At 47.8% G+C, this 60,836-nt stretch overlaps 8 protein-coding genes and 1 pseudogene across 10 annotated transcripts; 4 read left to right on the top strand and 5 right to left on the bottom strand.

The window, feature by feature from the left end:
- The first annotated feature begins 772 nt into the window (after positions 1-772).
- Positions 773-18,870, top strand: LOC141083250 (uncharacterized). 3 transcript variants are annotated; one of them, XR_012230672.1, is made up of 3 exons: positions 773-963; positions 10,510-11,089; positions 17,725-18,870. XR_012230672.1 is itself a non-coding variant. In XM_073567419.1 (2 exons), the coding sequence occupies exon 2, from the start codon at positions 11,395-11,397 to the stop codon at positions 14,662-14,664; it is 3,270 nt and encodes a 1,089-aa protein (XP_073423520.1). In that variant the 5' UTR covers positions 773-963; positions 10,510-11,394; the 3' UTR covers positions 14,665-15,015. The 3 variants fall into 3 exon arrangements, 2 of the variants coding, with proteins under 2 accessions (XP_073423520.1, XP_073423521.1); XM_073567419.1 differs by lacking the exon at positions 17,725-18,870 and having other exon boundaries at positions 10,510-15,015; XM_073567420.1 differs by lacking the exons at positions 773-963; positions 17,725-18,870 and adding an exon at positions 9,128-10,143 and having other exon boundaries at positions 10,510-15,015.
- A 6,096-nt stretch (positions 18,871-24,966) lies between these two features.
- LOC141083135 (histone H4) lies at positions 24,967-25,337 on the bottom strand. Its single transcript, XM_073567318.1, has one exon. It carries the CDS (start codon positions 25,327-25,329, stop codon positions 25,018-25,020), a length of 312 nt encoding a protein of 103 aa, XP_073423419.1. The 5' UTR covers positions 25,330-25,337; the 3' UTR covers positions 24,967-25,017.
- Positions 25,338-32,092: 6,755 nt separating this feature from the next.
- On the bottom strand, positions 32,093-32,583 carry LOC141083249 (histone H4). Its single transcript, XM_073567418.1, has one exon. It carries the CDS (start codon positions 32,453-32,455, stop codon positions 32,144-32,146), a length of 312 nt encoding a protein of 103 aa, XP_073423519.1. The 5' UTR covers positions 32,456-32,583; the 3' UTR covers positions 32,093-32,143.
- An 899-nt stretch (positions 32,584-33,482) lies between these two features.
- On the bottom strand, positions 33,483-33,968 carry LOC141083248 (histone H2B 1.1-like). The gene has a single exon (XM_073567417.1). It carries the CDS (start codon positions 33,910-33,912, stop codon positions 33,532-33,534), a length of 381 nt encoding a protein of 126 aa, XP_073423518.1. The 5' UTR covers positions 33,913-33,968; the 3' UTR covers positions 33,483-33,531.
- A 228-nt stretch (positions 33,969-34,196) lies between these two features.
- LOC141083134 (histone H2A type 1) lies at positions 34,197-34,692 on the top strand. Its single transcript, XM_073567317.1, has one exon. It carries the CDS (start codon positions 34,243-34,245, stop codon positions 34,633-34,635), a length of 393 nt encoding a protein of 130 aa, XP_073423418.1. The 5' UTR covers positions 34,197-34,242; the 3' UTR covers positions 34,636-34,692.
- Positions 34,693-36,932: 2,240 nt separating this feature from the next.
- Positions 36,933-37,459, bottom strand: LOC141083133 (histone H3-like; annotated as a pseudogene).
- Positions 37,460-55,959: 18,500 nt separating this feature from the next.
- Positions 55,960-56,470, bottom strand: LOC141083246 (histone H2A type 1). Its single transcript, XM_073567414.1, has one exon. It carries the CDS (start codon positions 56,407-56,409, stop codon positions 56,017-56,019), a length of 393 nt encoding a protein of 130 aa, XP_073423515.1. The 5' UTR covers positions 56,410-56,470; the 3' UTR covers positions 55,960-56,016.
- Positions 56,471-56,694: 224 nt separating this feature from the next.
- Positions 56,695-57,170, top strand: LOC141083247 (histone H2B 1.1-like). Its single transcript, XM_073567415.1, has one exon. The coding sequence runs from the start codon at positions 56,740-56,742 to the stop codon at positions 57,118-57,120; it is 381 nt and encodes a 126-aa protein (XP_073423516.1). The 5' UTR covers positions 56,695-56,739; the 3' UTR covers positions 57,121-57,170.
- A 1,005-nt stretch (positions 57,171-58,175) lies between these two features.
- LOC141083131 (histone H4) lies at positions 58,176-58,548 on the top strand. Its single transcript, XM_073567316.1, has one exon. It carries the CDS (start codon positions 58,186-58,188, stop codon positions 58,495-58,497), a length of 312 nt encoding a protein of 103 aa, XP_073423417.1. The 5' UTR covers positions 58,176-58,185; the 3' UTR covers positions 58,498-58,548.
- The last annotated feature ends 2,288 nt before the right edge of the window (positions 58,549-60,836 follow it).

Raw genomic sequence — 60,836 nt, 5'->3', positions numbered from 1 at the left:
ACGACGCAGTGCGACGTCCGTCACACGACGCTAGTGTGAAAGTAGCCTAAGATGCAATAAATGGACACTTGGCTCCTTATCCGTAGGTAATAATCCTTTTACATGTACCAACCTGTGATCTTCTATAATACATAACGTTTGCTGAGCATCAGGTAACATATACAAGTCTCGGAAAGGTGTGTTTGCAGCGTGTTCCCAAAATCTTTAGTTCAGGAAAAATATTTTTTTTATGGCTGGAGATTAAACTGATCCCAAAGGAGGGTAATTACTGCCGATGTCAAATTAAGACTATCATGTCTTTCAGAGATTTACATGGAAACCCGAGCCGATCATTGCTATCTCTGAGAGGCAGAATGAACAAATCAACAGCAGGTGAATAATTGGTTTTATTTATTTGTTTACACTATTTCCCGTGCGGTATAAATTATTAGACAGTGCGATTACAGCTATACCAGATTTATATAGTGTTTTTTATGTTTGGCTGCTGTCACAAACTAAAAGACGCTTCTTTTTTTTTTTCCAAAAATAAGATTTTGCATCACCATATTTTGAGTGCTATAATTTTTCCATATTTGGGACAAGTTGATGTTTTTATTGGTACCATTTTTCGGTTATAACATTTTTTAGTCGTTTTCTATTAAAATGTGATGCAAACCTCTTTGCTCTATGCTCTGCTCATGGTCTAAGGGGCTTGCCGTAGCCTGGTGCTCTGATTATCGTCAACCTCGGGTCACCATGGTAACAATCTGGCACTTGCGATGACGTCAATTGGAAGAGAGAGGGAGCGCCTTCTCCCTTTCTTTGAAATGCTGTCATCAATAGCAGCATTTAGAAGGCTAAACTGCCCAGAACGGTGCGTATACACCCCCCTGGCAGTGCGAGACGGGTGTCAGGTCCTGTGTGCTGGTGATCGACACAACATATATGCTTCATCGGTCAGGAAGTCCTACCCTTCCATGACGTGTATGTGTATATATATATATATATATATTGCAAATGTCAGGTAGGGGTTAAAGCTTAATATGATTTGGTTGATCTTGTTTTTCAAATGTACAGGAAAGTCTTCTGCAGAAGTGATGGAGGTTGGAGGAGCAATGGTGTAAGGAGGAGAGAATTAAGTGTTGAACAACTGTTCGGGGCTATGTGGTAGAGAAGATATGAAGGTTCTGACATCTTATTTAGCAGAGGTGAAGGCTGACGTGAATGTGGTGAACTCTTCCTGTGTGTGTTTTCATACAGCACTCTGCACCGCTGGACACATGCCGGAGATTTTTGGTCAGGTTGATGTTTAAGGGTTGTCTATTGATTTGTCGAACTCTTCCGTGCACAGGATGGGAGATCGATAGCTGATGGAAGTGTGGCACTGTAGAAAACTATTTCTGTGCCTGTCATGGAGTGAAGATATGGAGGACAGCAGTAGTATAGAGTCAGAGTGTGTGAATGCTGATGTGTGTGAGGTTTCTGTGTGGGAGCCTGAAACAGGGCCGGGGTACACGTGTTAGGGTTTCCTGTGGTCCGGAACTGAGTTCCGGTTGCCCCACAACCCCTGTTCTGAACGGATGCCTGGGTGGAGTTTGTGGTGTGGTGGAGTACATTCTTTACTCACTTTTACTTCTGGAGCCCTTGTTACCGCTCCGTCCAAGGGACTGATTTTGGCTACAAACAAGACAGAAGACCTTGGGTCCAGGATAACAGGTCCGACTTTACTGTGCAATCATTTACACATGGCTGCAGCGTACAGATTTAGGCCAGGGTCAGACTTGCGAGAAACTCGGACGAGTCTCGCATGTCAATACCCGAGACTGCCGCCGGCACTCGAATCGGAGTGTTCAGCTGTATAGAAATAAATGTGTTAGGGTCGGCGGAACGCACCAGATATAAATAATGGAAGGCGCGTTCGCCGCCCGGGGTCCACCATGCGGTAGATGACAAGACCGCTGCTGGACAATGGCAGATACGCTAGAAGTGCGATACAGCGCTGGGGTTAACGTCACCCGAGAGCCTGAGGGCGGACTCTGTTTAGTCACAGAGACGCCAAAGTATGAACTAGACGTAAAGGCTGAACCTGTTAGCTGCACAGGTCAGCCGACGTGTGGCGTCGCAGCCGCGAACACCAAAAGCTGCTACTACTGCAGCGCGGCCGTAACTGAAGCCGCTAAGCGACGATGCCGGAGGAGCCGGGCACCGACGGACGCTAGTGTAGGTGAGGAAGGCTCAGTGGCGTGTAGCCTGCCACAATCTGGAGCTGACTAACCCAACATACTGTCACCATTCGTAATATCCGAGGGAAGGGGTTTCATAATAAGTCATGCATCCAGTCCATGCATCCATCACCATACACACACACAGCATAATATGCTACACTAGCGCATGGCCGAGCCACCATGCAGGCTTTTTATAGCCATGCGCTTCCGGGACCTTCCAGTACTATAGGAAGGACCAATCAGATCCGACATAGGACCTTCACATGTGACCCCTGCTCTCCACTGAGAGGACAAGTTGCGGGCATGCCCAGTCGCACGGCGCGAGGACTTAGCCTCTAGAGCAGGGGTCCCCAACCGCCGGTCCGCGGCCCAGCACCGGGCCGCTGCAGTGCCCTTGCCGGTCCGCGGACACAAGGTGAGCCAGGGGCGGTCAGTGGCATAGCGGGGGCTGGGGCGGCGCGCAGCAGCTCTTAGCGGCGGGCAGGGAGCGATCAAGCAGCTCCGCTGCCTGCAAGAGGGAATAGCAGGAGCGGAGCTGCAAGGACCTGTCCAGCTTCCTGCCCGCCGCCCGCGCTTCCTGTCTGACTGACACAGAGAGGAGAGCGGCCGCTGCTGTGTAAGAGCGAGGAAGCGCGGGCGATGCTGCGGACAGGTGAGAGGAGGTGTCTGTGTGTATATGTATGTCTGTCTGTGTGTGTCTCTGTGTGTGTATGTATGTATGTATAATGTGTGTGTGTGTACATGTATGTCTGTGTGTGTGTTGGTCTGTGTTTGTGTAGCCTGGCCCTGGAGGAGATGGGGACATGAGGAGAAGGCCATGAGGGGAGTGATGGAGAGACGGCAGTGATGGGGTGAAGGCAATGATGGGGAGAAGGGAGTGATGGGGTGAAGGCAATGATGGGGAGAAGGGAGTGATGGGGTGAAGGCAATGATGGGGAGAGGGGAGTGATGGGGTGAAGGCAATGATGGAGAGACGGCAGTGATGGGGTGAAGGCAATGATGGGGAGAAGGGAGTGATGGGGTGAAGGCAATGATGGGGAGAGGGGAGTGATGGGCTGAAGGCAATGATGGGGAGAAGGGAGTGATGGGGTGAAGGCAATGATGGGGAGACAGCAGTGATGGGGTGAATGCAATGATGGGGAGATGGCAGTGATGGGGTGAAGGCAATGATGGGGAGAGGGGAATGATGGGGTGAAGGCAATGATGGGGAGACAGCAGTGATGGGGAGAAGGCAATGATGGGGAGAAGGGAGTGATGGGGTGAAGGCAATGATGGGGAGAAGGCAATGATGGGGAGATGGCAGTGATGGGGAGAAGGGAGTGATGGGGTGAAGGCAATGATGGGGAGAAGGCAATGATGGGGAGATGGCAGTGATGGGGTGAAGGCAATGATGGAGAGACAGCAGTGATGGGGTGAAGGCAATGATGGGGAGACAGCAGTGATGGGGTGAAGGCAATGATGGGGAGACAGCAGTGATGGGGTGAAGGCAATGATGGAGAGATGGCAGTGATGGGGTGAAGGCAATGATGGGGAGAGGGGAATGATGGGGTGAAGGCAATGATGGGGAGACAGCAGTGATGGGGAGAAGGCAATGATGGGGAGAAGGGAGTGATGGGGTGAAGGCAATGATGGGGAGAAGGGGGTGATGGAGCACTTATTCAAAACCTATGGTGAGTTGAGTCACATTATAAATGTTATTTAATTATAAGTATGCACTGCTACACTACAACCGTGTCCATAGCCCCGCCCCCTTATGACCAAAGCCCCGCCCCTGCCACACCTCCATCCCCGCCCTGCCGGGCCATGGAAGAATGGTCTTGCTTGAAACCGGTCCCCGATGCAAAAAAGGTTGGGGACCACTGCTCTAGAGCAGTTCCCTGCAAAGCAGGTTGCGTTATCATTGCTGCACCAGAGGTGGCAGCAACATCCAGGCTCACAGAACGAGTCTGCGGGGAATGCCTGGCTCGCCGAGATTGCTGAGCAGGAGTCCGAGCGGTCGGAGGAGAATGGGAGACCGCAGGATGTCTGGCTCTGGATTCCCGCTGTGCAGTGCCAGGAATCCGACGCCTAACATTACCCCCCCCCCCTCTGAGCCTCACTGCGCCCAAAGGCCGGGATCAGGAGCGGTGCGTGAATATTTTCCACCGGCTCCCAGGTCCGAGCCTCGGGCCCATGACCCTTCCAGTCCACCAAATAAAATTTTTTGCCACGGACAAACCTGCGCCCCACGATGGCGTTAACCTCAAACTCATCAGACGATAAGTCTGATGACCCGGCAGATGACTCAGAAAACCGGACCATGTGAACTGGTTTGAGGAGGGACACATGGAACACGTCCGAAATGGCCAAATGTGGAGGTAGAGCCAGGCGGTAGACCACCGAGCTAAGTCGCTCGAGGACCTTGAATGGTCCAATGTATCGCGGTGCGAACTTGGGAGACTCAACCCGCAGTTTAATGTTTCGGGTGGAGAGCCATACCATGTCGCCAGGGGAGAAGCTTGGTGCGGGCCGCCGATGCATGTCGGCGGACGCCCTCATCCTTTCTTTAGATGCCCGGATAGCATCCTGAGTGCGATCCCAAATGTCCCGGGCCTCCACTGCCCAGTCTGCCACCCTGGAGTCAGTGGAGGACACTGGCATCGGGACAGGGACACGTGGATGTTGGCCATAGTTTAGGAGAAAGGGCGTCTGACCAGTGGAATCAGCCACCGCATTGTTTAGGGCAAATTCTGCCCAAGGTAGCAAGGATGCCCAGTCATCCTGCCTGGCAGAGACAAAATGTCGTAAATAGGTGACCAAGGTCTGATTGGCTCTCTCGACCAAGCCATTCGTCTCGGGATGGTAAGCGGAGGATAGATTTAGCTCGATGCTGAGTAAACTGCAGAGCTCCCTCCAAAACCGAGACGCAAACTGGGGACCACGGTCACTCACGATTTTGTCCGGCATGCCATGTAGACGGAATATGTGTTTAATGAACAAGGTGGCCAGACCTCGAGCGGAAGGCAGGCGTGCGAGTGGCACCAGATGCACCATTTTGGAAAAATGGTCGGTGACCACCCAGATGACCGTACTGCCACCAGACTTGGGCAGGCCAACTATGAAGTCCATGCCAACCATCTCCCATGGTCTATCCGCCACTGGCAGGGGAAACAACAGCCCCGCCGGCCTCTGTCTAGAGGGTCTGTTCCGAGCACACGAAACACATGCCTGCACGTACTCCTTGACATCTCGAGCCATATGTGGCCACCAATATGACCTTGCCAGGAGTTCGGCGGTCCGTTTTTTACCAAAATGGCCACCCACTCTGGAGGCATGTGCCCAGGCGAGGACCTCCGGCCGTAGCTGAGGAGGCACCAAGGTCTTGCCCGGTGGTACCGATTCGAGCGCAACTGGAGCCACGGTCGTAAAACTCTCCGGCGGGAGAATTAACCGAGGCTCAGCTTCTCCTTCGTCCGCTGAGACCACTGAACGTGAGAGAGCATCCGCACGGACGTTCTTCTCTCCAGAGAGGTAGTGGAGGGTGAAGCGGAATCGTGAGAAGAAGAGCGACCACCTGGCCTGACGGGAATTCAGGCGTTGGGCCGTCTGTAGATAGACCAGGTTTTTATGGTCCGTATATACCAGAAAGGGAAACCGGGCTCCCTCCAGGAGATGTCTCCATTCAGAAAAAGCCAACTTCATGGCTAGCAGCTCCCTGTCGCCGATGGAGTAATTTTTCTCCGCCGGTGAGAAGGTCTTGGAATAGAAGAAGCAGGGGTGCTTCCGACCTTGAGCATCCTTTTGATAAAGGACTGCTCCTGCACCGACGGAAGAAGCGTCTACCTCAAGGATAAACGGCTTATCCACATCGGGACGATGTAATATGGGAGCGCCAGCAAAATGTGATTTTATAGCCGAGAAGGCCTTGGAGACATGTTCTGACCAAGCATTGGGGTTAGCTCCTTTCTTGGTGAGAGCAACCAAAGGGGCCACCAGTGTGGAAAAGTGTGGTATGAACTGGCGGTAGTAATTCACAAACCCCAAAAAGCGCTGCACCGCTTTGAGGGAATGGGGTTCCTGCCAGTCCATTACCGCTTGAAGTTTGGCCGGATCCATGGCCAGCCCCTGGGCCGAGATGATATAGCCCAGGAACGGCAAGGACTCCTGCTCAAACTGGCACTTCTTCAGCTTGGCAAATAACGAGTTCGCCCGCAGACGGTCAAAGACCCTGCAGACGTCTCTCCGGTGGGTGGTCAAATCTGGCGAAAAGATGAGTATGTCATCCAGATAGACCACCACCGAGGTAGAGAGCATGTCGCGGAAGACGTCGTTGACAAAATCTTGGAAGACAGCTGGGGCATTACAAAGGCCAAAGGGCATAACCAGGTATTCGTAATGGCCATCCCTGGTATTAAAAGCTGTCTTCCATTCGTCTCCTTCGCGAATGCGGATCAGGTTGTATGCACCCCGCAGATCTAGTTTAGTAAAGATCCGGGCCCCCCGCAACCTGTCAAATAACTCCGAGATCAACGGTAGGGGGTATTTGTTTTTAACCGTGATAGCATTGAGACCTCGGTAGTCGATGCAGGGGCGTAGCTCTCCGTTCTTCTTCTGTACGAAGAAGAACACGGCACCAGCCGGTGACACCGATTTTCTGATGAAACCCCTAGCCAGGTTCTCCCGGATATACTGGGACATAGCCTCCGTCTCAGGGAGTGATAAAGGGTAAACACAGCCTCGGGGAGGCTCTGTGCCTGGCAGGAGATCAATCGGGCAATCATAGGAACGGTGCGGTGGGAGCGTCTCCGCAGACTTCTTAGAGAAGACGTCCGCGTAATGGTGGTAGGGTTTGGGGAGCGCGGAGAGATCCGCAGGCACTTCTGTGGAAGCCACCTGAACGCTGCCCCTCAGGCACCTTCCCTCACAGTCCTTGCCCCAGCCCAGTATCCTCCCTGAAGCCCAGTCAATATGCGGGGAGTGGCAACGAAGCCAGGGAACTCCGAGGAGCACCTGATCGATGCCATTGGGCATAATTAGCAGGGACAGAGTCTCCCGATGTGAGGGTGAAATAGAGAGTTCGAGTGGGGCTGTTTGATGGGTCACCTGAGACGGTAACGGTGCCCCATTTACCACCCTGATGGTCAGAGGTTGGGGGAGTATCACCAGAGGGATAGCGTGTCTCTGGGCAAAAGTCGAGGACATAAAGTTCCCCTCGGCCCCGGAATCCAGGGTTACCTCTGCCTCCCAGGAGGAGGACCCACTATCTAATGTACCCCGGAACACCGGTTTGGGTGAAAAGGGTCCCACCTTGGATTGACCACCACCTACGGCCACTGAACGTGGTCGTCTTTTCGGCCGCTGAGGGCATGTGCCAGCCGAGTGGCCCAACTGTCGGCACTGATAACAGCGCACAGAGGTTCGCATCGGACGCGACTTAGTGCCGGTGCGAGACACCTCCATAGGCTCAGAGGAGGGGTGCTCCTGTGCGGGAAATTTCAGCGGCTCAGTAAAGGTGGGAGCCAAATTAACCCTACGTTTGGATTGCGCTCGTTCCAACCCGCGCTCCGTGTAGCGGAGATCAATGCGGGTGGAAACGGCGATCAACTCCTCCAAACTGGTGGGAATCTCCCTAGTAGCTAGAGCATCTTTTACGTGCTCAGCCAGGCCTCTCCAAAACACCGGGACCAACACTTTGTCCGGCCACTCTAACTCGGAAGCCAGTGTCCGAAACCGGACAGCATGATGGCTAACCGAAAGTGACCCTTGTGTTAAAGATAACAGTTGGAGAGCCGTATCGTGGGTGACCCGTGGTCCCAAGAAGACTTGCTTCAGAGCCGCGAGGAACTGAGCAGCCCCCTGTACCACGGGATCATCACGTTCCCACAATGGCGTGGCCCACTGTAATGCCCGGCCGGACAACAGAGAGACAATAAATCCCACCTTAGCCCGCTCCGTAGGGAACCGTGCAGCCAGCAACTCCAGCTGGATGGAGCACTGACTAACGAATCCCCTACAGGAGGCACTATCACCCGAAAACTTATCGGGGAGCGGGAGGCGAGACATTGTCGGCGGGGGCAAAAGTGTGGGCGCACGTGAGACAGCCTCAGCGACTGTCTGAGCAGCAGCTAGCGCAGCATTCGCAGCTGAGTTGGTGCTCTCAATAGCCGCCAACCTGCTCTCCAGCTGCCGAATGTAGCGCTACAGCTGCTGCACGTCTGCCATTGCCAGCCAGACCCGGGCGCTAGTGTAATGTTAGGGTCGGCGGAACGCACCAGATATAAATAATGGAAGGCGCGTTCACCGCCCGGGGTCCACCGTGCGGTAGATGACAAGACCGCTGCTGGACAATGGCAGATACGCTAGAAGTGCGATACAGCGCTCGGGTTAACGTCACCCGAGAGCCTGAGGGCGGACTCTGTTTAGTCACAGAGACGCCAAAGTATGAACTAGACGTAAAGGCTGAACCTGTTAGCTGCACAGGTCAGCCGACGTGTGGCGTCGCAGCCGCGAACACCAAAAGCTGCTACTACTGCAGCGCGGCCGTAACTGAAGCCGCTAAGCGACGATGCCGGAGGAGCCGGGCACCGACGGACGCTAGTGTAGGTGAGGAAGGCTCAGTGGCGTGTAGCCTGCCACAATCTGGAGCTGACTAACCCAACATACTGTCACCATTCGTAATATCCGAGGGAAGGGGTTTCATAATAAGTCAGACACCAGTCCATGCATTCATCACCATACACACACACACAGCATAATATGCTACACTAGCGCATGGCCGAGCCGCCATGCAGGCTTTTTATAGCCATGCGCTTCCGGGACCTTCCAGTACTATAGGAAGGACCAATCAGATCCGACATAGGACCTTCACATGTGACCCCTGCTCTCCACTGAGAGGACAAGTTGCGGGCATGCCCAGTCGCACGGCGCGAGGACTTAGCCTCTAGAGCAGTTCCCTGCAAAGCAGGTTGCGTTATCATTGCTGCACCAGAGGTGGCAGCAACATCCAGGCTCACAGAACGAGTCTGCGGGGAATGCCTGGCTCGCCGAGATTGCTGAGCAGGAGTCCGAGCGGTCGGAGGAGAATGGGAGACCGCAGGATGTCTGGCTCTGGATTCCCGCTGTGCAGTGCCAGGAATCCGACGCCTAACAAAATGCGGCTGAACGCTACGATCCGAGTGATGGATATTGACGTACGAGACTCGTCCGAGTTTCTTGCAAATCTGACCCCGGCCTTATGGGTGCTTCACACATAGAGATATCGCTAAAGCGTAACCGATTTTGTGACGCAGCAGCGATATCGCTACATGTTATATTTACCTCCGACCGGCTCCCCTGCTGGTTATCAGTGATCGCGCGAGATCGTGCATGTCCATTTCTCGTCAGCGGCTTCCTGTTGGTGCCGAGGAGCGACGCGTTGACGCGGGCGGAGGACGTCATCGCCACGTCTGACAGGTAAGTAACGACCGTTGCTGCATCGCTACTGAGATCTGCCTGTTTGGCAGCTCACTAGCGACCATTTAGCGATGCACCAGCGATCCTGATCAGGTCGTATTGTGGTCGGGCTCGCTGGTGCATCGCTAAATGTAAAGGGGCCTTTAGACAAAGTCTCTTTTAGTGATATTCCCTTGGTTTGGTGATCCCATCAGCCCTTGTCCCTGTCCTGTCCTGAGATCCACCATCTTCACCTCACTCTGCCACCCGGCTCACATCGTCTTTATCAGGGAGGCAGAGGTATAACTCTCTGAACCTCTTCTGGACCTTAGGTCCAAGACTGTCCCTGCGTTCAGATGTGACTAAAGATTTGTCCTCATTCTTCTAGCAAACTTATACTGAACTGTCCCATTGCAAACAACAGAAAAAATGCAGGGAAAAACGGAATGCCTCCCCTTGAGAAAGCCGTGGCGAAACGCGCGTCGGGGTCGAGCAGGGTGTCCCACCTTTTCTGCAAACTCTACTATGGGTGAGTGACATTGGCATTATTGATACTGGGTATGAACCCGATACGGATTAATAAATTCTTTAGAGCCGCACGCTGCTGTTATTTTTAGCACCATGTTGCATGATTTTATTCATATAATGCGTTTTTTTTGGCCCATTGTCATACTCATGATTTGTAGGGGTGACTACCTGCTCTGTAATCTGGAATGTTTTTCCCTATTTCACCTCATATATATCTATAAATGTTTGATATTCTTTTAATGTGAGATAATAAAGACTTGTTTATGCAGGGGGCATTTATGCACACTTTATCCAAGTACAATTTATCAAAGTACTGGCAGTTATAACATGGATGAATGTGACACGCATCTCTATTCTCTTCATACAGGTAACCAGCTTTTCCAATCTCTGCTCTGAATCCACTCCTGTGTCTCCATTCAATGTCAGCAAGCAGTTAATCCTGAATGCTATCTCTGTGTTTTCAACTCTGCAAGCTTCTATATGGTAACCAGCTTTTCCAATCTCTGCTCTGAATCCACTCCTGTGTCTCCATTCAATGTCAGCAAGCAGTTAATCCTGAATGCTATCTCTGTGTTTTCAACTCTGCAAGCTTCTATATGGTAACCAGCTTTTCCAATCTCTGCTCTGAATCCACTCCTGTGTCTCCATTCAATGTCAGCAAGCAGTTAATCCTGAATGCTATCTCTGTGTTTTCAACTCTGCAAGCTTCTATATGGTAACCAGCTTTTCCAATCTCTGCTCTGAATCCACTCCTGTGTCTCCATTCAATGTCAGCAAGCAGTTAATCCTGAATGCTATCTCTGTGTTTTCAACTCTGCAAGCTTCTATATGGTAACCAGCTTTTCCAATCTCTGCTCTGAATCCACTCCTGTGTCTCCATTCAATGTCAGCAAGCAGTTAATCCTGAATGCTATCTCTGTGTTTTCAACTCTGCAAGCTTCTATATGGTATATAGTTTTTTTTCAACTTACTCTGCTTGTCCCCTTATGTTGTGAGGTCAAGAAACTTTTCAAAGTGCTTTATGATCCATGTAGTGCTGGACATGTGTTTATTTGACCACAACATTTTATTGGGTCCTGGTGTCTCAATTTAGTGTGATTGATTAACGAGAAGAGAGAGCCCAAAAAAAAAAAAAAGTTCTAAGTCTTATCCTCCTATATATTCAGACATAGCTTGGGGATAGCATTTATGCAGGGGGCATTTATGCACACTTTATCCAAGTACAATTTATCAAAGTACTGGCAGTTATAACATGGCAGTGAGACAGGGCTGGAGACAGGTAAGACATTTATATACATCTACTCCCTGTACATTTGGAGGACAACAAATATATACCATATGCATTTGTGTAATTTTAATCCTGGCCGCTGCATTCACACACATCAACCGCCCTGGCATTAACTCTCTACACTCCATTCACATTGGCCCCTCGCTTCTTTCCTCTCCTATGTATAGCACTCATGCTCTTTTCACGTTGTTAAACTGCACAGATCCAGTCAGTCCCACCATTCAACATCAGAGACGCTCTCACAAATCACTTAACCATCTGCTCACTCTTTCTATCCTCCTTTTCCTAGTCGCAGGAGACATTGCTCCCAACCCTGGTCCCCCATGTTATAGAAAGTCAAACCTCCCGACTGCTACACTCAGAAACCCCTCTAATCTTATTAATATTCCCTGCATGCCATCTGTCTCTCTTAATTGTGCACTTTGGAATTCTCGCTCAGTGTGTAACAAACTCTCCTTCATTCATGACTTCTTCCTTTCTAATTCTCTTAACCTCCTGGCTCTTACTGAAACCTGGATCCAGCAGTCAGACACTACCGCTGCTGCTGCTGCTCTTTCATACGGGGGGCTTCACTTCTCTCATACCCCAAGATCAGACAATAGAGCTGGTGGAGGCGTTGGTCTGCTCCTATCACCAAAATGTACCTTTCAGGTTATCCCTCAAGTACCCTCACTTGTCTTCCCTTCTTTTGAGGTCCATGCCGTCAGACTCTACACCCCCTTCTCCATGCGAGTGGCGGTGGTGTATCGTCCTCCCGGCCCCTCCCATCAGTTCCTGGATCATTTTGCCACTTGGCTTCCACATTTTCTCTCCTGTGACATCCCTACCCTCATCATGGGTGATTTCAACATCCCCATTGCTCTTCCCCTCTCCCCATCTGCTACTCACCTTTTATCTCTAACCTCCTCATTTGGCCTTTCGCTGCTTACTAATTCTCCAACGCATGAAGACGGAAACTCCCTCGATTTGGTCTTCTCTCGGCTTTGTGCAGTGGATGATTTTGCAAACTCCCCTCTCCCGCTCTCTGACCACAATCTTCTTTCATTCTCTTTCAAGAACTGCCAGGCTGCTCAGGTCACCCCCACTGTCCAGACTTATAGAAACATACAGGCCATTAACACCCAGAAACTTATGAAGAACTTGCAGTCTTCATTGGCCCCTATCTCCTCCCTCTCCTGTCCTGATTCTGCATTGAAGCATTACAATGAAACACTTCAAAGTGCCCTGGATGAATTTGCACCCCCTATAAATAGAACACCACAACGCAGACGGCGACAACCCTGGCACACGGTGCAAACACGTTTCCTGCAGCGGTGCTCCAGGTGCGCCGAACGTCTGTGGAGAAAATCCAATCTACACGAAGATTTCATCCATTTTAAGTTTATGCTTAGAACATACAACACTGCCCTTCACCTCTCCAAACAATCCTATTTCAACACCCTCATCACCTCACTGTCCAATAACCCGAAACGTCTCTTTGACACTTTTCATTCTCTACTCAATCCAAGAGTACAGGCCCTAACCACGGAGCTCCGAGCTGACGATCTGGCCAATTACTTCAAAGAAAAAATCGACCAGATCCGACAGGAAATTATCTCCCAATCACCTCATACAATGCACCGTCCTCCCTCCCCCACTGCATCTAACTCACTCTCTGATTTTGAACCAGTCACAGAAGAAGAAGTAAGCAGGCTCCTTGCATCTTCTCGCCCAACTACTTGCACCAGTGACCCATTTCCGTCACAGCTCCTTCAGTCCCTTTCCCCTGCTGTCACCCCTCACCTAACTAAAATATTTAACCTCTCTCTCTCTTCTGGTATTTTTCCCTTCTCATTTAAGCATGCCATCATACATCCACTACTTAAAAAACCATCCCTCGACCAAAACTGTGCCGCTAACTATAGACCTGTCTCTAATCTTCCCTTCATCTCTAAACTCCTGGAACGCCTGGTCCACTCCCGTCTTATCCGCTATCTCTCAGAAAACTCTCTTCTCGACCCTCTCCAATCCGGTTTCCGCTCTTTACACTCCACTGAAACTGCCCTCACTAAAGTCTCTAATGATCTGCTAACAGCTAAATCAAATGGTCATTACTCCATGCTAATTCTCTTGGATCTCTCTGCAGCATTCGACACTGTGGATCATCAGCTCCTCCTCACTATGCTCCGTTCCAGTGGCCTCAAGGATACCGTTCTCTCCTGGTTCTCCTCCTATCTCTCCGACCGCTCCTTTACTGTATCTTTTGCCGGTTCCTCCTCCTCTCATTTTCCCCTTACTGTTGGGGTCCCCCAAGGATCGGTTCTAGGTCCCCTCCTCTTCTCCTTGTACACTGCCCCTATTGGTCAAACAATCAGTAGATTTGGTTTCCAGTACCATCTCTATGCTGATGACACCCAATTATACGCTTCTTCTCCTGACATCACGCCAGCCTTTCTAGAAAACACCGGCGATTGTCTAAACGCTGTGTCTAATATCATGTCCTCACTATATCTGAAACTGAACCTGTCAAAGACTGAACTCCTGGTGTTTCCTCCCGCTACTAATGTACCTATACCCGACATTGCCATTTCTGTGTGTGGTTCCACTATTACTCCCCAGCAACAGGCCCGCTGTCTTGGGGTCATACTTGATTCCGAGCTTTCCTTTGCCCCCCACATTCGATCACTGGCTCGCTCTTGTCATCTGCACCTCAAAAACATTTCTAGAATTCGACCTTTTCTTACCTTTGACTCTGCAAAAACTCTTACTGTTTCTCTTATTCATTCTCGTCTTGACTATTGTAACTCTCTTCTAATCGGTCTCCCTCTTACCAAACTCTCCCTCCTCCAATCTGTCTTGAATGCTGCAGCCAGGATCATATTCCTCACCAATCGTTACACTGATGCCTCTACCTTGTGCCAGTCATTACACTGGCTACCCATCCACTCCAGAATTCAGTATAAACTTATTACCCTCACTCACAAAGCCCTCCATGGCTCAGCACCACCCTACATCTCCTCCCTTGTTTCAGTATACCACCCTACCCGCACCCTCCGTTCTGCTGATGACCTGAGATTAGCATCCTCAATAGTCAGAACCTCCCACTCCCGTCTCCAAGACTTTACACGTGCCGCACCAATTCTTTGGAATGCACTTCCCAGGTCAATACGATTAGTCCCCAATCCCCACAATTTTAAGCGTGTCCTGAAAACGCATTTATTCAGACTGGCCTACCACCCCAACACATTAACCTAATCTATCCCTGTGTGGCAGAGCCAAAAGTTTTACCATAACCAGGTTCCCCGCATCATGTTCCCACATGCTTTATGCCTCCATTAGCCCTCTGTGTCTGTACTGTTACACACTTAACATTATGACTGGTCCATACAATTCAGGGTAACTGTTACCACCCACCTTTCGTGTCTCCCTCTTTCCTCATAGACTGTAAGCTTGCGAGCAGGGCCCTCTTTCCTCTTGGTATGTGTTATAATCTACTGTATGTGATTATTGTTATGCTGTAATGTCTATTGTCTGTACAAATCCCCTCTGAAATGTAAAGTGCTGCGGAATATGTCGGCGCTATAAAAATAAAATTTATTATTATTATTATTATTATTACTTGTTCCTATTCTTTCTCTATTTTTGTCTTGTGGTTGATAGTTACTCAATTTTTCCTTAATTTTGCATCATAAAATTGTGTAGATATATCCACAAATGGATAAAAGCAGAGTCACATTCTCATGCGTTTCTGGCTATCAGCCCTTAGTCATAGAATGTGACTCTGTTTTCATCCATTTGTGGATATATCTACACGTTTTTATGATGGTGTGAAATAAAGAAGAATTGTTTTTTACTATTCAGCTGTGTGATCCTACAACTTTTTTTTTTTTTTTTTTTTCCTCACTGAACTGTCCCATTCTCTTTGGATGCAGCTTAGCTGCACTAGAAACTGCTAACTCTGCTATGTTTAGCCTTGCTCTCCACTGCACCCTGGACTCTGACTCAGTCCTGGACTCTGACTATACTGTGTCTGACTCACTGTAACCCAGAAAACATTTTCTGTAAAAGCTTATCTAACCCCTCACAAACTGTGGGCTAATCCCAACTCTATTAACTATCTAATCCCTAGTGTATTGCAAACTGTGCCCCTATCTACTGTATGATGTATGGTTCCCCTAGTGGACAGACCTCCCAGATTCCCAGGGACAGCCTTAGGCATAGCCTATAGGAGAACACACAACACTGGCCATAAGGATAAACTATAACATTACTGTATCACACATTAATGCATAGAATGAAACAACATCATCACAACCCCCTGTTCCACGACGTCTTCTTCATCCCAGCCTTCTCCCTACATGCGCTAGCTGCGGGACTTGGAGTAGGTGAAGAGGACAAGGATGAGAAAATTAGTAGAGAGTGGTCAGCAAGGGGTAGAGATGAGGCTGTAAGGTTAGATAGGGAACAGAGGTGGGTGAAGATGAGGTCTACTGTATCTCCGTCTGTGGATTAATCTGGAGAATCATTGTGAAGGAAGTGATAGGAGTTTGGAGGCTGCAGATTGGTGGGTGTCAGTTGGTGTTTTGAAGTCGCCTACGATGATGGTGGGAATGTCAGAAGAGAGAAAGTGGAGAAGTGATCGAAAAAAATGGAGCCCACGGGTCGGTATATAATGGTGTCAGGCTCACCTTGTGGAGTGTATCCACTAAGCCAAGGTGGGTACACGGGCCCACGGCATTGGTGTAGCTAGCAGGATAGCACGTGGGAAACGAGGACGTGGCACACACAAGAGTGTGGGAGCGGCTTGTGCGCCTTCGTACGCCAACCTCTTTTTGGGGGCTTGGGAGAGGGATCTCTTTGGCGACGGGGGCCCACGTGACGCTTCCCATGTGCTGTGCTGGTACCGCTTCATTGACGATATTTTATTTTTGTGGGATGGTGGGGTCGACCTGCTCGGGAATTTCATGAGGTCATTAAATGTCAATAATTACAATATTCGCTTGACATATAAGCATGATGGCAGGGTTGTGGATTTCCTGGACGTCCGTCTGGAGATCGACATTGATCGGCGTATCCAGACGGACGTCTTTAGGAAACCCACCTCTGTCAATTCTTTATTACATGCATCTTCGGCCCATGATCCGGCTACTGTGCGGGCCATCCCGGTCGGACAGTTCCTCCGCATGCGACGCATCTGCTCCACCAATGATCGATTTGAAAAACAAGCCCAAGATATGAGGGATCGCTTTCTCAAAAGGGGCTACAGTCGTAGGTGCATTAAGAGGGGTTATGATCGAGCAAGATGTACCCCGCGCAATGGTCTCCTACAATCTACTATGAAGACTGGCAGACGAGATAAAGATGGACCTATACGTTTTATATCAACATACAATCATGAATGGTCCAATATGCGCACCATTCTACAAAAGTATTGGTCCATTTTGGAGACAGAACCAGCCCTGAGGACCGTCCTTGGACACTCCCCTTCCATGACGCCGCGTAGATCCAGGAACTTAAGGGATCTCTTGGTTCGGAGCCACTATGTACCCACCCCCAGAAATTTCTTTGGGACTAGTGGCCCGGTCTGGGGATCTTTTCAGTGTGGACATTGCCTGGCTTGCGCTAATGTCCTACGCTGCTCCACCTTCAGCTCCTCTGATGGTAATAGGGAGTTCACAATTAGACAACGGATATCATGTGGGACGTCTAACGTTGTCTACTATGCAACTTGTCCGTGCCCTAAAATTTATGTGGGCCTCACCACGAGGGAGCTGAGGGTGCGGACACGTGAACATGTGCGGGACATTGGCGCAGCCAGGGCGATGTCTGATTCCACTGAATTGAAAACCATCCCCAGACACTTCCGGGCTTATCATAACTGTGAGGCAAGTCTATTAAAGATCAGGGGGATTGATGCTCTGCATATGGGCATAAGGGGTGGGGACCATAGAAAGATCCTTGGGCAAATGGAGGTTAAGTGGATTGTCCGATTGGACACTATGAGACCTAGGGGACTGAATGAGTCCTTGAGTTTTATTCCATTTTTGTGACACTCCATTTGGCCAAATAAAATTCTGTGGTTGTCCGTTCCCCCCCTTTCTTTGACCCCTGTTCATTTACAACATCTCACTTTATGTGAGATTACCTTTTCTTCTTTGATCCAACCTGAATGAATTGTAACATGGTTTCCCCAGTCTTTTTTAAGTCCCGCAGGACTCTATATTTCCTATGTTTTCCCTTAGTGGTTGTTTTTAATCTATTTTCTTCCTAATCTTATTGTTTTTAATTCTGAGATATGTGTTTTGTTATTTTCAGTATCATCTTATATGTCCCGGTTTTGCCTCAAGTAGCCCTATATACTGGATCTGATTTTCCTTTGTCTACAATCAAGAACATCTATTCAGGGGTTGAATAACATCGAATTTGCTGTTTATTTGAATTTTTTGCTGTATATTGTTGTATTTCACCCTTTATGTATTAATGATCTTCTGCTCACTCCTTATAATTAATATAATGTACGATACTATATACATATTATCGGATGGGGGGGTTATTTGTGGATCATTGTCTATAGTATTTTTTAGGACTTTCATACAGCATCATTGCTCCTGATATTATGGGGCTTATTCTTATGTCATCTTGGCCCCTTGTTAGGGAATCTTGGATCAGGGATTACATACACTGTGTCCTAGTTCAATCGTTATATGGCTGTGCGCATCGCCGTGCTGTGTGCTGCTCCATGCTGCGGTCGGCGTCCCTTTACACAGTGCGCTATGCCTCGGGTACCGATGCATGCGCAGTGTGTGGACGCCGGGCTGCAGCATAGGACCTGCGGACACCACGGCGCATGCGCCGCTTAGGCCATTGTGATTGGCTGACGCCGGTCATGTGACCGGGGTCAGGGGCTATTTGAAGGCCCTACTGGGATCTTTCTATTCACTCTCCTCCTTGATAAAGCGGCGGGGGACGTCGCGAAACGCGCGTCGGAGGCCCCACTACTGGACCCCCCCCTTTTCCCCTCCCTGGTGAGTTGTCATTTATTCGACTTTGTACCACTACCAGCGCTCTTTGATACTATTGGCAGTGTATTTTTGGCATTTGTATTACTAGCCTCTACCTCCATGACTACTTATTTTACATCAGCTGGGGTGGCTTTTTTCTGATGGTCATCTATCATGTCCACCAGCACTTTGATCTCTGCTGTTAGCGTGTGTTGATACTGGTAATACCAGTTACCGCTATCGTGATTTGTGGATTCTATATTTGCTGGGGCGATTTTTAGTTCCTGGACATGATTTGAGGCCGTCAGTATATTCTCACCTGGTTTTCCATCTGGAGGGGATTTGGTCGGTACATGGGATTTATGGTCCATATTGTTTATGAGCACATCTTGTTTTATCCATCTTTTGTAAACTATTTAATAATAATAATAAAAAATTTATATATTTTTTCTATATGGAACTTATTGCGTGCTCTCATGTTCTTTCTCCTAAGTATTTCACCTTGTGGAGTGTATCCACTAAGCCAAGGTGGGTACACGGGCCCACGGCATTGGTGTAGCTAGCAGGATAGCACGTGGGAAACGAGGACGTGGCACACACAAGAGTCTTGGGAGCAGCTGGATGGAAGAAGTGAAGTATGCAGACATAAAAGCAGGATCAGCACAGACGTGCACAACACTCGAGTCTTGAATAGCAATCCGAAGATACAGGTCTGTGTCATAATGGGCTTTAAAGGCCTAGTGAGATTCTGTCATACTAGATGGTGGCCCGATTCTAACGCATCGGGTATTCTATAATCTCTCTCGCTCACAGATCTCCCGACGGAGGCATGCGTCGTTCAAATGCGCTGATTTGTTGCGGACGGCCGGGCGCAGCCAATCAGCGCCAAAGGATTTCCGTTATAGACAGACAAAATACGCCGATTATATAAATGGATGTCGGGGAACCTGCAAAGCCTGATGTGAAGGGAGGAGGACCCAGATCTGGGACAGGTGTGTAACACACGTCCACTTGGAGAGTGGATACGGACAGAGTGCACTTCAAATGAATGGAGGGTAGAGATAGGATTGGGTTGAAGTTGTTAAAAAGGAGAAGGCCAACTCTTCCATCATGGTTTTTTTTCACGGTGAGCAGTGTGGGTGAAGTGAAGGCCACCATAACACAGCAGGTGAGGGTGTCATCCATGTTTCTCTGGCCCAGGAAGAATAGATTGATAGAGTTAAAGAGGTCATGAATGGCATTGAGTTTGCTGCAGGTGGAATGGTGTTGAATAGTTCTTCAGAAAGATGGAGTGGGGGTCAACTGGGTGGGTGTTAAGCTGGAGAGGTTTGGTAAATTGAGGCCATGTGTGGCATTGCCGCAGATTTTATGCGTTTTTGCCTCATTTTTTCGCCATGAAAAGGTATACAATAAGCAGCCCATTGTAGTCAATGGCATTCCGCACATGCTGTGCTAATGCTGCGTATTTGTCCGCGGCAGAATCGCATTGCGGAAAAATACGCAGCATGCTCATTCTTTTTTGCGGAATCGCGGGGATTCCGCACACATAGGAAAGCATTATTCCGCTTACTTTCCGCATGTGCCTGTGCCCACCATGCGCAAAGTAAGCGGAAAATGTGCGGATGGTACCAGTGGTCTGGAGGAGAGGAGACTGTCCTCCAGGCCCTGGGTACCATATCCCTGTTAAAAAAAGAATTCAAATAAAAAACATTAATATTCTCACCTTCTGGCGTCCCCAGGCCTCAGCGATGCTCCTGCCAACTTCCGTTTCCAGCGAAGCCTTGCGTCAATGACCAGTGATGACGTAGCGGTCTCGCGTGATGCTACGTCATCTGGGCTCATTATCGCAAGGCATCACTGGGAACGGGACTTGCCGGGAGCATCACTGAGGCCTGGGAACGCTGCGGGGGACTCCGGAAAGTGAGAATATCACGATTTTTTTTTATTATTATTTCAACATTAGATCTATTTACTACTGATGCCGCATAGGCAGCCTTAATAGTAAAAAGTTGGTCACACTCGTCAAACACTATGTTTGACGAGTGTGACCAACTTGTCAATCAGTTTTCCAAGTGATGCTACAGATCGCTTGGAAAACGCTAGCATTCTGCAAGCTAATAACGCTTGCAAAACGCTAGTTTTTCGCGGGAATTCCGCATGCAGATTTCCCACGAATTTCCTGCGGCATGGAGTTACGGAATTGCCGCAGAAATATCCGCGGCAATTCCGCACATGTGCACAGGAGCAGAGAGAGTGAGAGGAGGTTGGAGAGGGAGCATGTAGGGCTTATGTTGTGCTTTAGAAGGAGGGATCTAAGGTTTAGAAGCAGGTCTGCAGATGAGGTCAAGCGAGGGGGAAGAGGATGCTGCTGCGGCCATAGTGGTGATAGTGGTGTTTTGCAAGAAACAGACTTGATAAACGAGGAGGGGGTGTCGCATTGTATGTTAGAAATGCGTATATCTGCACAGAGATTGAAGCTTCAGAGACTGGGAGTTCTGTGGAAACTGTTTGGGTAAGAATACAAGGACAGAACAATGGAAAGGACACCATTGTAGGCATTTACTACAGGCCGCCTGTGCAAGCTGAAGATATGGATGAACTCTTTATGCATCAAATGGCCAAGTTCTCCAAAAAATATGACATAGTTGTCATGGGAGATTTCAACTATCCATACATTTGTTGGGAATCTCTCTCAGGCAAAACTAACAGGTCAAGGAAATTCTTATCTTCTCTTGCTGACAACTTTATCTTCCAAAAGGTAGGGGAGAAAACAAGGGGAACTGCTACCTTGGATCTAATCCTTATAAACAGGGAGAAAATGGTTGAGGAGGTAAAAGTGGCTGGGACCCTAGGAGGTAGCGACCATGCTATTTTAGAATTTTGGATAACTAGAGGCGGAAGACCTGTGAAGACTCAGACGTCAAGGTTAGATTTCAGAAAGGCAGATTTTAAGGGATTCAGAAAGAGAATTGGAGGGATCCAATGGCTGGATATCCTTAAAGACAAAAATGTCCAGGAAGGATGGGAAATCTTGAAAAATGAAATTCTCAAAGCACAATTGTTAACAATTCCAAAAAGAGGGAAGAATAGGAAGCATTTAAGGAAACCAGGATGGATGAACACAGAACTTAAGCACATGCTAAAAAGGAAGAAAAAAATGTTTATAAAATGGAAAGAGGGAGGCATATCTAAAGAAGAATATAATGCTGTCTGCAGAACCTGCAGGGCACAAATCAGATTATCTAAAGCTGAAAATGAATTGAGGCTTGCAAGAGATGTCAAAAGCAATAATAAAGGATTTTGGGGATATGTCAAAAGTAAAAGAAAAGTCAAAGATGCTATAGGATTTTTACAGGATGAAAATGATGAAATGGTAAGACAGGATGTTGAGAAGGCTGAACTTTTAAATTCCTATTTTGCATCTGTTTTCTCTCAGAAAGGAAATGTAACATCAACTGTTATTCACTGTCCTATTAAGGGAATAGAAGAATCCAGGATATCTATAAACAGAAAGATAGTGAGGAAACACTTAGCTAACCTAAATGAATTCAAGTCTCCAGGTCCAGATGAATTACACCCCAGAGTACTGAAGGAGATAGCAGAAGAAATTTTTGAACCCCTCTCCATAATCTTTGAAAATTCTTGGAGAACAGGAGAAGTGCCAGAAGACTGGAGAAGAGCAAATGTTGTTCCTATCTTCAAAAAGGGGAAGAAGGTGGACCCAGGCAACTATAGGCCGGTGAGTCTGACTTCTATACCAGGAAAGATCTTTGAACAAATTATTAAACAACATGTATGTCAATACCTGGATAAGAATGAAGTGATTAAACAGAGTCAGCATGGGTTTGTAACTAATAAGTCATGTCAGACTAATTTAATTTCCTTCTATGATGGTATTACTGATTGGGTGGATCAAGGAAATGCTGTAGATATAGTATATCTTGACTTCAGCAAAGCATTTGACAAAGTCTCTCATACAATCCTTATTGAAAAAATGACTAAGTATGGAATGGACAAGACAACTGTTAGGTGGATTCATAACTGGCTTAGTGATCGGACCCAAAGAGTGGTCGTAAATGGCTGCACATCCAGTTGGAAGAATGTCTCAAGTGGGGTACCACAGGGCTCTGTCCTGGGCCCTGTATTGTTCAACATCTTTATCAACGATTTAGATGAAGGAATTGAGGGTAAACTGATTAAATTTGCTGATGACACAAAGCTAGGAGGGATAGCTAATACTAGAGAAGAGAGAGAGAGGATTCATAAAGATTTAAATAAACTGGAGAAGTGGGCAGCAACTAGCAGAATGGTTTTTAACAGGGAGAAATGCAAAGTACTACATCTGGGCAATAAAAATGAAAAAAGCATATATAGAATGGGAGGAATAGGGCTAAGTGACAGCACATGTGAAAAAGACTTGGGTATACTAATAGATCACAGACTGAATATGAGTCAACAGTGTGATGCAGCAGCAAAAAAGGCAAATGCAATTCTAGGATGTATTAACAGAAGCATACAGTCTAGATCACGTGAAGTAATTATTTCCCTCTACTCCTCTTTGGTCAGACCTCATCTGGAATATTGTGTCCAATTTTGGGCACCACATTTTAAAAAAGACATCAACAAACTGGAGCAAGTTCAGAAAAGAGCGACCAGAATGGTGACCGGTCTGCAAACCCTGTCTTATGAGGAAAGGTTGCAGGATTTGGGAATGTTTAGTTTGCAAAAGAGAAGACTGAGAGGAGACTTAATAGCTGTCTACAAATATCTAAAGGGCTGTCACATTGTAGAAGGATCAACTTTATTCTCATTTGCACAAGGAAAGACTAGAAGCAATGGGATGAAGCTGAATGGGAGGAGACACAGATTAGATATTAGAAAAAACTTTTTGACAGTTAGAGTGATCAATGAGTGGAACAGGCTGCCACGAGAAGTGGTGAGTTCTCCTTCAATGGAAGTCTTCAAACAGAGGCTGGACAGACATCTAACTTGGATGATTTAGCGAATCCTGCTTTGAGCAGGGGGTTGGACCAGATGGCCCAGGAGGTCCCTTCCAACTCTACCATTCTATGATTCTATGATTCTATGAACCATGCGGAGGCAGATGTTACAGGTTCAGTGCAATTATCACACACCAGATATCATGGAAAAGAACTATGGAATGTCTGGAATATCTGTCCGCAGGTGTCAGTGACTCCGCGCCACACAGATGCACAGCGGTTATCAGAAGTAAAGGTTATATAGCTGAATATTAGTGCAGAAAGGCGACATCTGGAAACAAACTTCGGTTTATACTGTAACGTTTCCAGTTTGTGAATGAATCTGCAGACACTGCTGGTTGTTTGAGCAGCTGATAATTCCTTTTTACTCTAAAAATGTCTATTTTGTTGATGCTTTCATTCAGAACTGAGTGTGTGGCTCCCAGCGCCTCTGTATATATGGAGATAAATGCTATTATGAGGAGTCCGCTTCTTCTCAGTTCTGTTAATCACACTGCTATTATTATACACATAATGTAAATTTCTGGTTATCTAGAGAGGTAAACAGAAGAATTGCAGGTATTCAGGGTGGTCCTGACAAGCACAATGGATGTGGCCTGTGGGAATACAGAGGACAGAACTTGTTCTTCAAGGTTGGGGGATGCAGGGAGAAAAGTCCATGTACATGGCTACTTCAGGGAACAAGATGGAGACAACATGGTTTCCTTCACAATCCTGTTCATCCAGTGCTGTATACACAGATTGTGCTGTTGATGCCTCTATGCTTTCCACCCCCATATTGTACTGCTTACCCCCATATAGCGCTGTATAATCCTGATATGCTGTTCTGCCCCAAATAGCGTAGTATACCGCCACATAGCCCTGTATACCGACACATGATGTAGTTTACCCTCCATGTAGTGCTGTATAACCCCTAAAAATATAAACTATCACCCCATATATATGGTTCACTCACCACTACCAGATATTTAAAGGGGTATTCCCAGCTCCAAGATACTATCCAATATGGAGAAGGTAGAATAATAATAGCAAATACCTGAAATTAGAAATATAGTATAGTTTTTCGGATTTGCTGTCTCTTTCCTCATGTGCAATCATTGCAGGACCTTTCGTGTCCATGTTACATAGTTGCTAGTGTTGGTAATCATGGATATCTAAGGTCCTGCAATAATTGCACACGAGGAAACAGAAATAGTAAATCAGAAGAACTATACTACGTTTCTAATTGGAGGTATTTGCTAATATAGGATCTTGGAGATGGAACTACCCCTGTAATCACAGCTCCCAGCCTGACAAGAGCAGATCCACCGCCGCCATCCTGACACCACGTTACAGAAAACAAAGAGCAGAAGAAACCATCAGCCCATGTGCACAGCCAATCAGCACTCAGTAGGGCTATGGCTCCGCCCACAGGCAGCACCAGATTACTCCCCCCCAGGCCCACAGTGTTAACCCATTAGTGTCTGCAATGTATCCAGCTGCAGCAGCACAGGACTATCAGCAGCCCCTTCCCCCTCTCCCTCCCCAGGAGCTGTAGCTTCTCCTCAGAAGATGTGGGTGGCTCTTAAAAGAGCCTTTGGGTTGTCAGGATAGAGAAGAGAATACAATTAACCTCCGAAACCGTAGAGAGTGCGGCCCTGGCGCTTGAGCGCGTACACCACGTCCATGGCGGTGACGGTCTTCCTCTTGGCGTGTTCAGTGTAGGTGACGGCGTCACGGATCACGTTCTCCAGGAAGACTTTCAGGACGCCGCGGGTCTCCTCATAGATGAGGCCGGAGATGCGCTTCACTCCTCCCCTGCGAGCGAGGCGGCGGATGGCAGGCTTGGTGATGCCCTGGATGTTATCACGGAGAACCTTCCTGTGCCGCTTGGCGCCGCCCTTTCCCAGACCTTTCCCTCCTTTACCGCGACCAGACATCTTCCAGGTAGTCAGCAGAAATCTATGACTGAGGAGTGCACAGTCCGCCTTTATATAGTCTGTGAGCGGACCAGAAAGAGAACTGCAGCGATGACGCGTTTCCTGGGCAGGGATGGAAAGTAATTTGCATTATCAGCTCCGCCCCTTCCTCTGCTGATTGGCCAAGCACAGATCTGTTAGTGATTTTGATTTTCCCGCTCATTGTTTTGTTCTTTTCCGCTTCTACAGGGATGACACTAAAAATAGTGAGAAACCTGATTCCTCTCCGTGGTGACATCCTGCTCGGTGTAATTACAATGTGAGAGCCGGACCTGCTATATTCTCTCCATCCTTAGAGTAATGTATAACCCCCCCATATACTGCTGTATACCTGTAATATACCACTATATTTCTCCATGTAGTGCTATAAACCCCCATGTTGTGCTCTGCTCATTTATGTCAGTGACAGGTTCTGCTGCGATAAACAAGTGATCGGCTTCTCAATGACAATGTGAGATTCAGACCTAGAAATAGATCAATAGAGCAGCTCCTCAGCAGTCAGGTTCAGAGGTCTCCCTGCTGGCCTGGAGTGGGAAATGTGTTGTGTGTTGGTTTCACTGCTAGAGAGATCCTTCGTTGCTCCCAAGCTTGACAACACACTCCCTAGGAGGAAGGCAATGCCACAGTGGCGACCGTACTCTTGGGGACACCACAAGTGCACTGAGGCCTAGCCACTGCTGGATGATGCTGCTGGTACATTGACCCAGACCATTACATTCCCCTCGCACTCTACACAGCCAGAATCTGACCCAGAGGAAACTCAGGTTCCCCTTCCCGCATACTATACCACCTTACACGGTGACAAAGAGGAAGGTGCAGATGAAAGTGCAGGTTTCTTGAGCAGGTGGGGGGCATATTCATGGGCGATAGCACTGGCACAGGGCACCGCATAGTACGAAAAAGTGTCTCTGCCGGTGCAGTGAGATGGAAGATGGGGACGACAAGGAGTTCAGAGTAGTGCAGGGATTCCCTAGCAAGGAGACTTATGTAATTGTTTTCAATGTTGGGACAGCAATTTTTGGGGAGCACTATACTCTGGTGAATGTTATATGGGGCCCACCATACACTGGAACATTCCAAAGGTGGACATCAGACACTGGAGCAGCATTTACAGGGCCCATTATACACTAGAGCAGTAGAAATGGGGCCCATTATGTATGGAGCATTATTTGGGCCCATAACACAGTGGAGCTTCATCCATTGGGACCAACATATACTGTAGCATTATGTGGAGCTCATCATATACGGTTTGAAACATTATATGGGAATAGAAAAATATTCAGGATTGAGAGTCCTCAGTAGTTGATACCTTTTAATGGCTAACTGAAAAGATGGTAATACATTGCAAGCTTTCGAGACTACTCAGGTCTCTTCATCAGGCTAGACTAATACAAAATCTGAAGTCACAGATTTAAGCACAATACAGCCTAGAAAAAATGCAATAGATAAGACAAGTGACGTGAAGCAGAACTATCAATATGGGAGAGGGAGAAACATAAATATAAACATTGGACCAGTTCATAGATAAGGAGTCTGGATGTTTTATGGTCCTCTGATTGGGGTCTAGTTCTGTGTTGCCCCGCAAGGTTTTAAAAGGAAATTCGTTAAGTGATGTAAAAAGACATAAAGAGACGAGAGAGAGACACGAGTTTGGGAGTACAAATTTATGACGAACTTTGACACTCTCAGTGCTGGAATGAATGTGTCGCATGGATTTATGTCTTTTTACATCACTTAACGAATTTCCTTTTAAAACCTTGCGGGGCAACACAGAACTAGACCCCAATCAGAGGACCATAAAACATCCAGACTCCTTATCTATGAACTGGTCCAATGTTTATATTTATGTTTCTCCCTCTCCCATATTGATAGTTCTGCTTCACGTCACTTGTCTTATCTATTGCATTTTTTCTAGGCTGTATTGTGCATAAATATGTGACTTCAGATTTTGTATTAGTCTAGCCTGATGAAGAGACCTGAGTAGTCTCGAAAGCTTGCAATGTATTACCATCTTTTCAGTTAGCCATTAAAAGGTATCAACTACTGAGGACTCTCAATCCTGAATATTTTTCTATACACTGGCTAACACGGTACAAAGATATACATCTTTCCTGTATCTATATGGGAATAATGATTCCGTATGGAGAAATATATGGGCCTCATTACTCTGTATAGCGCACTAAGCGCTGGCCATAATACTGTATGGCGTTATATACTGTCTGTTTTTGGAGGTATTGGAGAATTTAAAATGGATATCAGTCATGAGATGTAAGAAGTGAAGTATTTTTCATTGTACTATACCGCTATTTCTCTGCCGTATCGGAGCATCATGAGTTGTGGTATGTGTTAAAGGGGCGCTCTTTGGCCCTGGGCCCACGAAAACCTGGAGCCAGCCCCCCCCCACAACTGTAGCCAAATAACCCCCATTTTTCAGTGCGTAACTAGTATTATGAAGTTAATTAAGGTTGACAAGCTTCAGTAACAAGAATTTATGCTTTTGGCATTCAAATGGGCACTGTTGGTGTGTTTCCTGTCCCCCTCTCACTGCCGACTTTAATTCTCCATTGACTTACATTGGGTTTGGTGTTTCGGGACGACCCCGACTTTTCCCTATAGTCGGCCGATTTTGCTCGACCCGACTTTTGGAAAAGTCGGGTTTCATGAAACGAAACTCGACCCTAAAAAACCAAAAGTCGCTCAACACTAGTAAAGAGGTCATGAAGTTTGTTGCAGGTGGAACGCTGTTGAACAGTGCTTCAGAAAGATGGAGTGGGGGTCAACTGGGTGGGTATTAAGGCCTGTTTCACACTTACGTTTTTCCTGTGCGTTGGCAGCCACTAAAATGGCGGATAACGGATCCGTGGGCGATGAAACACCAACGGGAGCCACCGGACCATTGGTTCGCCAGGATCCGCCGATTTCGGAATTTTAAAGGAACCGCGGCTGAAAAGAAAAGATGACTACCGGCGATGTAGCGGTCAGAGGAGGCGAGATCTCGGGCGATGTCGCGGTGAGTGGAGGCGAGATCTCGGGGGATGTCGTGGTGAGTGGAGGAGAGAGAGATTTTTTTTTATCCAGCAGCCAGATTGGATTTAGGGTTAAACATGTAGCAAAAGAGGAAAATACGGATCCGGTCAACAAAAAAACGTTGCATTGTCCGTTCGGTGATCTCAGCGGACGCCAACATTTTGGAGGATCCGCAGAAATACGGATGCAACGGACGATCCTCAGTCAAAATCAGCCGATAATGAAAGTTAATGGGGAAAAAAACGAATCCGCCACGATAAATCCGATAGATCCGGTTTTTTTTGCAAATCGGCGGATTTTGACTGATGGTGACAAACGGATGTGTGAAACAGACCTAAGCTGGAGAGGTTTGGTAGATTTATAGTAGCTGGGGAATAACAGGATGGAAAAATATTAGTAGGTATTTAGTTTTTAAGGTTCAGAATTGGGAGATATGTCACCAGCAGTGAGGAGGAGCAGAGAGAGTGAGAGGAGGTTGGAGAGGGAGCATGTAGGGCTTATGTTGTGCTTTAGAAGGAGGGATCTAAGGTTTAGAAGCAGGTCTGCAGATGAGGTCAAGCGAGGGAGAAGAGGATGCTGCTGCGGCCATAGTGGTGAGGGGAACCATGCGGAGGCAGATGTTACAGGTTCAGTGCAATTATCACACACCAGACATCATGGAAAAGAACTATGGAATGTCTGTCCGCAGGTGTCAGTGACTCCGCGCCACACAGATGCATAGCGGTTATCAGAAGTAAAGGTTATATAGCTGAATATTAGTGCAGAAAGGCGACATCTGGAAACAAACTTCGGTTTATACTGTAACGTTTCCAGTTTGTGAATGAATCTGCAGACACTGCTGGTTGTTTGAGCTGCTGATAATTCCTTTTTACTCTAAAATTGTCTATTTTGTTGATGCTTTCATTCAGAACTGAGTGTGCGGCTCCCAGCGCCTCTGTATATATGGAGATAAATGCTATTATGAGGAGTCCGCTTCTTCTCAGTTCTGTTAATCACACTGCTATTATTATGCACATAATGTAAAATTCTGGTTATCTAGAGAGGTAAACAGAAGAATTGCAGGTATTCAGGGTGGTCCTGACAAGCACAATGGATGTGGCCTGTAGGAATACAGAGTACAGAACTTGTTCTTCAAGGTTGGGGGATGCAGGGAGAAAAGTCCATGTACATGGTTACTACAGGGAACAAGATGGAGACAACATGGTTTCCTTCACAATCCCGTTCATCCAGTGCTGTATACACAGATTGTGCTGTTGATGCCTCTATGCTTTCCACCCCCATATTGTACTGTTTACCCCCATATAGCGCTGTATAATCCTGATATGCTGTTCTGCCCCAGATAGCGTAGTATACCGCCACATAGCTCTGTATACTGACACATGATGTAGTTTACCCCCATGTAGTGCTGTATAACTCCTAAAAAGTATAAACTATCACCCCATACATACAGTGGGGCAAAAAAGTATTTAGTCAGTCAGCAATAGTGCAAGTTCCACCACTTAAAAAGATGAGAAGATGAGAGGCGTCTGTAATTTACATCATAGGTAGACCTAAACTATGGGAGACAAACTGAGAAAAAAAAATCCAGAAAATCACATTGTCTGTCTTTTTTTCATTTTATTTGCATATTATGGTGGAAAATAAGTATTTGGTCAGAAACAAGCAATCAAGATTTCTGGCTCTCACAGACCTGTAACTTCTTCTTTAAGAGTCTCCTCTTTCCTCCACTCATTACCTGTAGTAATGGCACCTGTTTAAACTAGTTATCAGTATAAAAAGACACCTGTGCACACCCTCAAACAGTCTGACTCCAAACTCCACTATGGTGAAGACCAAAGAGCTGTCAAAGGACACCAGAAACAAAATTGTAGCCCTGCACCAGGCTGGGAAGACTGAATCTGCAATAGCCAACCAGCTTGGAGTGAAGAAATCAACTGTGGGAGCAATAATTAGAAAATGGAAGACATACAAGACCACTGATAATCTCCCTCGATCTGGTGCTCCACGCAAAATCCAACCCCGTGGGGTCAGAATGATCACAAGAACGGTGAGCAAAAATCCCAGAACCACGCGGGGGGACCTAGTGAATGAACTGCAGAGAGCTGGGACCAATGTAACAAGGCCTACCATAAGTAACACACTACGCCACCATGGACTCAGATCCTGCAGTGCCAGACGTGTCCCACTGCTTAAGCCTGTACATGTCCGGGCCCGTCTGAAGTTTGCTAGAGAGCATTTGGATGATCCAGAGGAGTTTTGGGAGAATGTCCTATGGTCTGATGAAACCAAACTGGAACTGTTTGGTAGAAACACAACTTGTCGTGTTTGGAGGAAAAAGAATACTGAGTTGCATCCATCAAACACCATACCTACTGTAAAGCATGGTGGTGGAAACATCATGCTTTGGGGCTGTTTCTCTGCAAAGGGGCCATGACGACTGATCCGGGTACATGAAAGAATGAATGGGGCCATGTATCGTGAGATTTTGAGTGCAAACCTCCTTCCATCAGCAAGGGCATTGAAGATGAAACGTGGCTGGGTCTTTCAACATGACAATGATCCAAAGCACACCGCCAGGGCAACGAAGGAGTGGCTTCGTAAGAAGCATTTCAAGGTCCTGGAGTGGCCTAGCCAGTCTCCAGATCTCAACCCTATAGAAAACCTTTGGAGGGAGTTGAAAGTCCGTGTTGCCAAGCGAAAAGCCAAAAACATCACTGCTCTAGAGGAGATCTGCATGGAGGAATGGGCCAACATACCAACAACAGTGTGTGGCAACCTTGTGAAGACTTACAGAAAACGTTTGACCTCTGTCATTGCCAACAAAGGATATATCACAAAGTATTGAGATGAAATTTTGTTTCTGACCAAATACTTATTTTCCACCATAATATGCAAATAAAATGAAAAAAAAACCAGACAATGTGATTTTCTGGATTTTTTTTTTCTCAGTTTGTCTCCCATAGTTGAGGTCTACCTATGATGTAAATTACAGACGCCTCTCATCTTTTTAAGTGGTGGAACTTGCACTATTGCTGACTGACTAAATACTTTTTTGCCCCACTGTATGGTTTACTCACCACTACCAGATATTTAAAGGGGTATTCCCAGCTCCAAGATACTATCCAATATGGAGAAGGTAGAATAATAGCAAATACCTCAAATTAGAAATATAGTATAGTTTTTCAGATTTGCTGTCTCTTTCCTCATGTGCAATCATTGCAGGACCTTAGGTATCCATGTTACTTAGTTCCTAGTGTTGGTAATCATGGATATCTAAGGTTCTGCAATAACTGCACACGAGGAAAGAGAAATAGTAAATCAGAAGAACTATACTACGTTTCTAATTGGAGGTTTTTGCTAATATAGGATCTTGGAGATGATGAAACTACCCCTGTAATCACAGCTCCCAGCCTGACAAGAGCAGATCCACCTCCGCCATCCTGACACCACATGTTACAGAGAACAAAGAGCAGAAGAAACCATCAGCCCATGTGCACAGCCAATCAGCACTCAGTAGGGCTATGGCTCCGCTACAGGCAGCTCCAGATTACTCCCCCCACGACCTCAGTGTTAACCGATTAGTGCCTGCAATGTATCCAGCTGCAGCAGCAGCACAGGCTGCAATCATCCCAGCCCTATCAGCAGCCCCTTCCCCCTCTCCCTCCCCAGGAGCTGTAGCTTCTCCTCAGAAGATGTGGGTGGCTCTTAAAAGAGCCTTTGGGTTGTCAGGATAGAGCAGAGAATACAATTAACCTCCGAAGCCGTAGAGAGTGCGGCCCTGGCGCTTGAGCGCGTACACCACGTCCATGGCGGTGACGGTCTTCCTCTTGGCATGCTCAGTGTAAGTGACGGCGTCACGGATGACGTTCTCCAGGAAGACTTTCAGGACGCCGCGGGTCTCCTCATAGATGAGGCCGGAGATGCGCTTCACTCCTCCCCTGCGAGCGAGACGGCGGATGGCAGGCTTGGTGATGCCCTGGATGTTATCACGGAGAACCTTCCTGTGCCGCTTGGCACCGCCCTTTCCCAGACCTTTCCCTCCTTTACCGCGACCAGACATCTTCCAGGTAGTCAGCAGAAATCTATGACTGACTAGTGCACAGTCCGCCTTTATATAGTCTGAGAGCGGACCAGAAAGAGAACTGCAGCGATGACGCGTTTCCAGGGCAGGGATGGAAAGTAATTTGCATTATCAGCCCCGCCCCTTCCTCTGCTGATTGGCCAATCACAGAAATGTTAGTGATTTTGAATTTCCCGCTCATTGTTTTGTTCTTTTCCACTTCTACAGGGATGACACTAAAAATAGTCAGAAACCTGATTCCTCTCCGCGGTGACATCCTGCTCGGAGTAATTACAATGTGAGAGCCGGACCTGCTATATTCTCTCCATCCATAGAGTAGTGTATAACCGCCATATACTGCTGTATACCTGTAATATACCACTATATTTCTCCATGTAGTGCTATAAACCCCCATATTGTGCTTTATACCCTCCATATTGTGCTCTGCTCATTTAACTCAGTGACAGGTTCTGCTGCGATAAACAAGTGATCGGCTTCTCAATGACAATGTGAGATTCAGACCTAGAAATAGATCAATCTTTGGGATCTTATTGGCCAGGAGCCTCCACCAATCTGCGGAGCAAAGGGTGTGTAATATCAGAGGAACGTCAGTGAGAAAGTGCAGAGAGCTCTGATCAGAATGAGGACAAACTGCTGGAAACATCGCTGACTACAAAGAGCCAACAGCCCATCTCCACCTACTATCAGCAGAACAATGGACACCAGGCCCCAGCGCTCTGGGAGAGAACCGGATTCAATGAGAGAGGAGCAACCGATCATCTATGGCTGCCTGCACCTGCTCCTCCACTGTCAAACTATTCCTGATGTTCCCCATCATTCTACATCTCACTACAACCCTCATCTCCCTCTCCATTTTACTATCCTTTAGTCCCCAACCTCTAATGCCAGATACATTGATCTGATCTCTTCCTCCAGCTAACACACGAGGTGCCAGTAAGTGCAGACACATTCCCCAGGGAGAGGAGCGAGATACAGACACGCAGCCACAGCTCTGCTGTAGACGGGGTGGTGGCTCTTAGAAGAGCCTTTGGGTTGTGGGTGCAGAGCAGAGCAGATCACTTGGCGCTGGTGTACTTGGTGACGGCCTTGGTGCCCTCGGACACGGCGTGCTTGGCCAGCTCTCCGGGCAGCAGCAGGCGCACAGCGGTCTGGATCTCCCGGGAGGTGATGGTGGAGCGCTTGTTGTAGTGAGCCAGGCGGGAGGCTTCCCCTGCAATGCGCTCAAAGATGTCATTGACGAAGGAGTTCATGATGCCCATGGCCTTGGAGGAGATGCCGGTGTCGGGGTGGACCTGCTTCAGCACCTTGTACACATAGATGGCGTAGCTCTCCTTCCTGCTCTTCCTCCGCTTCTTTCCATCCTTCTTCTGAGTCTTGGTCACGGCTTTCTTGGAGCCCTTCTTGGCCGCTGGTGCAGACTTGGCAGGATCAGGCATGATGAGAGCAGAATGTTCTCTTCACTGGAGAGAGAATAATGATCCTGCTCCTCCCAGAGCGGCCGTATTTATAGACCGGCCATGCAAATGAGCAATGCTGTCAGATCGCTGTGCTATTGGGTGAGAAAGTCATGTCACCAAAGTACACGTAATGATCTCTGCCCACTGCAGCTCATTGGTGTTTCCACAAGTCTTGTTTCCATTGGTGACTTCAGATCCAGCCAATGGCAGGAGAGGAGGCGGGGCAGCAGCAGGTTATAAAAGGTGCAGGAGACTGCGCACTCCCCACACAAGAGCATTCTCTATCTGCTGATAACTGTGAGTGCAGTGATGTCTGGACGCGGCAAACAAGGAGGGAAGGTCCGTGCTAAAGCCAAGACCCGCTCATCCCGGGCAGGACTGCAGTTCCCGGTTGGTCGTGTGCACAGACTTCTCCGCAAGGGTAACTATGCTGAGAGGGTGGGCGCCGGGGCTCCGGTCTATCTGGCCGCTGTGCTGGAGTATCTGACCGCTGAGATCCTGGAATTAGCCGGTAATGCCGCCCGGGACAACAAGAAGACCCGCATCATCCCCCGACACCTGCAGCTGGCCGTGCGCAATGACGAGGAGCTGAACAGGCTGCTGGGTGGGGTGACCATCGCCCAGGGGGGCGTCCTGCCCAACATCCAGGCCGTGCTGCTGCCCAAGAAGACCGAGAGCAGCAAGTCCAGCAAGAGCAAGTGAGCGCTGCCACCGACCCCGTATCATCCACACAACCCAAAGGCTCTTCTAAGAGCCACCCACGCCATCACCACAGGAGCTGACGCCGCTGATCTCTGGTGTGATCTGTTTTTTGGAAAAAAAAAAAAATTGAAATTTTATTTTAAGATTTTTATAGGAAAAGAGTAAATTTAGCCACTTTAAATTTTCCACTCATTTATAGATTGTCAACCAATATTCTATAATTTAAAGTTTTGGTTAAACATTTTCATGTATATAATAAGGTGTAAAAGCTCACAAACTAACAGACCGATACAAAATAAAAAAGGGGGTATGATATAGAATGTTGTGATCTAGTTATATCCATCTCATAGAGGTCATATATTTACCATGACCCAAAAGCCGTCCCAAGGAAACCAAATTAGGTTAAATCTCTACAGTATTGTCATTAGGTGCTCCCTAGTACGCAAGATTCCTGATATCCTTGATGCGAGACTATAGATCTAGTGGGAAGGGGGAGAGGTTTGCTTCCAGTGGTGAGCAATAAACAGCCGGCTGCTGTCAGCATATGTAAAAGCAATCTAATGGATCTCTTATATATGGACTCGGAAAAATTTAATAGGAATAGCTAAAGATCTAGAGGGACCTCTCCAAAAACGTGCTTAGTGGGGAGTTGGACTTTCACCCAAAATGGTTTAATCAAAGGGCAGTACCGAAAAGTAGAAGCTTTAGGTAGGGGGTGCCTGCAAGCAAAGTGGAGGAATAGATGAAGCAAAGATGAAGGATTTTGGACCGATTTTCTTTGTATGTATTAAAAGATGCAGTCTTAGCTACTCGGGTCCAAACATTTCTCCACTCCATTTTACATATTCCTCCCATCTGAGCATATAAGAGTGTCTAGTTACAGCAGGGGTGGGGAACCTCAGGCCCCAGGGCCATTTACGGCCCCTAATGACCTTTTATCCGGCCCCCGGGCAGATTCTCAGGCACCGTAGTGCTTTGGCAGGGAGCTGTATTTTGACTGCAACCAGCTCCTTAATTTCTTCTTGCTCTGTGAGCATACACACGCAGTATTCACTCCTGAACACTGAAGGGCATGCAATGAAAGATTACGTCCTGACACCAGTGCCAGAGTCAGGATGTAATTTGTGGGCGGAGTTTGTACGGCCCCCCCGGCAGAAAAAAAGATTCTTCACCCCTGAGTTACAGAATCTGTGTCTGGAGTCTGTAACACATTGTAAATACTGAATATTAAACCTTTTGTTGTTGAAGTATTGTTCCATGGTCTCTCGAAAGGAGTAGACGCCTGTAGACTGTGGAATAATTATAAGGCAAAGTGCCTAATCTTAATGTAGTGGAATAATGAAAGACAATGGAGAAAGAACTTTGTCGGCGAATTTAAACCAGACTGAGTCCACACCCCTGTCATTGAGTGGCCTAGACTTGTAGGGAAATGCAGATGGAAAAGGAAGGAAGTAAGACTGGAGTTCGGTGATGAAAGATTGAAATTTTTTTGAGAAGATCCTCTATAAATTTCTAGCACGCATCAGTGGGCCTAATAGGTCTATTGAAGGACGACTGTGAGCCCCATTCCAGTTTAGGAAAACCAGAGAACCCGGGGAAGAACATACAAACTCCTTGCAGATGTTGTCCTTGGTGGGATTTGAACAGTGGGTCTCCTCAAAACATTCCAAAGCCATAGTGATATTTTTAGATTGTGAGCCCCATCGGGGACAGCGATGACAATGTCTAAAGCGCTGTGGAATTAACGGCGCTGTATAAATAAGTAAAAAATTAATATTTAGTCGTCTACCTACATATAGAACTCTACACAGCAATGTAATGCGGTTTACCCCGATACACTACTGATTATATGGGTCCTAGCACTGCCTGTTCTGCTGATGAAAGGCTGAGCTGTTAGCGCTCAATGCCCAGACCCACTTTTAGTACTGATGTTACATTAACCCTTTTTGCTCCTGAGACTGATGGATGCGCATGTCTGTTATAGTGATGCGCGAACGTGCTCGAAAAATAGGTTAGAGTCCTAGCGGCTACATGTGTTTCAGCTGTATAACAGGTGTGAGACAAGTAGCCCCAGAGACTGGAACATATGTTTCAAGCACACTGAAGACACCGTTAGCACATGATCATGCTCCCGTAACGCCTTATCCGAGCACATTTGCTCATTACTTATAAACTAAGTTGTGATTTATTTCCATAAGGGAAACTCGCTTAACTTGAGATAACCCATCGCCACCTATTACCACAAGGATCCGGTGCAGGATCCGGATAGTTTAGGCATTGGCTCCTTAGTGGGGCAATTTGGTGGCTCTGAGAAGAGCCTTTGTGCTGTCTTCAGTGCCCGGGGCAGATCTAAGCTCTCTCCCCACGGATCCTGCGGGCCAGCTGGATGTCTTTGGGCATGATAGTGACCCTCTTGGCGTGGATGGCACACAGGTTGGTGTCCTCGAACAGTCCCACCAGATAAGCCTCACTGGCCTCCTGCAGGGCCATCACCGCCGAGCTCTGGAAGCGCAGATCGGTCTTGAAGTCCTGGGCGATCTCCCTCACCAGGCGCTGGAAGGGAAGCTTACGGATCAGCAGCTCGGTGGACTTCTGGTAGCGGCGGATCTCCCGGAGAGCGACTGTTCCTGGGCGGTAGCGGTGCGGCTTCTTCACTCCGCCAGTGGCAGGCGCGCTCTTCCTGGCAGCCTTTGTGGCCAGCTGCTTGCGGGGAGCTTTCCCTCCGGTGGATTTACGGGCGGTCTGCTTAGTTCTGGCCATAACTCTGTAGAGATGTACACAGATGTGATGAGAGGAGCAACAAGAGCAGGGAATTTATACTCATGGGATCATTCTCATTGGTTTATGTGAATCACTCCCCTTCCACTTCATTGGCTGTGTGCAACCAATCATTAAGCAGAAGAAGCTCAGCACAACTCCCAGTAATCTCGTTGTTCCCTCCTCCATGAAGTGCTGCTGGGTCTCTGCAGTTCACACTGGTCACAGGCTGCCATAATGCAGGAGAGGGTCACATCATGTCTACACTGGTCACACAGCTCTGCCGGGACAAGGTGGTGGCACTGATCACACAGCTCTGCCGGGACAAGGTGTTGGCACTGATCACACAGCTCTGCCGGGACAAGGTGGTGGCACTTATCACACAGCTCTGCCGGGACATGGTGGTGGCACTGGTCACACAGCTCTGCCATTACAGGGTGGTGGCAGTGAATAAAAGCCTTTGTGGGAGTATGGCAGCTAAATTTTATTTCTCGGCAGGGACTTCTTGTCTTTAGCTATCTTCTTAGCTGAACTCTTCGTCATCTTCTTCAGCTTCGGGGGTTATTTGGCTTCTCGGTGACTTTCTTGGATTTTTTGGGGCTCTTCTTGAGATCAGAGATTCGCCCACTTTATTGCCTGCTGGTTTCTCAGGGTTGTCCGCATCCATTGTCAGCTTTAAGGATCTGGAGGCGCTGCTGCCCGTCAGCTGGAGCCCAGTGCCCTTCGTGACCGGAAGCTTGATGGTTCAGGCGGCTGTTACGCTTCTCTACATCCCATCCTCCAGGAGCCGGAGCCTTCTTCAGGGCAACTAGAGCTGCAGCGCTATGTATATATCCATTGTGTGCAGAGTAAGGGGGGCAGTGTCCACATCTGGGGTCACAGGAAACACAACCTTTGATGATTAAGCTAAAATATCATATAACCCCAGAATCCCACTGCTATGTCATGTACCCCCATATAGTGCTGTGATCCTCAGTATTGTGCTATATACCCTCTGTATAGTTCTATACACAACATATAGTTCTGTATACATCCAGCGCAGCGCTTCATACCCTCCAAATTGTGCCGTATACATCCGTATAGAGCAGAAATCCTCCTTGTAGTGCTATAGACTGATGCTGATACTAAAATACTGCGGTTTTGTCCACTTACAGAGGAACGAAAATCCAGCGAGGCTGCAGGTGTGTACGATAACATCCACATTTATTATAGAAAAATAAACTAAAAGTGCCTGTCAGCTCCAGTGTGACTGAGACCGGCGCATCTCACCTCTCTGGCGCCTCACTCATGGGCACTTAGGTCTCGGTCACATTGGAGCGGCCATGGACTTCTAAAGGATCCTTGCTGCAACCTGGGTGAGTGGACTCTCCTTCCCCGTTCATGGTCTTATCCTCATATAGTGTTGAATACTCCTATACACCCTCGATATAGCGCTGTATAGGCCCTGAGCAGTCAGTCATATTGTGCTATATAGTTCTATATAATGCTGTATATCGCCATATAGTGTCACCCCCCATGTGGTGCTGTATATCGCCATATAGTGTCACCCCCCATGTGGTGCGGTATATCGCCATATAGTGTCACCCCCCATGTGGTGCTGTATATCTCCATATAGTGTCACCCCCCATGTGGTGCTGTATATCTCCATATAGTGTCACCCCCCATGTGGTGCGGTATATCGCCATATAGTGTCACCCCCCATGTGGTGCGGTATATCGCCATATAGTGTCACCCCCCATGTGGTGCTGTATATCGCCATATAGTGTCACCCCCCATGTGGTGCGGTATATCGCCATATAGTGTCACCCCCCATGTGGTGCTGTATATCTCCATATAGTGTCACCCCCCATGTGGTGCTGTATATCTCCATATAGTGTCACCCCCATGTGGTGCTGTATATCGCCATATAGTGTCACCTCCATGTGGTGCTGTATATCGCCATATAGTGTCACCCCCATGTGGTGCTGTATATCGCCATATAGTGTCACCCCCCCATGTGGTGCTGTATATCGCCATATAGTGTCACCCCCCATGTGGTGCTGTATATCGCCATATAGTGTCACTCACCATGTGGTGCTGTATATCGCCATATAGTGTCACCCCCCCATGTGGTGCTGTATATCGCCATATAGTGTCACCCCCCCATGTGGTGCTGTATATCGCCATATAGTGTCACCCCCATGTGGTGCTGTATGTCGCCATATAATGTCACCCCCATGTGGTGCTGTATATCTCCATATAGTGTCACCCCCCATGTGGTGCTGTATATCTCCATATAGCGTCACCACCCCATGTGCTGTATATCGCCATATAGCGTCACCCCCCCATGTGGTGCTGTATATCTCCATATAGCGTCACCACCCCATGTGGTGCTGTATATCGCCATATAGTGTCACCCCCATGTGGTGCTGTATATCGCCATATAGTGTCACCCCCATGTGGTGCTGTATATCGCCATATAGCGTCACCCCCCATGTGGTGCGGTATATCTCCATATAGTGTCACCCCCATGTGGTGCTGTATATCTCCATATAGTGTCACCCCCCCATGTGGTGCTGTATGTCGCCATATAGTGTCACCCCCCGATGTGGTGCTGTATATCGCCATATAGTGTCACCCCCATGTGGTGCTGTATATCTCCATATAGCGTCACCCTCCCATGTGGTGCTGTATATCGCCATATAGTGTCACCCCCATGTGGTGCTGTATATCTCCATATAGCGTCACCCTCCCATGTGGTGCTGTATATCGCCATATAGTGTCACCCCCCCATGTGGTGCTGTATATCGCCATATAGTGTCACCCCCCCATGTGGTGCTGTATATCGCCATATAGTGTCACCCCCATGTGGTGCTGTATATCGCCATATAGTGTCACCCTCCCATGTAGTGCTGTATATCGCCATATAGTGTCACCCCCATGTGGTACTGTATATCGCCATATAGTGTAACCCCCCATGTGGTGCTGTATATCGCCATATAGTGTCACCTCCATGTGGTGCTGTATGTCGCCATATAGCGTCACCCCCCCATGTGGTGCTGTATATCGCCATATAGCGTCATCCCCCCATGTGGTGCTGTATATCGCCATATAGTGTCACCTCCATGTGGTGCTGTATATCGCCATATAGCGTCATCCCCCCATGTGGTGCTGTATATCGCCATATAGTGTCACACCCCCATGTGGTGCTGTATATCGCCATATAGTGTCACCTCCATGTGGTGCTGTATATCGCCATATAGTGTCACCCCCCCATGTGGTGCTGTATATCGCCATATAGTGTCACCTCCATGTGGTGCTGTATGTCGCCATATAGTGTCACCTCCATGTGATGCTGTATATCGCCATATAGTGTCACCTCCATGTGGTGCTGTATGTCGCCATATAGCGTCACCCCCCCATGTGGTGCTGTATATCGCCATATAGCGTCATCCCCCCATGTGGTGCTGTATATCGCCATATAGTGTCACCCTCCATCCATAGTGCTGGATACAGGATATCACGCCTTATACACTGAATATCGGGCTGTATTCCTGGTTATGATGCGGTCTGTGCCCAAATACTACAATACTCCCTCCATATAGTGCTGTATACGGCCACACAGCGCTGAGCACCACGTGTTACACTGAGGAGAACAAAGAGCGCGAGAAACTATCAGCCGTTGGGCGGGAATTTCATATTCAGTGCTCAGCCAATCAGCACTCAGTAGGGCTATGGCTCCGCCCACAGGGTCACTTCCCCGCACACACTCAGTGTTAACCCTTCAGTGGTCGGTGTTTCCGGCTCCCGTAGAGCAGCCATCCGGGCACAGCGCGGTCACCAGCCCCTCCCCCAGCAGCAGGAGCTGCGGCTTCTCCTCACATGTGGGCGGAGCACAGAGCTGTTAGCGGTTTTGAATTTCCCGCACTTTTTCCTGTCATTTTCCCGCTTTTATCTCCAGGACCTTTCACTAGTCACAGAGCGGACTCCTCCCCGGTGACCTCCTGCTCGGATCAATGGCGGCGTGAGACAGGGAGAAATCACCGAGATCATCACTGGTCAGGGGAGCAAAGGGTTATATTCTGCTGTATACCCCCATATAGTGCTATATACCTCCATATCCTGCTGTATACCCCATATAGTGCTATATACTCTCCATATCCTGCTGTATACCACATATAGCGCTATATACCCTCCATATCCTGCTGTATACCCCATATAGTACTATATACCCTCCATATCCTGCTGTATACCCCCATATAGTGCTATATACCCTCCATATCCTGCTGTATACCCCCATATAGTGCTATATACCTCCATATCCTGCTGTATACCCCATATAGTGCTATATACTCTCCATATCCTGCTGTATACCACATATAGCGCTATATACCCTCCATATCCTGCTGTATACCCCATATAGTACTATATACCCTCCATATCCTGCTGTATACCCCCATATAGTGCTATATACCCTCTATATCCTGCTGCATACCCCCATATAGTGCTATATACCCTCCATATCCTACTGTCTAACCCCATATAGTGCTATATACTCTCCATATACTGCTGTATACCCCATATAGTGCTATATACTCTCCATATCCTGCTGTATACCCCATGTAGTGCTATATACTCTCCATATCCTGCTGTATACCCCATATAGCGCTATATAACCTCCATATCCTGCTGTATACCCCCATATAGCGCTGTATACCTCCATATCCTGCTGCATACCCCCATATAGTGCTATGTACCCTCCATATCCTGCTGCATACCCCGATATAGTGCTATATACCCTCCATATCCTGCTGTATACCCCCATATAGTGCTATATACTCTCCATATCCTGCTGTATACCCCATATAGTGCTATATACTCTCCATATCCTGCTGTATCCCCCCATATAGTGCTATATACCCTCTATATCCTGCTGCATACCCCCATATAGTGCTATATACCCTCCATATCCTACTGTCTAACCCCATATAGTGCTATATACTCTCCATATACTGCTGTATACCCCATATAGTGCTATATACTCTCCATATACTGCTGTATACCTCCATATAGTGCTATATACCCTCCATATCCTGCTGTATACCCCCATATAGTGCTATATACTCTCCATATACTGCTGTATACCCCATATAGCGCTATATACTCTCCATATCCTGCTGTATACCCCCATATAGCGCTATATACTCTCCATATCCTGCTGTATACCCCCATATAGCGCTGTATACCTCCATATCCTGCTGCATACCCCCATATAGTGCTATATACCCTCCATATCCTGCTGTATACCCTCATATAGTGCTATATACTCTCCATATACTGCTGTATACCCCCATATAGCGCTATATACTCTCCATATCCTGCTGTATACCTCCATATCCTGCTGCATACCCCCATATAGTGCTATATACCCTCCATATCCTGCTGTATACCCCCATATAGTGCTATATACTCTCCATATCTTGCTGTATACCCCATATAGTGCTATATACTCTCCATATCCTGCTGTATACCCCCGTATAGTTCTATATACCCTCCATATCCTGCTGTATACCCCCATATAGTGCTATATACTCTCCATATCCTGCTGTATACCCCCATATAGTGCTATATACCCTCCATATCCTGCTGTATACCCATATAGTGCTATATACTCTCCATATCCTGCTGTATACCCCATATAGTGCTATATACCCTCCATATCCTGCTGTATACCCCATATAGTGCTATATACCCTCCATATCATGCTGTATACCCCATATAGTGCTATATACCCTCCATATACTGCTGTATACCCCCATATAGTGCTATATACTCTCCATATCCTGCTGTATACCCCCATATAGTGCTATATACCCTCCATATCCTACTGTCTAACCCCATATAGTGCTATATACCCTCCATATCCTGCTGTATAACCCATATAGTGCTATATACTCTCCATATCCTGCTGTATACCCCATATAGTGCTGTATACCCCCATATAGTGCTATATACTCTCCATATCCTGCTGTATTCCCTCAAATAGTGCTACATACCCTCCATATCCTGCTGTATACCCCCATATAGTGCTATATACTCTCCATATACTGCTGTATACCCCATGTAGTGCTATATACTCTCCATATCCTGCTATATACCCTCCATATCCTGCTGTATACCCCCATATAGTGCCATATACTCTCCATATCCTGCTGTATACACCCATATAGTGCTATATACCCTCCATATCCTGCTGTATACACCCATATAGTGCTATATACCCTCCATATCCTGCTGTATACCCCCATATAGTGCTATATACCCTCCATATCCTGCTGTATACCCATATAGTGCTATATACCCTCCATATCCTGCTGTATACCCCATATAGTGCTATATACTCTCCATATACTGCTGTATACCCCCATATAGTGCTATATACTCTCCATATCCTGCTGTATTCCCTCAAATAGTGCTACATACCCTCCATATCCTGCTGTATACCCCCATATAGCGCTACATACCCTCCATATCCAGCTGTATACCCCCATATAGTGCTACATACCCTCCATATCCTGCTGTTTACCCCATATAGTGCTATATACCCTCCATATCCTTCTGCATACCCCCATATAGTACTATATACCCTCCATATCCTTCTGCATACCCCCATATACTGCTATATAACCTCCATATCCTGCTGTATACCCCCCTATAGTGCTATATACCTTCCATATTCTGCTGCATACCCCCATATAGTGCTACATACCCTCCATATCCTGCTGTATACCCCCATATAGCGCTATATACCTCCATATGCTGCTGTATACCCCAATATAGTATTTTATACCCTCCATATCCTGCTGTAGATTCCTATGGTGATGACATGGATGGTCGCACACACTGTATGATGGACTACATTAATTTCTGTGTAGACAACACGGTACCCACAAAAGTAGTGAGGTGCTTCTCTAACAATAAACCATGGATCAGCCCCGGAATAAAGGCTCTTCTCAAAGAGAAGTTGGCCTTCAGATCAGGTGACAAGGGCAGACTGAGAGAGGTGCAGAAAGATCTGAAGAATCTAATCAGGCAGGGAAAGGCTAATTATGAGAAAGATTGAACTGAAATTGTCACAGAAAAGGATTCATGAATTCTGGGAGGGTCTAAAGTCTATATCTGGGCATAGACAGACTGTCTTCAGGATGGTTGTTGATAAAGAGAGGCTTAATGAACTTAATCTATTCTTTAACAGATTTAATCACACACTGGCTGCTCCTGCCCTTGCATACCGTTCACACCTCTCTGCTACAATAACCTCACCCCCTGCTGCAACTTGTCAACTGAGCCAGGGTCTGTTCTTCACAAGTACCCAGGTTGCAAAAGAACTGGATATGATCAAAGTTTTGAAGGCTGCAGGTCCTGACTGCATCAGTGCAAGACTAATCAAAACCTGCGGGCACCAGATAAGTGAGATCATTACATATCTGTTCAATATGAGCCTGAGAATAGGTATAGTACCACAACTGTGGAAATTATCGTGTGTGGTACCTGTTCCGAAGAAGCCTTATCCAAAAGACCTTAATGACTATAGACCTGTAGCATTGACATCACACCTGATGAAGGTACTAGAGAGATTGATTCTCACACGTCTCCATCCTCTAGTGAGCTCGGATATGGACCCTCTCAAGTTTGCCTACAGGCCGGGCATTGGTGTGGATGATGCCATTATCCACCTTCTAGATAGGACTCTCACCTGGAGAAACCTGGGAGCACTGTGAGAATAATGTTCTTCGATTTCTCTAGTGCTTTTAATACCATACAGCCAGGTCTACTGAGAGACAAGCTGGGCCTTGTTGGCGTGGACCTCCAACTCTCCACCTGGATCCTTAACTACCTCACGAGCCAACCTCAGTTTGTAAAGGTTCGGGACAGTGTGTCAGACACGGTGATCTGCAATACAGGGGCACCTCAAGGTACAGTTCTTGCCCCTTTTCTCTTCACACTGTACACTGTGAATTTTAAGTGCAACTCATCTAGCTGCTACTTGCAGAAGTATTCTGATGACTCTGCAATAGTAGGTCTCATCACAGGAGGAGATGAAAGACAGTACAGAGATACTAACCAAGCTTTTGTGGAGTGGTGTCAGAGGAACCACCTTAGGATTAATTCCAGGAAGACCAAAGAATTGGTGGTGGACTTTCGCAAGGGAAAAAATCCACCTGTAGTGGTGAACATTCAGGGAAATGACATTGAGATAGTCGACACCTATAAGTACCTTGGTGTGATCCTCAATAATAAGCTTGACTGGGCCCATCACTTGGATGCAGTGTACAGGAAGGGCCACAGTAGGCTTTATCTGCTCAGAAGGCTGAGAGCCTTCGGAGTTAGGGGGGCACTCCTTGCATCCTTCTTCAACTCTGTTGTGGCATCAGTCATCTTTGGTGTGGCGTGCTGGGGTAGTGGCATATCAACCAGGGACAGGAAAAGGCTGGACAAACTGATTAGAAGGGCCAGCTCTGTCCTGGGATGCCCCCTTGATCCAGTTCAGGAAGTAGGCGACAGGAGGATACTGGCCAAAGTGAGCTACATGGTGCAGAATGATTCCCATCCCATGCATGAGACCGTGACAAAGATGTGCAGTACTGTCCGTGACCGGCTACTTCATCCTAAATGTGAGCGGGAGCGCTATCGAAAGTCCTTCCTTCCTGCTGCAGTTAGGCTGTATAACTAGCACTGTCCAAAACGGAGAACGACCCAAACAGTGAACTAATAGATCCACAGTTGTGATAGTCCGGTTATATCTTTTTTTTTCGTGTATGTACCTACCTACTGTCAATGTAATGCCTTTATGCATCAGTATCTGTACTTGTTCCTGCCTTGCTGCTGTAATGCTCTGGATTTCCCCATGGTGGGGCAATTAAAGGATTATCTTATTTTTTATATAGTGCTATATACCCTCCATATCCTGCTGTATACCCCCATATAGTGCTATATACCCTCCATATCCTGTTGCATACCCCCATATACAGCTATATACCCTCCATATCCTGCTCCTGCTGTATACCTCCCATATAGTGCTATATACCCTCCATATCCTGCTGTATTCCCCCATATAGTGCTATATACCCTCCATATCCTGCTGCATACCCCCATATAGTGCTATATACCCTCCATATCCTGCTGTATACCCCCCATATAGTGCTACATACCCTCCATATCCTGTATACCCCCATATAGTGCTACATACCCTCCATATGCTGCTGCATACCCCATATATAGTGCTATATACCCTCCATATCCTGCTGTATTCCCCCATATAGTGCTATATACCCTCCATATCCTGCTGCATACCCCCATATAGTGCTATATACCCTCCATATCCTGCTGTATACCCCCCATATAGTGCTACATACCCTCCATATCCTGTATACCCCCATATGGTGCTACATACCCTCCATATCCTGATGCATACCCCCATATAGTGCAACATACCCTCCATATCCTGCTGCATACCCCCATATAGTACTATATACCTCCATATCCTGCTGTATACCCCATATATAGTGCTATATACTCTCCATATCCTGCTGTGTACCCCCATATTGTGCTGTATACCCCCATATGGTGCTACATACCCTCCATATCCTGCTGCATACCCCCATATAGTGCAACATACCCTCTATATCCTGCTGTATACCCCTATATAGTGCTATATACCCTCCATATCCTGCTGCATACCCCCATATAGTGCTATATTCTCTCCATTGTGTGTAATAGGGGAAGAGAGAGAGAGAATTGTTCAGCCGCCCGCACAGAGTTTAGGGTTAAATTTGAGGCCGAGGGAAGTCCTCCGGGCATGCGCAATGTAAAATGCGGATCTGGCCGCCCGAAAAAACGTTGCATTGTCCGTCCAGGCATGTCGGCGGACGCCAACATTTTGGTGGATCCTCAAAAAAACGGATCCAACGGATGGCCATCCGTCAAGATCCGCCGGTAATGCAACTCAATGGGAAAAAAAACGGATCCGCCAAGCAAAATGGCGGATCCGGTTTTTTTTTTGCAAAACTGCGGATTTTGACTGATGGTAACATACGGATGTGTGAAGCAGGCCTAACCAGCAGATCACTGGAGGCAGAGGGCACTAGGACCGAGCGCCCCAATCTGGATTCCATATTCTGGATGTTACCCTATAGGTTGTGAGGCCAGAATATATTGGAATACGGATGTTATCTCTTTATACAGCATGCCAATGGGAAAAAAACAGGTCCAGCGGTATCAGTCGCTGGATCCTTTTTTTTTTTTTCAAAATTCGACGGATTGCGACTAATGGCAAAAAATGGATGTGTGAAAGGGGCCTGAGTCTGAAGCAATGGTTATCTTATATGATCCACAAAGACCAAGTGGGATTTGTCCCTTGACAAGGTGGCGACAGCACCAGAAGGACAGTCAATCTCCTAGAAATAGTAAAAAAAAATATCTGGAAAATCGACTGTCTTCCTGAGTTTGGACGCATTCTTCGGATCGGTGCGGTTTACAATGGTCGGATTCCATCGATCGACAAGTTATCACCTCCTTAACCCCTTAGCGACGACAGAGCCAGTTTGCAGCTTAATGACTGGGCCAATTTTTACAATTCTGACCACTGTCCCTTTATGAGGTTATAACTCTGGAACGCTTTAATGGATCCCGCTGATTCTGAGACTTTTTTCGTGACATATTGTACTTCATGTTAGTGGTAAAATTTCTTCGATAAGTCTTGTGTTTATTTATGAAAAAAACGGAAATATGGTAACATTTTGCAATTTTAAAACTTTAAATTTTTATGCCCTTAAATCAGAGAGAGGTGTCACAAAAATTTCTTAATAGCATTTCCCACATGTCTACTTTACATCACCACAATTTTGGAAGCAAAATTTTTTTTTGTTATGAACTTATAAGGGTTAAAAGTTGACCAGCGATTTCTCAATTTTACAACAAAATTTACTAAACCATTTTTTTTAGGGACCACATCATATTTAAAGTCATTTTGAGGGGTGTACATGACAGAAAATACCCAAAAGTGGTACCATTCTAAAAACTAGACCCCTCAAGGTGCTCAAAACCAAGAAGTTCATTAACCCTTTAAGTGCTTCACAGGAACTAAAGCAATGTGGAAGGAAAAAATTAACATTTAACTTTTTTTTGCAAAAAATTTACTTCAGAACCAATTTTTTTTATTTTCACAAGTGTTAAAAGAGAAAATCAACCACAAAATTTGTTGTACAATTTCTCCTGAATACGCCGATACCCCATATGTGGGGGTAAACCACTTCTTGAGCACACGGCAGAGCTCGCAAGGGATGGAGAATTGGCTGGAATTGAGATCGGATGCCAAGTTGCATTCGGAGAGCCCTTAATGTGCCTAAACAGTGGAAACCTCCAACAAGTGACCCCATTTTGGAAACTAGACCCATTAAGGAACTTATCTAGATGTGTGGTGAGCACTTTGAACATTCAAGAGCTTCACAGAAGTTTATAACGTAGAGCCGTGAAAATAAGAAATCCATTTTTTTTCACCAAAATGATCTTTTCGCCCCCAAATTTTTATTTTTACAAGGGTAACAGGAGAAATCATACTCCTCAGTTATTGTGTGATTTGTCCTGAGTATGCTGATACCCCTTATGTGGGGGGGAACCACTGTTTGGGCGCATGGGAGAGCTTGGAAGGGAAGGAGTGCCATTTTGGAATGCAGACTTTGATGGAATGGTCTGCGGGCATCATGTTGCGTTTGTAGAGCCCCTGATGGGCCTAAACAGTGGACACCTCCAACAAGTGATCCCATTTTGGAAACTAGACCCATTAAGGGACTTATCTAGATGTGTTGTGAGCACTTTGAACCTTCAAGTGCTTCACAGAAGTTTATAACGTAGAGCCATGAAAATAAAAAATCCATTTTCTCTAGTCACCTTCCACGACAGCCACCTTGGAGGTTGTCTAATAGGGGACAGGAACACAAAGAGGTTAAATAACCCTCCCCTTCCTGGTACCTCAGTGTTTTTCCTGTCCCCTGTCGAGGCATGAAGAGGTCACAAGGGGCTCCCTTGGCCAGCGAGCGGAGCCCCTATGTACTCACCGAGCTGGGCAGCCGAGGTCGGGGGGTTCACCTCTCCTCCATGGGCTGCTCCCGTCTCCACCGCGGTGTGACTCGGGACTTCTGCCGCCCCTCCTGCGCCCTTCGGTGGTAAAGGGGGGTGGTATGGTGCCTGCCGGGGTCCTGCATAGCTCCCCGGCTTCCTCCTTCCTCCCAGCTCTGCATTGGAGCTGCGTGCGTCAGAGGGGGCGGGCAATCGACTGGAGGTAGCGGTGATGCGCACTTCCGGTTTGCAACCTCCGGCGTCCTGTGAGGGGGAAACGCGCGCCGGCACCCGTGGGACCTGGGAAATGAATCCAATGGCGGCGGGGGTCGAGCGGTATCCTCCCCAGGGAAGGAGGGAGGAACACCTAGCAAACGAACGCAGGATCATCCTTAAAAGGGTGCAGCAGCTCCAGGAAAGCGCAGTGTGTCTGTGGTGTGTGCAGACATGGATGGTGAGAAGCCCTCAACTGCAGCATCTGCGGAGCCCAGCGTTCCCCCTCCTACAGTGAGTAGCAGGGCCGGTCCCTTGCCTGTTAAATAGTTGGTGGCACAGGTCTGAGTAAGCCTTTTCTTGCAGGAAGACAAGGCCTCTGTCCCTAAACACCCCCGCAAGTGTGGTATATGTGGTGCCAGGTTTCCTTCTGACTACAAAAAGAAGTTATGCCAACCTTGTACGCAAAATATCCTGCGTATCGAGCAACCCTCCCTGTTTGACAGCATAAAAACTGATTAGGCAGGAGGTTCAAACCTCCATAGCAGCCTAAACCCCGGTGGCCCAGGGCCCTGCCCCAAAAAAGAGGAAAAGGGCTCCTATAGATGCCGACTCGGGAGAAGTCAGTTCCTCAGGATCGGAGGATATTTGGGAAAATGAGGGCTCCACGTCCGCCTCCAGTCATGATGCAAAAAAATACTATTTCTCCTCGGCGGATATGGAGGAGTTAGTCTCCATGGTAAGAAATACCATGGGGTTGGAGGAGGAGGAGGTCAGGCTCTCAGTCCAGGATGAGATGTTTGGAGGGTTGAAACCCTGAGGTAGAAAGGGTTTCCCGGTTCATGAGGTTATACAGGACCTAATAGCTCAGGAGTGGTCCTCCCCCGAGAAGGCACTTACGGTGCCTTCTGAGCTAAAAAATCGGTTTCCCCTAGAAGGTGATAGTTCTATTTGGGAGATCCCTAAGATAGATGTCCAAGTGTCTAAGGTCACTAAGAAAACGTCCTTGCCCTTTGAGGATGCTTCCCAATTGAAAGATCTGATGGATCGCAAAATAGAAAGCCACCTTAAAAAGTCCTGGGAAGCTTCTACGAACCTGCTCAAGGCAAATATTGCTTCCACCTGCGTAGCCAGATCTTTGTTTTTCTGGCTACGTACGTTGGAAGACCACCTATCGGGGGGTACCCTAAGAGAGGAAATTTTACACTCCCTGTCAATCCTCCAGAACACAACAGGTTATTTAGCTGATGCTTCAGGAGAACCGGTACGGGTGGCAGCAAGGTCCCTAGTCCTTTCAAACTCGGCCTGGAGAGCCTTGTGGCTGAAGTCGTGGGGGGGGGGCGACATCACCTCCAAGACGAAACTCTGCGCAATCCCCTTCCAGGGGCAGCACTTGTTCGGGCCTGTCCTGGATGATATCCTTGAGAAGGCTTCCGACAAGAATAAGTCACTGCCAGAACAGAAATCCACCAAAAGGCGGTTTTTTCGTCCCTCAAGAGAACAGACCTCTCAGAAGGCATTCAGAGTGAAGGGCAAGACGGGTCGTTGGAGCTACCCGAAAGGGGGTAAAGGAAGAAACATCCTTGTGCCCCAACAACAGCTGCCCCCGGAGAAGCAGTGACTCCTGGGTTTGGGGTCGACTCACAGTTTCTTGCCCAATGGCAGGCCACGACCTCGAACCGGTGGGTCCTGCACACTACTCAATTTGGGCTGAAACTGGAGTTCGAGCACCCCCCCCCCCCCCCCGCATGCCCTAAGAATTACCCCAGCACAGTCCCCAAGCCTGCAAAAAGTCCTGTTGCTTCGGATAGAACTTCTACGGGAAGGAGTGGTCTCGTATGTACCTCCACAAGAGGCGAGCAGAGGACATTACTCTCGCCTGTTCCTGATAAAGAAACCCTCAGGAAAGCACAGGCTCATAATAAACCTAAAGCCCCTGAACCACTTCATCAAGTACTGAAGGTTCAAGATGGAGTCAGTGAAATCACGATCCCTCTTATTGGACGAGGCTGGCAGATGGCTACAATAGATCTAAGGGACGCATATTACCACGTTCCCATTCATCCAGACCACCGGAAATTCCCGAGGTTCGCAATCTCCCACGACCAAGGAATCAGCCACCTCCAGTTCAATGCCTTGCCGTTTTGGGTATCCCCAGCACCAAGGGTGTTCACGAAGATCATGAAGGAAGCAGTCATCTCCATTCGGCTTCATGGGATATGCATTGTTCCGTATGTAGACGATCTGCTGATTGTCGCCCCATCGGTAACCCGGCTGAACCAGGACATATCAAGAACCCTACACTCGAAACCCTAGGGTGGATACCGAATCTCCAGAAGTCGGCCCTCTATCCTTCCCCGAGGAAAAAATTCCTGGGGATCCTCTTGGATTCAGAAAAGAGGACGTCCTTTCTTCCCTTAGATCATCAAATAGACCTTCGGCAGAGGATAATCCGGTTCTGAGACCAAAGGGCACCGACCCTGAGGGACGCCATGTCCATCCTGGGTTCCCTGACAGCGTGCATTCAGGTGGTATCCTGGGCACAAGCTCACACGTGAGTCCTCCAGTCATACGTCCTGATAAACATGAGGAAGCACCCAAACAACCTATCAAACAGGGTTCCACTTCCAGGACATGTAAAATTGACCCTCTGGTGGTGGCTGAGCTACCGAAACCTGAGACAAAGAGTAAGTTGAGATTAGCTTCCTCAAAGAATATTCTGTACCGATGCCAGTCTGAGAGGCTGGGGAGCCGTGGTCGAGGATTCATACTTCCAGGGGCAGTGGCCCCAGAACATAAGATCCGGATCTTCGAACCTAAGGGAGTTGACGGCGGTGGAAGAGTCACTGAAGGCCGCATCAACCCTTGTCAAGAACCGTCATGTTCGAATATACTCCGACAACGTGACCACAGTGGCATATCTCAGACACCAAGGGGGCACAAGGTACGCCAGTCTAAAGAAGGTAGCAGCAAGGATCTTCCTCTGGGCAGAGAAGAACCTGTTATCCATTTCTGCGGTACACTTGAAGGGGTCGGAAAACATCCAGGCAGACTTCCTGAGCAGGAAGGACGTCCATCCAGGAGAATGGTGTCTAAACCAAGAGGTCTTCCAGGCTCTAGCCTCGAGATGGGGAGACCCAAAGGTCGACCTATTCACGAATGCACAAAATACAAAAGCAGCAACCTATTTCTCCCTCAGTCCCACGTACGGAGCCCAGGGGACGGATGCATTTGCCCATCCATGGGTCTTCAGACTGGCCTACGCCTTTCCACCAATCCCGATACTGGCAAAAACGTTACAAAAGATCAGAGCAGACGGGGTCACGACAATCCTGGTGGCTCCCATGTGGCCAGGACGAAGCTGGTACAGCGCTCTGTTGGACATAGCCCAGGAAGGTCCCTTGCTTCTACCCCAGAAGACCGACCTCCTTTTCCAGGGTCCATTACTACACCAGAACCCAACCAAGTTATATCTAGCAGCTTGCTTATTGAGGCCAACATTCTGAGGGCCAAAGGGTTTTCGAATGAGATAATCCGGACCCTTCAAAAAAGTAGAAAGCCGGTAACAAATGCAGTTTACGGCAAAGTATGGAAAAAAAATTTTCCTCCTGGTGCCTTCCGGGGGCCCCTGACCCCACCCACCCAAATATTGCCCAAATACTAGACTTCCTGCAGAAAGGGTTAGATCTAGGGCTTACTCCAAGTACATTGAAAGTACAGGTATCTGCCCTTAGTTCTTTTTTTGACCAAGACCTAGCCAAACACCGCTGGGTCAAGCAGTTCATGACAGCGGCAGGCAGAATTCACCCTTCGCTCCCTAGTCGGGTTCCTCCCTGGGATCTTAATTTAGTGCTCAATAGCTTAACACAGGCCCCGTTTGAGCCCCTGTCAGAAATTCCATTAAAAATTCTCACACTTAAAACGGTGTTTCTGGCAGCAATCACATCGGCTAGACGTGTGAGGGAGCTGCAGGCCCTTTCAGTACAGGAACCTTACCTTCTACTCAATTCAGACAGTATAGTACTGCGTCTAGACCCCTCCTTTATGCCCAAAGTGGTGTCAGACTTTCATAGAAGTCAAGATATCGTGTTGCCCTCATTTTGCCCAAATCCTTCTAATCCGAAGGAAGGAAAATTTCATACCTTGGATGTCCGCAGGGTAGTTCTCCGCTACCTCGAGGCAACCAAGGATTGGAGAATCGATCAGAACCTGTTCCTTAAGTATTCGGGAAGAAAGCGGCAAAGAACACGATAGCGGGTTGGATCAAGCAGTCCATCTCCATGGCATATTCTTCAAGACATCTCTCTCCTCCCGGATCGTTAAAAGCCCACTCCACTCGATCAGTCGCTACTTCCTGTGCAGCAAGAGGAAATACGTCTTCGGAGCAGATATGCAGAGCGGCTACCTGGTCCTCTGTGCACACCTTTACCAGACACTATAGACTGGATTTCAATAGGGATCTGACGTTCGGCAGACGCGTCTTGCAAGCCATAGTCCCTCCCTAAAAAATTAACGTAGGCATGACTCCAAGGTGGCTGTCGTGGAAGGTGACTAGAGAAAATAGAATTAGACTTACCGGTAATTCGGTTTTTAGGAATCTTCCACGACGGCACTAATTTCCCTCCATATATAATATGTTTACATGATGATTCCTGCTCTACTGGCGGTAACTATTCATGCTAGTACGTTCAGAAAAAACACTGAGGTAGCAGGAAGGGGAGGGATATTTAACCTCTTTGTGTTCCTGTCCCCTATTAGGGCGGGGAGACAACCACCAAGGTGGCTGTCGTGGAAGGTTCCTAGAAACCGAATTACCGGCAAGTCTAATTCTATTTTTTTTCCACAAAAATTTCTATTTTTACAAGGGTAACAGGAGAAATCATACCCCCACAGTTGTTGTGCGATTTGTCCTGAGTACGCCGATACCCCATATGTGGGGGGGTACCACTGTTTGGGAGCATGGGAGAGCTTGGAAGGGAAGGAGTGCCATTTTGGAATGCAGACTTTGATGGAATGGTCTGCGGGCGTCATGTTGCGTTTGCAGAGCCTCTGATGGGCCTAAACAGTGGAAATCCCCCACAAGTGACCCCATTTTGGAAATGGGACCCCCTAAAGAACTTATCTAGATGTGTGGTGAGCACTTTGAACCCCCAAGCGCTTCACAGAAGTTTATAAACGCAGAGCCTTGAAAATAAAAAGTCTTTTATTTCCACACAATTTTATTTCCACACAATTTTTAGACCCCCAAAGTTGGTAAATAGTGGAAACCCTTCAATTCTTGCTCCAACCCTAATCCTAGTTCGCCCTAACCCGAGCCCTAACCCTAGTGGAAAACTGAAAAAAAAAATATTTTCTTTATTTCGCTATGTTGGCCTAACTAAGGGGGTGGGTGATAAACGGGGGGATTATGTACTATTTTGATCACGATGATAGTTTATCAATCGTGATCAAAATGAATGAATGGAATCTGCCAGCCGGAGTCTGCAGATTCCCGGTGGGCGCACTGCGCATGCGCCCGCCATTTTCTCCGGATCCAAGATGGCGGCGCCCACCGGAGGACGCGGGACCACGGACCATGGAGAGGTACCGGGGGGGGGGGGGGGTGTGTGTGTATCGGGGACCCTAGTTCTCTCTCCTCTGATGTGCGATCACATCAGAGGAAAGAGAAATTTAATGCACAATTGCGGCTTGCTTTTTTTTTGCGGTCACTGTTATAGGGTTAATAACGGCGATCGCAAAAGCGGGGTCGGTAAAAACCTACCGATTCATGTTCTCTGGGGTCTCCGCTACCCCCGGCAGCCGAGACTCCGGAGAAAATCCGACACTGGGGGGCGCTATTCACTTTCTCCACAGCGCCGTGAATTAGCGGTGCTGTGGTTTTAGTACAGTTAAATACCGCCGTTAAAAGGTGTATCGGCAGTCGCTAAGGGGTTAACATGTGGATAGCATTGTTTAATGCAAACTACCGTAATTGTACATCCCAGTTATGGTGGCGCACAGTAATGTGCAGCAGCTGCCTGTGTTTTACAGTCGATGCTCCACTGTATCAGGGATAACGGCCACACTATATAGACATGCACAGCATTAAATGGATGTTCATATATGGTGGGTATACAGCAGTATAAGGAGAATTTGCTGCACTATATGACGTTATATAGCAGTGTTTGTGAACAGCACTATAAGGTGGTATACATGACAGATCAGTACACACAGATGACACCAGAGATCAGCGGCGTCAGCTCCTGTGGTGACGGTGTGGGTGGCTCTTAGAAGAGCCTTTGGGTTGTGTGGATGATACGAGGTCGGTGGCAGCGCTCACTTGCTCTTGCTGGACTTGCTGCTCTCGGTCTTCTTGGGCAGCAGCACGGCCTGGATGTTGGGCAGGACGCCCCCCTGGGCGATTGTCACTCCACCCAGCAGCCTGTTCAGCTCCTCGTCATTGCGCACGGCCAGCTGCAGGTGTCGGGGGATGATGCGGGTCTTCTTGTTGTCCCGGGCGGCATTACCGGCTAATTCCAGGATCTCAGCAGTCAGATACTCCAGCACAGCGGCCAGATAGACCGGAGCCCCGGCGCCCACCCTCTCAGCATAGTTACCCTTGCGGAGAAGTCTGTGCACACGACCAACCGGGAACTGCAGTCCTGCCCGGGATGAGCGGGTCTTGGCTTTAGCACGGACCTTCCCTCCTTGTTTGCCGCGTCCAGACATCACTGCGCTCACAGTTATCAGCAGATACAGAATGCTCTTGTGTGGGGAGTGCGCAGTCTCCTGCGCCTTTTATAACCTGCTGCTGCCCCGCCTCCTCTCCTGCCATTGGCTGGATCTGAAGTCACCAATGGAAACAAGACTTGTGGAAACACCAATGAGCTGCAGTGGGCGGAGATCATTATGTGTACATTGGTCACATGACTTTCTCACCCAATAGCACAGCGATCTGACAGCATTGCTCATTTGCATGGCCGGTCTATAAATACGGCCGCTCTGGGAGGAGCAGGATCATTATTCTCTCTCCAGTGAAGAGAACATTCTGCTCTCATCATGCCTGATCCTGCCAAGTCTGCACCAGCGGCCAAGAAGGGCTCCAAGAAAGCCCTGACCAAGACTCAGAAGAAGGATGGAAAGAAGCGGAGGAAGAGCAGGAAGGAGAGCTACGCCATCTATGTGTACAAGGTGCTGAAGCAGGTCCACCCTGACACCGGCATCTCCTCCAAGGCCATGGGCATCATGAACTCCTTCGTCAATGACATCTTTGAGCGCATCGCAGGGGAAGCCTCCCGCCTGGCTCACTACAACAAGCGCTCCACCATCACCTCCCGGGAGATCCAGACCGCTGTGCGCCTGCTGCTGCCCGGAGAGCTGGCCAAGCACGCTGTGTCCGAGGGCACCAAGGCCGTCACCAAGTACACCAGCGCCAAGTGATCTGCTCTGTGCTCTGCACCCACAACCCAAAGGCTCTTCTAAGAGCCACCCACCCCGTCTACAGCAGAGCTGTGGCTGCGTGTCTGTATCTCGCTCCTCTTCCTGGGGAATGTGTCTGCACTTACTGACACCTCATGTGTTAGCAGAGATCAGGTCAATGTATCTGGCATTAGAGGGTGGGGATTAAAGGATAGTAAAATGGAGAGGGAGATGAGGGTTGTAGTGAGATGTAGAATGATGGGGAACATCAGGATTAGTCTAACAGTGGAGGTGCAGGCAGCCATAAATGATCGGTTGCTCCTCTCTCATTGAATCCGGTTCTCTCCCAGAGCGCTGGGGCCTGGTGTCCATTGTTCTGCTGATAGTAGGTGGAGATGGGCTGTTGGCTCTTTGTAGTCAGCGATGTTTCCAGCAGTTTGTCCTCATTATGATCAGAGCTCTCTGCACTTTCTCACTGACGTTCCTCTGATATTACACACCCTTTGCTCCGCAGATTGGTGGAGGCTCCTGGCCAATAAGATCCCAAAGATTGATCTATTTCTAGGTCTGAATCTCATTGTCATTCAGAAGCCGATCACTTGTTTATCGCAGCAGAACCTGTCACTGAGATAAATGAACAGAGCACAATATGGAGGGTATAAAGCACAATATGGGGGTTTATAGCACTACATGGAGAAATATAGTGGTATATTACAGGTATACAGCACTATATGGGGGGTTATACATTACTCTATGGATGGAGAGAATATAGCAGGTCCGGCTCTCACATTGTAATTACTCTGAGCAGGATGTCACCGGGGAGAGGAATCAGGTTTCTGACTATTTTTAGTGTCATCCCTGTAGAAGTGGAAAAGAACAAAACAATGAGCGGGAAATTCAAAATCACTAACATTTCTGTGATTGGCCAATCAGCAGAGGAAGGGGGGGGGCTGATAATGGAAATTACTTTCCATCCCTGCCCTGGAAACGCGTCATCGCTGCAGTTCTCTTTCTGGTCCGCTCACAGACTATATAAAGGCGGACCGTGCACTTATCAGTCATAGATTTCTGCTGACTACCTGGAAGATGTCTGGTCGCGGTAAAGGAGGGAAAGGTCTGGGGAAGGGCGGCGCCAAGCGGCACAGGAAGGTTCTCCGTGATAACATCCAGGGCATCACCAAGCCTGCCATCCGCCGTCTCGCTCGCAGGGGAGGAGTGAAGCGCATCTCCGGCCTCATCTATGAGGAGACCCGCGGCGTCCTGAAAGTCTTCCTGGAGAACGTAATCCGAGACGCCGTCACCTACACCGAGCACGCCAAGAGGAAGACCGTCACCGCCATGGACGTGGTGTACGCGCTCAAGCGCCAGGGCCGCACTCTCTACGGCTTCGGAGGTTAATTGTATTCTCTTCTCTATCCTGACAACCCAAAGGCTCTTTTAAGAGCCACCCACATCTTCTGAGGAGAAGCTACAGCTCCTGGGGAGGGGGAAGGTACTGCAGATAGTCCTGTGCTGGGATGATTACAGCCTGTGCCGCAGCAGCTGGATACATTGCAGGCACTAATGGGTTAACACTGAGGGCCTGGGGGGAGTAATCTGGTGCTGCCTGTGGGCGGAGCCATAGCCCTACTGAGTGCTGATTGGCTGTGCACATGGGCTGATGGTTTCTTCTGCTCTTTGTTCTCTGTAACATGTGGTGTCAGGATGGTGGTGGTGGACCTGCTCTTGTCAGGCTGGGAGCTGTGATTACAGGGGTAGTTCCATCTCCAAGATCCTGTATTAGTAAATACCTCCAATTAGAAATGTAGTATAGTTCTCCTGATTTGCGGTCTCTTTCCTCGTCTGCAGTTATTGCAGGACCTTTGATATCCATGATTACCAACACTAGCAACTATGTAACATGGATACCTAAGGTTCTGCAATGATTGCACATGAGGAAAGAGACAGCAAATCTGAAAAACTATACTATATTTCTAATTTGAGGTATTTGCTATTATTCTACCTTCTCCATATTGGATAGTATCTTGGAGCTGGGAATACCCCTTTAAATATCTGGTAGTGGTGAGTGAACCATATATATGGGGTGATAGTTTATACTTTATAGGGGTTATACAGCACTACATGGAGGGTAAACTACATCATGTGTCGGTATACAGAGCTATGTGGCGGTATACTACGCTATTTGGGACAGAACAGCATATCAGGATTTTACAGCGCTATATGGGGGTAAACAGTACAATATGGGGGTGGAAAGCATAGAGGCATCAACAGCACAATCTGTGTATACAGCACTGGATGAACGGGATTGTGAAGGAAACCATGTTGTCTCCATCTTGTTCCCTGAAGTAGCCATGTACATGGACTTTTCTCCCTGCATCCCCCAACCTTGAAGAACAAGTTCTGTCCTCTGTATTCCCACAGGCCACATCCATTGTGCTTGTCAGGACCACCCTGAATACCTGCAATTCTTCTGTTTACCTCTCTAGATAACCAGAAATTTACATTATGTGTATAATAATAGCAGTGTGATTAACAACTGAGAAGAAGCGGACTCCTCATAATAGCATTTATCTCCATATATACAGAAGCGCTGGGAGCCGCACACTCAGTTCTGAATGAAAGCATCAACAAAATAGACATTTTTAGAGTAAAAAGGAATTATCAGCAGCTCAAACAACCAGCAGTGTCTGCAGATTCATTCACAAATTGGAAACGTTACAGTATAAACCGAAGTTTGTTTCCAGATGTCGCCTTTCTGCACTAATATTCAGCTATATAACCTTTACTTCTGATAACCGCTGTGCATCTGTGTGGCGCGGAGTCACTGACATCTGCGGACAGATATTCCAGACATTCTATAGTTCTTTCCCATGTTGCCTGGTGTTTGATAATTGCACTGAACCTGTAACATCTGCCTCCGCATGGTTCCCCTCACCACTATGGCCGCAGCAGCATCCTCTTCCCCCTCGCTTGACCTCATCTGCAGACCTGCTTCTAAACCTTAGATCCCTCCTTCTAAAGCACAACATAAGCCCTACATGCTCCCTCTCCAACCTCCTCTCACTCTCTCTGCTCCTCCTCACTGCTGGTGACATATCTCCCAATTCTGAACCTTAAAGGGAATCTGTCACCCTTATTTTGGAGTATGAGCTGCTGGCTTCGATGTAACCTGAAAGATAAGAAAAAAAAAGTTAGATTATACTCACCCGAGGGGGCGGTCCGGTCCGATGGGTGTCGCCGTCCAGTTCGGCGCCTCCCATCTTCATACGATGTCGTCCTCTTCTTCCCTTCCTGTCGCGGTCCGATTCCTCCCATCTTCATACGATGCCGTCCTCTTCTTTCCTTCCTGTCGTGGCTCCGGCGTTGGCGCACTGTTCTGCCCTGTTGAGGGCAGAGCAGAGTCCTGCAGTACGCAGCGCCAGGAGAGGTCCGGCGCCTGCGCACTGCAGTACTCTGCTCTGCCCTCAACAGGGCAGAGCAGTGCGCCTGCGCTGGAGCCACGACAGGAGGGGAAGAAGAGGATGGCATTGCTGCAAGATGGGAGGCACCGGACTGCAACACCCATCAGACCAAGACCGGACCGCCTCCTAGTGAGTATAATATAACTTGTTTTTCTTATGTTTCAGATCACATCGGAGGCTTATCTACAGCGTTACAGAATGCTGTAGATAAGCCCTTGATGTCGATGCCGGCAGCTCATAGTCCAAAACAAGGGTGACAGATTCCCTTTAAAAGCT

The sequence above is a fragment of the Dendrobates tinctorius genome, unplaced genomic scaffold (genome assembly GCF_039654945.1).
Source record: "Dendrobates tinctorius isolate UK_male_01 unplaced genomic scaffold, ASM3965494v1 ptg000020l, whole genome shotgun sequence".
Lineage (NCBI taxonomy): Eukaryota > Metazoa > Chordata > Amphibia > Anura > Dendrobatidae > Dendrobates > Dendrobates tinctorius.
Note: the sequence above shows the minus strand (reverse complement) of the source record. Positions and strands in the feature narration are given on the sequence as shown.

What these genes read in the sequence shown, in the direction of transcription:
- LOC141083248 (XM_073567417.1), bottom strand. Translation starts at nt 33,912, where the DNA reads ATGCCTGATCCTGCCAAGTCTGCACCAGCGGCCAAGAAGGGCTCCAAG.
- LOC141083247 (XM_073567415.1), top strand. Translation starts at nt 56,740, where the DNA reads ATGCCTGATCCTGCCAAGTCTGCACCAGCGGCCAAGAAGGGCTCCAAG.
- LOC141083131 (XM_073567316.1), top strand. Translation starts at nt 58,186, where the DNA reads ATGTCTGGTCGCGGTAAAGGAGGGAAAGGTCTGGGGAAGGGCGGCGCC.
- LOC141083249 (XM_073567418.1), bottom strand. Translation starts at nt 32,455, where the DNA reads ATGTCTGGTCGCGGTAAAGGAGGGAAAGGTCTGGGAAAGGGCGGTGCC.
- LOC141083246 (XM_073567414.1), bottom strand. Translation starts at nt 56,409, where the DNA reads ATGTCTGGACGCGGCAAACAAGGAGGGAAGGTCCGTGCTAAAGCCAAG.
- LOC141083134 (XM_073567317.1), top strand. Translation starts at nt 34,243, where the DNA reads ATGTCTGGACGCGGCAAACAAGGAGGGAAGGTCCGTGCTAAAGCCAAG.
- LOC141083135 (XM_073567318.1), bottom strand. Translation starts at nt 25,329, where the DNA reads ATGTCTGGTCGCGGTAAAGGAGGGAAAGGTCTGGGAAAGGGCGGCGCC.
- LOC141083250 (XM_073567419.1), top strand. Translation starts at nt 11,395, where the DNA reads ATGGCAGTGAGACAGGGCTGGAGACAGGTAAGACATTTATATACATCT.